This window comes from Triticum aestivum, chromosome 6D (genome assembly GCF_018294505.1).
Source record: "Triticum aestivum cultivar Chinese Spring chromosome 6D, IWGSC CS RefSeq v2.1, whole genome shotgun sequence".
NCBI classification, from domain to species: Eukaryota; Viridiplantae; Streptophyta; class Magnoliopsida; order Poales; family Poaceae; genus Triticum; species Triticum aestivum.
Window position 1 is genome coordinate 122022782 of NC_057811.1, and position 72089 is coordinate 122094870.

General features: G+C 49.6%; 2 protein-coding genes across 2 annotated transcripts; both read right to left on the reverse strand.

The window, feature by feature from the left end:
• Positions 1-1067: 1067 nt before the first annotated feature.
• LOC123141319 (desmethyl-deoxy-podophyllotoxin synthase) lies at positions 1068-2981 on the reverse strand. Its single transcript, XM_044560496.1, has 2 exons — positions 2097-2981; positions 1068-1809 (listed from the first exon to the last, which is right to left on the reverse strand). The coding sequence occupies exons 1-2, from the start codon at positions 2976-2978 to the stop codon at positions 1192-1194; spliced, it is 1500 nt and encodes a 499-aa protein (XP_044416431.1). The 5' UTR covers positions 2979-2981; the 3' UTR covers positions 1068-1191.
• A 790-nt stretch (positions 2982-3771) lies between these two features.
• Positions 3772-54404, reverse strand: LOC123142520 (inactive LRR receptor-like serine/threonine-protein kinase BIR2). The gene is made up of 2 exons (XM_044561401.1): positions 54296-54404; positions 3772-4667 (listed from the first exon to the last, which is right to left on the reverse strand). The coding sequence occupies exons 1-2, from the start codon at positions 54402-54404 to the stop codon at positions 3772-3774; spliced, it is 1005 nt and encodes a 334-aa protein (XP_044417336.1).
• Positions 54405-72089: the final 17685 nt, after the last annotated feature.

Consider the following 72089-nt stretch of genomic DNA (forward strand, 5'->3'; position numbering starts at 1 on the left):
GTGAGATTGCAGCGCAACACTGCATGCGAGATTGCACCGAGACGTGGAATCGAGCAAAGAAGTATACACGCGATCGTCCGAATCTGTCGCTAACGACCAGTCAACTGGTCGTTAGCACAGTCCAATATAAAATATTCTGACATTTTTGTCAGATATATATAGACACGCTTTAGTGTGTTAATTCTTTCTCGTTTTGGGGGGAGTTAATTCTTTCATTCATTCCGTATGTAGTTCATCATAAAATATTTAAAAAAATGTTATATTTGTGAATGGAGGGAGTATACAACTGCATCGGTCCAACGCAGACCCTTCAAACGGACACCATATCTGTCTGTAGACCGGTCCAGGCCGGTGTTCGGACACTGATACCAGAGTCGCTTATTCAAAGCTAGCTGCATTTCAAACGGAATTTAACTAAAACAAACAAATTTGTTGCAAGTTTAAACAAACGGGACGACTTTCATTCAAACTTAAATGATTTTCATCTAAACCATAGCAAAGACATTACATTTTTTTACATATATCCGCGGAGACGGTCTAAGTTATTCTAACCTAGTCTAAATGATTGTTGACTGCAGCGACAACTGTTTCCCACGACATGGTCCGGCAGCAAGCTCGTCAGCCGTCCATGAGCCCCGGGATGTGAAACTTCAGGAGGAAGGAAAGAATAGCATCCGCCTCTGCGAAGCGGGCAAGCTCACCGGCTGTGAGGGCCGGCAAGACGGTGGTGGTGGCCTTCTTGGGACCCAAGCGGCGGTGGCCTTCCATGTTTTACTCTTCCTTGCTATCGGTGACGGTCTCGTCATTTATGTCACATTTAATATGGATCATAGGTTGCATAATTTATAACCGTGTTTTTGTGTGTGAAGTGCGACATTTATGCCAATTGAAATACAATGGATCAAATGAAAGCTTTCAAGGTGGCTGCAATTTTGATAGAAGTTTCTTTGCAAATAAAGAGTATGATTCGACATAATTAACACTTTGTTCGGCGCCATGGTACCGGGGTTTGTGATTCAAATGCAATTGCTCATATATATATATAATTTGACAGTAAACTTGCAATGGTCAACCGCAAAAAAAATTGTTGTGGTATTTCTGATGATGTAATTAACATTACATCATAAGTCTCGACATTCGACAAAGGATTGGTATATGAGAATTTATGACCACAAACTATTGAAGTGCAAATCAAACAGGCGACACACGGACGATGGCGTGCAGGTACAAGTCGTTCTTCCTCCGGACGGTGATGCCCATGTCCTCCACCATGTCGACCTCACCTGGCTTCAGCCCCGACGGGAGCTCCCAGTCGAAGTGGTAGAGAAGTGCGGCGAGAACAATCTCCATGCTGGCCTGTGCAAATGTCATACCAGGACACATCCTTCTCCCCGCCCCAAACGGTATGTACTCGAAGTCCGTGCCTTTGAAGTCGATGATGCCAGACTCGAACCTCTGTGGCTTAAATTCCTCGGGGTTGTCCCAGTGCTTAGGGTCCCTACCGATCGCCCACGCATTCACAAGCACGGTCGTGCCCTTTGGCACGTCGTACCCTAGGATTTTGCAGGACTCCATAGCCTCCCGTGGAATAAGCAGCGGGGCTGGTGGATGCAGCCTCAATGTCTCCTTGATGACGAGTCTGAGGTATTTTAGGTCAGCCAAGTCATCCTCAGTCACCATGTGCTTTTCTCCGAGGCAATCGCGTACTTCGGCCTGTGCTTTCTGCATGACGTTTGGGTATCTCATGAGCTCCGACATGGCCCATTGGAGTGTCGTTGCGGACGTCTCACTCCCGGCACTAAAGAGGTCCTACAAAGATAATACCAATGTGTGCAATTTAGGATAAGTATAGGAATTACGAATTGAAAACTCGATGATTTTCACCCGTTGTCTTAGTGACATGTGGTCCCTAGAACTAAAACCACATGCCAGCAAGTCATCGAATCGCCATCCTAAGTTTTCAACGAAGGGAATCGCGGAATAGTAAATCTTGAGTTCGAAGTCACGTGGAAACTAAAAGATATGATCTTGTTGCTTCTCGCAGGTTAAACCTAAAGTATAGGAACTGAAGCTAGCTGGGGAGCTGTTACACTCACCAGGATACTTGCTTTGATGATTCCCATGGTGAGAGGCACCTCGAGGCCGCCTTCTTTCTGTATCCTCAAGAGCACGTCCACCAGGTCCTCTCCATCCCCCACGGCCCTCTTGTCCTCGTGTTGCTTGATGGCATACTCCATGAGCTCGAAGCTCTTCCGGTGAACCTCCTCGGCCATCCGCGCCGTGCCGCTTATGAAGTTGGCGAGCCACGACGACGGGAACAGGTCGCCGAGGCTGAACCCGGTGACGAGCTTGACCCCCTCCTCGAGGACCTGCAAGAACTCCTCCCTCCTCTGAAACCTGTCCCCGATCATGGTGCGCACGGCGGAGTCGGTGATGAGCACGGCGATCCGCTCGCTGACGTTCACGAGCTGGCCGGGCGGCGCGGCCGCGATGGCGGCCACGAGGCGGCCGACCTCGTCCTCCCGGATCTGGCGGAACGACTGCACGCGGCGCGCGCTGAGCAGCTCCAGGATGCATATCTTCCGGAGCTGCCGCCAGAGGGCGCCGTAGCGGCCGAAGACGAGCCCTTGCCCGTCGGACATCATGATCTTGATGGTCGGGTTCCACGGCCGGCTCGCCAGGGCGACGTCGTACGTCTTCATGACCTCGCGCGCGGCCTCCGGGGACGAGGCGACGACGACGGAGACCTCCCCGAGCTTGAGGTACATGAGCGGCGCGTCCAGCCGGCGCGCGAGGTCGGCCATGACGCGGTGCGCGAGCGGGCTGCTGGCGAGGTGGTGCAGGCTGCCGATGACCGGCAGCCGCCACGGGCCGGGCGGCAGGCGCACGGCGCCGCCACGCTTCCTGCTCAGCTTGAGGAGCAGGAGCGGGAGGAGTAGAGCCAGGAGGAGGCACAGGTAGTAAGTAGCTTGCTCCATGACCGGCAGTGTGAGTTTGTGTGATCACGGCGCGTCAGGCAGGTCTTATATTGACAGAGGCGGGTTACTATCTTGAGCGGTGAGCACGCTACGACGCGCGTGAACAAACAAATTTGCGTAGCTTTCGGTGTGCGTCGCACACGCAGCTTGTCCAAGCGTTTCCCGATGCGAACATGGTGGGCATCGGCGTGGCCGATACGAGATGCCACTTTGGCGTTGCACGCCGGCATGTTATTTTGTATGCAGTGACACAGCTTGTCATAAGTAGTAGTATGGTCTGTAAGTATTCGTGACTGACAGTCAGTAACACGTTAGAACGATTCTCCAGCTTGATCAGCCTGCCGATTCAGAGCCCACACATGAAATTTTGAGAAGCTGCCACGTCACACACACCATCGACTGGTGACAGCTGATTGCATGCATCCTGTAATTCTTAGACAGTCCCGTTTGCGATTGACACCTCAACAATGGTCAGGGGATTTGGGTGAAGGGCGCAATCTTTCTGGAATGCGCGATAGGATAGGAATGCTGAGGCGCTCGTCCGTCTTCCTTCGCGTCTAGACTCCAGATCGAGTAAATTGCACACAAGTATCATAATTGTGGCATTGGAAACAGATTGGTATCAAGTTTGGTAATTTTTACACGTCAGTACCAAGTCTGGGGCTAGACGTTACAAAAAGGTCTAAATCGCGTATAAACGCGTATTGACAGTGTATCTGACCGGCAGGGCCCGCCTGTCAGCTGCTGACGTGGCATTTTTTTTTTGCAGAAACCCCCCGCACCTCCTTCGTCCTCACGCGCGGCGGCGCCCGATCTGGATAAGTCGCAGTGACCTCCGACTCGCTTCCTCCGCGGCCCTGGCGGCGGCGGCCAGCCTTGCCCTTCCCGGTGCATCGCCAGAAGAAGAAGGCGAGGAGCAGCGAAGCGGCGGCGCCGAAGACCCCGGCAGCATAACGATGCCGAGGCCGGTGCCCCCAAGGCCGCTGCCGTAGCGCGAGGACACGGGGTGGCCGCAGAGGCCCGAGTTCCCGGAGAAGGAGTCCTTGGAGAAGGCAGAGCCGAGCTGGGACGGGATCTGGCCCTCGAGGCGGTTCCCGGAGAGGTCGAGCGCCTTGAGGCGGTCGAGGCGCGCGAGGGAGGCGGGGATCTGGCCGGAGAAGGCGTTGTCGCTGAGCTTGAGCGAGTTGAGGAAGCGGCAGTTGGCGAGCTCGGAGGGGAGCGGGCCGGTGAGGCGGTTGCCGGAGAGGTCGAGGTTGACGACGAAGGGGATCCAGTCGCAGAGCGCGGGGGGTATCTGGCCCTCGAGCGCGTTGGAGGAGAGGTCGAGCATGTTGGCGGAGCGGCAGTACTGGAGCGCGGGGGGGATTTTGCCCTGGAGGCCGAAGCCGGAGAGGGAGACGGCGAGGATGCGCGACTCCTGCGGGTTCCAGCAGGAGATGCCGGAGAAGTCGCAGACGGCGCCCGCCGAGGTGTTGCTGGTCCAGGAGGTGAGGCGGCCCTCGGGGTCCCTGAGGTCGGCCTTGACGCCCTTGAGGCACCGCGCGTCGTCCTCCTGCGGCTCCGCCGCCGACCCCGGCGCCGGCTGCGGCGCGGCGGGCGGGAGGGTGAAGGCTAGGGCCAGGGCTAGCAGAAGGAGGTGCGGGGGGTTTCTGTAAAAAAAATGCCACGTCAGCAGCTGACAGGCGGGCCCTGCCGGTCAGATACACTGTCAATACGCGTTTATACGCGATTTAGACCTTTTTGTAACGTCTAGCCCCAGACTTGGTACTAACATGTAAAAATTACCAAATTTGATATCAATCTACTTCCAATGCCTCAATTGTGGTACTTCTGTGCAATTTACTCCTCCAGATCAGATCAGGCGACGCACCGAGTGCACAACCGGAGGCCGACTTTCCCTACAAGGGAAGGGGTGGTCCGTTTTGGCTTCGGTCCCGTTTGCATCCACACACATGTAATTTGCGCGGGAAGCTCAATTGGCCGGATGCATGCATGCAGCCAACCGAATGGATCGCGCGACGTCGACCGGTGCCGGCCAGGCCGCCGCTTTCGGAAGGCCGGCCGGCCGGCCGGCGCGGTGACCCGATCCTCTAGCTAGCCAAAACTCCCGATCGAGCTTGACAACTACGAAGTGATCGATGCCCAAAGAAAAGAAAAGGACAAGTAGGTACTCCCTCTGTTTCAAAATAGATGACCCGACTTTGTACTAGTTTTGTATTAAAGTTAGTACAAAGTTGAGTCATTTATTTTGGAACGGAGGGAGTAGCAGCGACTCGGTCGGGCAGCAGCGACTGATGAGTTCTCTAATCTGTACAGCCACACTCATCGATGGATGGATCTTGCTAGCGGCTTAGCACTGCACAACAACGTTACGATGGGATCGTGTGAATCTTTTGGTGCTCGATCGACTCGGTTTGATCCGTCCTGAGGCTACCGTTTCCTGAGTGCTCTTTTTAGCTTCCTGAATCCTCATTTGTCTACATCGGTACTTGCTCCAAAACCAAATTCATTGCAACAATTTTTGATTCCGGCAATGTAGTCGATATTATGTACTCCCTCCGTTTCTAGATATAAGTCATTTTAGAGATTTCAATATGGACTATGTATGAAGCAAAATAAGTGAATCTACATTGTAGAATATGTCTATATATATCTGTATGTAGTCCACATTAAAATCTCTAAAAAAACTTATATTTAGAAACGGAGGATACTAATATAATGGCTATCACTTGGGCAGTACTTTGACCGAATCCCCTGCAATATAATAGCAACGGAAATTCTATATGGCTGACGGATGACATGGGAGGTGGTCCTAGCGAACGATATGTTCGCACCAGGAGGAGCTATCGAGCGAACTGAATCGTTCGTTGAGAGAAACCCTCCTAGCGACCCCCTCCCCTTCCATGATGAAAAGCAGTCGCTAAGGCGAACCAAAACCTGTGGTTGCATGGATGTAAATATAACAAACAGAGAACAGAAAATGCCACCACAAAGGCAAATTGTTGGAAAAATTCATAAATGATCACATGGCAACTTGTTGGAAAAAGTTTTACTTATCACAAGGATGAATTTTGCAATCATGGTGCTTGGAAAAAAAAATCTACAATTTGCCATGGGATATTTTCAAAACATTCCTAAAAATATCCATAGGGATAACTATTTACAACTTGTCATTGGAAACTATTTTCGGGAAAAAATGCCATGTGTACAAACACAAAAAATCTTTAAAAGTTGCCATGAACCATATGGAACATTTGCCATGGATATTTGTTCTTTATTTTTGCCGTGGACCAATACAAAAATGCCACGTGACAGTTCCAAAAAATGGTAAACTAAAACAATTCTAAAATCACCATACATCATAGAAATAAAAAAGTTATAAGACAAAGAAAAATTGGGCATTACTAATTAATAAAATGGCCATACTCTAAAGAACAAAAAATGTCATGCTACATAAAATAAAACTGCCACGTTCTACTTAATAAAAATGCCATTGTCTGTTTACTGAAAATGCCATGCTCTAAAGAAATAAAAATGGCATGCTATCTAAATTAAGTATGCATGGTCTACTTAAATAAAAATGTCATGGTCTAATTACTAAAATTTCCATGGTAGCTCAAAAAATTTACCATAGTCTAAATAATAAAATTGACATGCTCTAAAGAATATAAATGCCATGCCACACAAAATTGAAATCGCCATGGTCTAGTTAATAAAAATGCCATGGTGTAATTACTAAAAATGCCAAAGTACCTATAATAAAATTGCACATGTCAAGATAATAAAAATGAACATCATAAAATCCGATTACCGTTCTAGCAATCAATCACCACTATCTACCACTACGAGACATGGCAGATCGGCACTCTGCAATACTACCACTGCTCATAGATGAAGGAAATATGCCCTAGAGGAAATAATAAAGTTGTTATTTTATATTTCCTTATTCATGATAAAGGTTTATTATTCATGCTAGAATTGTATTGATCGGAAACTTAAATACATGTGTGAATACATAAACAAACACCGTGTCCCTAGTAAGCCTCTACTAGACTAGCTCGTTGATCAAAGATGGTTAAGGTTTCCTAACCATGGACATGTGTTGTCATTTGATAACGGGATCACATCATTAGGAGAATGATGTGATGGACAAGATCTGTTAGCTTAGCATAATGATCGTTCAGTTTTATTGCTATTGCTTTCTTCATGTCAAATATATATTCCTTCGACTATGAGATTATGCAACTCCCGGATACCAGAGGAATACCTTGTGTTCTATCAAACATCACAACATAACTGGGTGATCATAAATATGCTCTACAGGTATCTCTGAAGATGTTTGTTGAGTTGACATAGATCGAGATTAGGATTTGTCACTCCGAGTGTCGGAGAGGTATCTCTGGGCCCTCTTGGTAATACACATCATAAGCTTGCAAGCAAATGACTAAGGAGTTAGTCACGATGTGATGTATTACGGAACGAGTAAAGTGACTTGCCGGTAACGAGATTGAACTAGGTATGAAGATACTGACGATCGAATCTCGGGCAAGTAACATACCGATGGACAAAGGGAATTACGTATGTTGTCATAACCGTTCGACCGATAAAGATCTTCGTAGAATATGTAGGAGCAAATATGGGCATCCAGGTTCCGCTATTGGTTATTGACCGAAGAGGTGTCTCGTTCATGTCTACATAGTTCTCAAACCCGTAGGATCCGCATTCTTAACGTTCGTTGACGATATAGTGTTATATTAGTTATATGATTTGGTGACCGAATGTTGTTCGGAGTCCCGGATGAGATCACGGACATGACGAGGAGTCTCGAAATGGTAGAGAGGTCAAGATTGATATATAGGACGATGGTATTCAGACACCAGAAGGGTTTTGGGATGCACCGGGTAGCCATCGGGTCACCGGAAGGGGTTCCGGACACCCCCGGTAGGTGATATGGGCTTAACGGGCCAAGTGAAAGTACATGTAGTCCCCATGTGTTGTTTTGGTAATTAAATGACAATCCTAATGGACTAATGTTTGCATTGAGATATACATCTGAAGGAAACTTCCATTTGCAATGCATGAAGAATATTGGATGAATTGGTGGATGAAATCCATCAACATAAATATATGCACCGAGACTTGATAATGAATGACAATTCCTATGAAGAAACAATGACATCAAGTTATATAGGAAGGTTTGTTCCATGGGTGATGCAAGAAGTATATTGAATGGATTCGGAATGAATGCCATATACATATAGTTGTGCATCAAGATTAATCATGGAGCAAAGATAAATGTTGACCAAGATGAAGATCGAAGATTGAACTCAAAGATGGTCAACACACAAGCACAAATCATGTTCCACATGAGATCTTGTGATATGGTAAGAATTTGTCAAATTGCGCTTTGTGTACTAACCCATACTATGTGTTGTCTATGTTTTGAGGGTTAGGTGATTCTCATGGGCTCGCATCGAGAGAGAGATTTCAAGTGTCTATGAGAGGATGACATCAAGTGTTGATGATCATGGTTAACAAGGGAAAGTTCAAGATAACTATCCTGAAGGATTACATGCTTGAAGCTTGTGGATGATCACATGATGGAAGAGTGAAGATAAATACAAAGCAAAGCTTCCCACATTGTGTATGGGGAGCTACTTGAAGACTTCACCAATATCTTGCCATTCAACTTGAGCCAAGAAGAAACATCAACTCAAGCTCAAGTGAAAGTCTCGAGTCAAAGGTATTAGTTCCTTCAACGTTAGTGTTGTGGAGTGATGACCACCGAAGGAACACATACACTGAAGAATGGTTTCTCGATAGCTATGTAGTGTAGCTATTTTATGATTCTTGAGTTATAGGGATCCCGCACTATTAAGAGGGGATCAAAGGGGTTCGTGATAGATTTGCTCAAGTCAACATCTTCTCTACACAATTCCACTCCTATCCTATATACCAAAGAAAATCCAAAGCCAAATAGGTTACCCAAATATATGATAAAACCTTTGCATATTTTGCATCCTCCATTTTGTTTATTCTTGGGTGGTTCTCTATGTGTGGAGCTGGGTTTTTTCCATAGCTTCAAAACAAGCTCAAGATCATCAAAATCGGAGTCCGGATGTAAAAGTTGTGCATGTTTCAGTTTCAGCGCTGCAGCAGTTTGGTTTGGCCGGATCATCCGGGTCCTCTCCCATGTCATCCGGGCTTTGCCTGGATCATCCGGGTTATTCGTAAAATTCACCACACTAACTTATTCCGCTAGCCGGATCATCCGGCTACCCACCCGGATCATCCGGGAATTGCCCGGATCATCCGGCTATGTCCCCGGACATCCGGGTATCCACTTCAGCACATTGTATGTTGACCTTCCCGGACATCTGGGCATTGCCCGGATCATCCGGGTATGCGTCCAGATCATCCGGGCAGGTCAACAACTGCGGGAAATGGCTCTATTTTCTTGGGGGTATAAATATCCCTCTCCCACTCCAGGAGAGGGTTGACCACTCCATCCAAAATCGCCCCAAGAACACAAGTGGCTCCCTCTCACTTCTCCTACACCAAATCTTAGATCTCGGAGAGATTAGTGAGTGTTCTTGAGAGTTGTTCCAATCAAAAGATAGATTCTCTCCCTCTCCCTCTTGTGACCAAAGCAATTCGTGATTTGAGCAAGTCTTCAGCATTCCCCACTTGATCTTGTTACTCTTGGAGGTTGGAGACTCCTAGGCGGTAGGAGTGCTCCGGTGAGGAATCAACTTGTGATTTGTCCCTCGGAAAGTTTGTGAAGGTTTGGAGGCCGCCTCAAGGTCTACCACTAGTGGTTGGGAATCGCCTTCGTGGTGATATCTCAAGGAGAATAGGGTGAGCCTTCGTGGTGTTGGTGTGCCTTCGTGCTAACACCCATCCCTCCAGCGGTGACTAGCTTCCCTCCAAGGAAGTGAACATCGGGATACGTCCTCGTCTCCGTGACTTTGGTTATCCCTAACCCTAACTCCTTACTTGTGGTTTAATTTAGTCTCTTCACCTTGCATTCACTATATCTTGTTGTTCTGATTGTATTGTGTTGGCTATTCCCTTGAAGAGATTATTTAGGCCTACACTTTATATTCACAATTCATACTTGCTACCATTGATATATCTTGTGATTAGTGTGAATTGCTAACTTGTGTCATTCACTCTCATATTTTGTGATATTGCTCAAGTAAGTTTGTGTAACTTACTTGTGCTTGGTAGTATCCTCGTCATCCTCGTTATATTGTGTTGGTTACCATATCGTAGAGATTATTTGGGCCAACACTTTATAGTCCACAATTCATACTTCCTACTATTGTTCTATATTGTGCTCAGTGTGAATTGCTAGCTTGTAACATCCATTTCCATATCTTGTGACATAACTTGTGTAAGCTTGTAGTGCTTACTTGAGTTTGGTTGTATCATTCAATTCCATATATTGTGATACAGTTTGTGTAAGCTTGTATTGCTTACTTGTGGTTGTGTGTATTATTCATTTCCATATCTCGTGATATACATTGAGTAAGTTTGTGTAACTTACTTGTGCTTACTCATATCCTCGCTGTTCTCATCTTGTTTATCCTAAGTTGTAGTGCACTTAGTGAGCCTAATATATTTCTGATTTGTGCTTGAAAAGTATCCGCTTAGTTTATTTCCGCATTAGGATATAGCCAAATCCGTAAAAGTTTTTAAAACGCCTATTCACCCCCTCTAGGCGACATCATGGTCCTTTCAATTGGTATCAGAGCAAGGTCTCTCCTTATTAGGCTTCACCGCCTGGAGAGTATCGATGTCGACTAATGATTTAGTGCACAACAACACTTTTTATTTGGATGGCACAAATTATCACCTATGGAGAATTCACATGCTTTGTCACTTTCAGTCCATGGGTCCAAATGCTTTGCGAATTGTTCTTGTAGGAATTTCTATTGCAAAGGATGGACTTTCTCCATCTATTGAGGATATGTATCTTGATTGTGATACTTCTCTTATCATTCATCGAACTTTAACCTTTGAAGTGTTTAAGGCAGTCACGACTTGCAAGTCGGCTCATGAGACTTGGACCAAACTTGAAGATATATATGGTGGGTCCAAACTTGATGAAGATAATATTCTGTTTGGGGAGTTGATGGAGGAGTTCTCCACATTTTCAAATCAAGAAGAGCTCTCTATTGCTTCCACCTCCGATTACTTGCACACTTCAATATCTTCCACTTCACCAACATGTGGCATGCCACAAGGTAATGACTTGGTGAGTGAAGAAATATCTTTTGATGATGGTGTTAAGCTCATTAGTGATGATCTTCCTTGTGTAGATGCTAGTGATGTATATTATCTGGACTTGAGCATATCTAGCACCACAAATAGTACAAATTATTGTGTTGATAGTCCATGCATATGCGATAAGAATTCCTCAACAAATATCTGTGATGATATGCTTGATCTCCCGTGTTGCCATGATAGAAATGTTTTGGTTTCCTCTAGTTGTTCTATGACTAACAGTGTAGAGGAAATCAAGAAATATGAGGCACGCTTAATTGAAGAAGAACCCTCTTCTCCAAAAGAATCATCATCAACCTCCTTTGTTCACTTGTGCCTCATGGCAAAAGGTAATCATGAGGTATCATCTTCTCTTAGCGATAGCGATGATAGTTGTAATGAGGATGATGATGACTTGACTCAAAATCTCTATGAGATTGGGAAAACGCTTCATAGAGCTAAAAATAACACTTATAAAAAGTTCCAAGATGTTCTTGCTTGCTTTGAAAAACGTAATGATTTATTTCTTAACGAGCAAGCTAAAAGTGAACAACTTGAACATGAACTTGCTAAGGCTCATGAAATGCTTAGTGACTTGAGGTCTTCAAAAGAAGAGATTAAAGTTACTCATTGTAAGCTTAAAGAGGATTTTGAGCTCCTTCTCCTTGAACGCAATAGTGTCAAGGGAGAGCTCATAAAACTCTCTAAGTCGCATCAGGAGCTTCAATCAACTCATGAGAAGTCACTAAGTGCTACTTGCTCCTCTCATATTGACAATGATGTTTGTGCTACTAACTCGATTTCATGTGAAGCATCAATTTTGAAGGAGAATGCTGAGCTATGTGCTCAACTTGCTTTGGTAACAAGCAATTATGGGAAATTGAAAGAAAGTCATGAAAAGCTCTCGGACACTCATGAGGATCTTTTAATCTCTCATAGTAAGCTAAAGTTAGCTCACGAGACTATGGTCACCGAGGTAAAATCTTGTGAGTCTCATGTGAACATTAGCACATCTACTCTAAATGCTTTATTGCCATGTACTAATCCTTGCAATTCATCCACCTCTCATATTATATCCACTCATGATGAATTGCTCACCTTGTCTTGTTGCTCTAACCATGAAGTTTCTACTTCCACTAGTCCTCTTGTTCTAGTGTTGAGACTAACCATGTAGAGGAAATTGATGAGCTCAAGGCCCAAGTCACTAGTTTGAAGAAAGACATGGAAAAGTATGATATTGGACATAATTTTCACTCCAACAAGACGAAGTACAAGAACAAGAAGAAGGGACAAGGGTAATACAAGAATTTGACCAACATTACTTGCTTCCAGTGCAAAAAGATTGGACATCATATGAGATCTTGTCCATTGAAGAAAAGGGCTTATAATGAAAAGTTACATGGGAAGCAGCCTCAAGCTCAATCTCAAGTTGAAGAACGACCACTATCCATGATGAAACATGTTATTGCTCCCCAAGTTGAGAAAATGAAGAAGAGAAAGGGGAGTAAATGTTGCTATGTTTGTCGTCAAAAGGGACACATAGCTTCATCATGCCCCAATGGTAACATATTTAAGCCTCCTATAGTCAATAATCATTATTCGCTAAGGAAGGATATTGTTGGCAATGTGTCTGCCAAGTTTGTGGGTGCCCAAAGTAGTTTGGAAGTGGATAAGACCATTTGGGTTGCCAAACCTATTGTTACTAACTTCTTAGGACCCAACTTGGTTGGGGACCATCAAACTCAAACTTGATCAATAGGTGTGTGGAGGGCATTGGAGACTTGGCTAGTTCATGAAGAAAAATGATTCTCACCATTCATTATGGTTCAAACAAAGTCAAGTGAATTATCATCATATTTGTCATTCCAATGCTTCTCGTGGCGGTAACTTGTATTTATATTGTCTACATTGAAAGTTACTAACCCCATGCATGTTTAGGTTTTGTTCCTAGCATGTGTTTGTATATGTTGTGCCTCCTAATATGCTTGATTCGTGTTATCTAGCATGTGTAGGTTGCTATGCACAACATATAGTTGTGTGTGTGGTTTCGAGTCTTTATTGCTTCATTAGTTGAATCTTCCTTGGCTCTTTTGAGATATTAATGGATCATCACATTATGGGGGAGTGCTATGTTTTACGCATATCACAAACCTTAAATGTGTATATATTTAGGATACCACCTAGTATTGTTAGTGCAATATTATCTAGTTATTATGTGGTATGTAAAGTTCATTTGAAACTCAAATCCTCATCCATTAATTATCCTTAGTTGGGTTTCATTTGCCTCTTGTGGATAATACATGGATTATCACATTATGGGGCAGTGATATACTTTGTGCATATCACTTCTCGTGTGAACATTAACAATAGAGGTTTGCCAGTTTGCCACTTAGAATTTATATTTGAGATTATCTTATATCTCTGTGGCATGCAATGCTTTGTTTGAGTATGGTATTCTTGTACGGTTTTGCCCATGGTTATCTTAAAAATCGTATTTGGAAAATCATTTGAATAAAGCCATTCCAATTGTTGCTTTGCATGATGATATATCTAATTAGAATGTTAATAATATGCTATCCAAGCATTCTGTTTATTTCTAAACTCTCATGTTATGCTTGTGTTAGTATAGATGATCATGTACTTATTTGGTTTCTACACCGAATGACAACTCGAAACACCATTGTGTTCGAGTTCATCTTATTGGTTTGTATGGAGTTATGGTAGTTTGTTATCTCATTGTTTATAGTGTCCTATATCTACTTGAGTGAGATATTCCCATGAGTATGTGTGTAATGCATATCTTATATGCTCACATTGGTTTTACTTGGTTCATATGTTGAACTTTGTGTGCTATCATATGTTGATTTGTCACTTTGAGTCATTTTGGACAACATGAATGACTAGTGATGTTATTGGAAGTATTAACGGTTATGTGTTCATTTGTCCAATTTGTATCTCCCTGGATTTTGGTAGGCTTGTGCATGTGTATTTACTATGTGTAAATTCGCATGCCTTGTTTGCTTTATTTGATCCAATATATATATGGTAAATCCATCAAATTCTTAATAGCTAAGATGTGCATGAAATTCAAATTCATATCGATATGCACATATTTAAGTGATTTTACCCTATGTTTTGTAGTTATGCTAACTACTTCAGACCCAATAAGTTTGGGGACCATATTGTACTTAAATTGTTTTAGGTACATTTGAGAAGCATTGGGTGCTTGGCTTATTCATGAAGGTGGTGGCACTATGAGGAAATTAGAGCCAAGCTTGAACCATTACCTACTACATCATTCCAATGCTATCTCGGTAACAAGTATCTACTTCATGCATACATTTCTTGCATTCAACCTTGTGTAGGTTGCACCATGGCATGAATTTCTTGACTCGTTCTTGACATATTTATTTCCTTTCTCAAAGCATCCCAACAATGATATCTTGTTGCTAGTTGTTATGTCTTTGATGGTTGTGTGTTTGGAGTTCATTAATATATGATAAGATTATATTAAGCCATGTGCTATACTTTCAAGCAAAGATCTCATTGGTATATTTTATGTCTCCCGTTTGGATATCTTATTCTTTCCTTTTGTAGCTATATATCATCATGATATATATCATCATGATTGTCATCTACCTAGAATCTTATACGCGTGAGAGAAGTTACATCTCTAGTTGATATCCCTATTCTTTCATGTCCACCGTTTCATTCTCTTTTTATATCTTTGGTGGCTCTGTGGAAGCATATGTTGTATGAGTGTGTGTCTTACCTCTTTGCATCTTAGTGCACTCATGTCTAGGGAAGATTGTTATCATCGTGCTTGTCTTGACAAGCCTATTATTTCCTATCTTCATCATGGGTTGTCACAACCTTTGATTTTTAATTTGCTATTAGTGAGCTTGTGAACCCATTTGCTTGATGTGTGTGTGACCTTCTTAACTTCGTATGTGCGGGAAGGACATGTCTTGCCCCTTATATCTCATTTACTCAAGACTATGTTGATGCTTAATTCTCATCCTTATACTAGTCTTCTCAAGTGCTTTGACATGACTCACACACATCATTTTGGTTGTGCCTATTCTTAGGTTTCCTCATTTACATGTTGCTCAACCATATGTTTGTTGCAAATGCTAGGCTTCTTTTCTTATCTATGCTTGCTTGCAAGTGTTTTGTGTTCCTATTAATTTTGGGGGAGTGATGATCCTATTTTGTGCACTTGTATCCAAATACAAAAATTCTAAATAGTGCACAAATCATGGGGAGCTTCTCTATTTTCCTTAGAACACTCCTTTACCCAAATCGTAATATTCTTTTATCCTTTTGGCTCGTCGGATCTTTCGATTGCTTGCTTCACTTTGTGTTATGCAAATGAGATCAATTTGTGCCATGTGCTTTGTGCCATGTGCCTTGCTATTATGACTAGGCTCAAGTTGTATAATAGTGGATTCACTTGTGGATATCATGTTGTTATCAATTGCAACCTTTCTTTTGTGTATACGAGTTTCTTTGTGGATACATATCATGATTATTATTGGCCACTTAGAAAATTTTTATAAATGAAAAAATTCATATCTTCGTATCTGATTGCATTCTATAGATTCTGAGCTCCTTTAATTGTTCATCATTTTGGCATTTGTTGCCAATGGGGGAGAAGTTTAAAGGGTTTAAGATAAATATCTTTGGTAGTTCTTGTTGTCACTCATGCATATCTACCCTTGTTATATATTGTTATTGCATGGATGAGTATTGTATATAGAGAAATCTTGTCCTAGTTTATGCCAACCAATATATGCAATGACATTCAAAGTTCATCCACACATGCATATATTGTGGGGGAGTTTGCTCTATATACTATGGGTGTACTATCATCAAATGCTTGTGTAGTGTCTTGATGATAGTAGAACCATCCCAAGTATACAATTTATCCTCGGATAAATTGCATGCTTGTTTAAAAACTCATTATATAAACCCTCTTGTTGAGATTGTCATCAATTACCAAAATGGGGGAGATTGAAAGTACATGTAGTCCCCATGTGTGGTTTTGGTAATTAAATGACAATCCTAATGGACTAATGTTTGCATTGAGATATACATTTGAAGGAAAGTTCCATTTGCAATGCATGAAGAATATTGGATGAATTGGTGGATGAAATCCATCAACATAAATATATGCATTGAGACCTGATAATGAATGACAATTCCTATGAAGAAACAATGACATCAAGTTATATAGGAAGGTTTGTTCCATGGGTGATGCAAGAAGGATATTGAATGGATTTAGAATGAATGCCATATACATATAGTTGTGCATCAAGATTAATCATGGAGCAAAGATAAATGTTGATCAAGATGAAGATCGAAGATTGAACTCAAAGATGGTCAACACACAAGCACAAATCATGTGCCACATGAGATCTTGTGATATGGTAAGAATTTGTCAAATTGCGCTTTGTGTACTAACCTATACTATCTGTTGTCTATGTTTTTGAGGGTTAGGTGATTCTCATGGGCTCGCATCGAGAGAGAGATTTCAAGTCTCAACGATAGGATGACATCAAGTGTTGATGATCATGGTTAACAAGGGCAAGTTCAAGATAACTATCCTGAAGGATTACATGCTTGAAGCTTGTGGATGATCACATGATGGAAGAGTGAAGATAAATACAAAGCAAAGCTTCCCACATTGTGTATGGGGGAGCTACTTGAAGACTTCACCAATGTCTTGCCATTCAACTTGAGCCAAGAAGAAACATCAACTCAAGCTCAAGTGAAAGGCTCGAGTCAAAGGTATTAGTTCCTTCGACGTTAGTGTTGTGGAGTGATGACCACCAAAGGAACATACACTAAAGTATGGCTTCTCTATAGCTATGTAGTGTAGCTCCTTTATGATTCTTGAGTTATAGGGATCCCACACTATTAAGAGGGGAACAAAGGGGTTCATGATATATTTGCTCAAAACGAGCCCAAGATCAAAGAAAATCCAAAGCCAAATAGGTTACCCAAATATATGATAAAACCTTTGCATATTTTACATCCTCCATTTTGGTTATTCTTGGGTGGTTCTCTATGTGAGGAGATGGGGTTTTTCCATAGCTTCAAAACGAGGCCAAGATCATCAAAATCGGAGTCCGGATGTAAAAGTTGTGCCTGTTTCAGTTTCAGGGCTGCAGCAGTTTGGTTTGGCCGGATCATCCGGGTCCTCTCCCATATCATCCGGGCTTTGCCCGGATCATCTGGGTTCCAGCCCAGATCATCCGGGTTATTCGTAAAATTCATCACAGTAACTTATTCCACTGGCCGGATCATCCGGCTACCCAACCGGATCATCCTGGAATTGCCCGGATCATCCAGCTATGTCCCCAGACATCCGGGTATCTACTTCACCACATTGTATATTGACCTTCCCGGACATCGGGAATTGCCCGGATCATCCAGGTATGCGTCCAGATCATCCGGGCAGGTCAACAACTGCGGGAAATGGCTCCATTTTCTTGGGGGTATAAATATGTTGGGGAACGTAGTAATTTCAAAAAAATTCCTACGCACACGCAAGATCATGGTGATGCATAACAACGAGAGGGGAGAGTGTTCTCCACGTACCCTCGTAGACCAAAAGCGGAAGCGTTAGCACAACGCGGTTTATGTAGTCGTACGTCTTCACGATTCGACCGATCCGAGTACCGAACGTACGACACCTCCGAGTTCAGCACACGTTCAACTTGATGACGTCCCGCGAACTCCGATCCAGTAGAGCTTCACGGGAGAGTTCCGTCAGCACGACGGCGTGATGACGGTGATGATGTTGCTACCGACGCAGGGCTTCGCCTAAGCACCGCTACGATATGACCGAGGTGGAATATGGTGGAGGGGGGCACCGCACACGGCTGGGAAAGATCAACAGATCAACTTGTGTGTCTAGAGGTGCCCCCTGCCCCCGTATATAAAGGAGCAAGGGGGGAGAGGCGGCCGGCCAAGGAGGGCGTGCCAAGGGGGGAGTCCTACTCCCACCGGGAGTAGGACTCCTCCTTTCCTTGTTGGAGTAGGAGAAGGGAAGGAAGGGAGAGAGGAGGAGAAGGAAAAAGGGGGGCGCCGCCCCCCTCCTTGTCCAATTCGGACTAGAGGGGGAGGGGGCGCGCGGCTGCCCTGGCCGCCCTTCCTCTTCTCCCACTAAGGCCCAATATACTCCCTGGGGGGTTCCGGTAACCCCCCGGTACTCCGGTAAATGTCTGAAACCTCCCGAAACTCTTCCGGTGTCCGAACATAGTCATCCAATATATCGATCTTTACGTCTCAACCATTTCGAGACTCCTCGTCATGTTCGTGATCATATCCGGGACTCCGAACTACCTTCAGTACATCAAAACACAAAAGCTCATAATACCGATCGTCACCAAACTTTAAGCGTGCGGACCCTACGGGTTCGAGAACTATGTAGACATGACCGAGACACATCTCCGGTCGATAACCAATAGCGGAACCTGGATGCTCATATTGGCTCCCACATATTCTACGAAGATCTTTATCGGTCAAACTGCATAACAACATACGTTGTTCCCTTTGTCATCGGTATGTTACTTGCCCGAGATTCGATCGTCAGTATCTCAATACCTAGTTCAATCTCATTACCGGCAAGTCTCTTTACTCGTTATGTAATGCATCATCCCGTAACTAACTCATTAGTCACATTGCTTGCAAGGCTTATAGTGATGTGCATTACCGAGAGGGCCCAGAGATACCTCTCCGACAATCGGAGTGACAAATCCTAATCTCGAAATACGCCAACTCAACAAGTACCTTCGGAGACACCTGTAGAGCACCTTTATAGTCACCCAGTTACGTTGTGACGTTTGGTAGCACACAAAGTGTTCCTCTGGTAAACGGGAGTTGCATAATCTCATAGTCATATGAACATGTATAAGTCATGAAGAAAGCAATAGCAACATACTAAACAATCAAGTGCTAAGCTAACGGAATGGGTCAAGTCAATCACATCATTCTCCTAATGATGTGATCCCGTTAATCAAATGACAACTCATGTCCATGGCTAGGAAACTCAACCATCTTCGATTATCGAGCTAGTCAAGTAGAGGCATACTAGTGACACTATGTTTGTCTATGTATTCACACATGTATTATGTTTCCGGTTAATACAATTCTAGCATGAATAATAAACATTTATCATGATACGAGGAAATAAATAATAACTTTATCATTGCCTCTAGGGCATATTTCCTTCAGTCTCCCACTTGCGCTAGAGTCAATAATCTAGATTACACAGTAATGATTCTAACACCCATGGAGTTTTGGTGTTGATCATGTTTTGCTCGTGGAAGAGGCTTAGTCAACGGGTCTGCAACATTCAGATCCATATGTATCTTGCAAATCTCTATGTCTCCCACCTGGACTTGGTCCCGGATGGAATTGAAGCGTCTCTTGATGTGCTTGGTTCTCTTGTGAAATCTGGATTCATTTGCCAAGGCAATTGCACCAGTATTGTCACAAAAGATTTTCATTGGACCCGATGCACTAGGTATGACACCTAGATCGGTTATGAACTCCTTCATCCAGACTCCTTCATTTGCTGCTTCCGAAGCAGCTATGTACTCCGCTTCACACGTAGATCCCGCCACAACGCTTTGTTTAGAACTGCACCAACTGACAGCTCCACCGTTCAATGTAAACACGTATCCGGTTTGCGATTTAGAATCGTCCGGATCAGTGTCAAAGCTTGCATCGACCTAACCATTTACGACTAGCTTTTTGTCACCTCCATAAATGAGAAACATATCCTTAGTCCTTTTCAGGTATTTCAGGATGTTCTTGACCGCTGTCCAGTGATCCACTCCTGAATTACTTTGGTACCTCCCTGCTAAGCTACTAGCAAGGCACACATCAGGTCTGGTACACAGCATTGCATACATGATAGAGCCTATGGCTGAAGCATAGGGAACATCTTTCATTTTCTCTCTATCTTCTGCAGTGGTCGGGCATTGAGTCTGACTCAACTTCATACCTTGTAACACAGGCAAGAACCCTTTCTTTGCTTGATCCATTTTGAACTTTTTCAATACTTTGTTAAGGTATGTGCTTTGTGAAAGTCCTATCAAGCGTCTTGATCTATCCCTATAGATCTTGATGCCCAATATGTAAGCAGCTTCACCGAGGTCTTTCATTGAAAAACTCTTATTCAAGTATCCTTTTATGCTATCCAGAAATTCTATATCATTTCCAATCAATAATATGTCATCCACATATAATATTAGAAATGCTACAGAGCTCCCACTCACTTTCTTGTAAATACAGGCTTCTCCAAAAGTTTGTATAAAACCATATGCTTTGATCACACTATCGAAACGTTTATTCCAACTCCAAGAGGCTTGCACCAATCCATAAATGGATCGCTGGAGCTTGCACACTTCGTTAGCTCCCTTTGGATCAACAAAACCTACCGGTTGCATCATAAACAACTCCTCTTCTAGAAATCCATTCAGGAATGCAGTTTTGACATCCATTTGCCAAATTTCATAATCATAAAATGCGGCAATTGCTAACATGATTCGGACAGACTTAAGCATCGCTACGAGTGAGAAAGTCTCATCGTAGTCAACTCCTTGAACTTGTCAAAAACCTTTTGCAACAAGTCGAGCTTTGTAGACAGTAACATTACCGTCAGCGTCAGTCTTCTTCTTAAAGATCCATTTATTCTCTATGGCTTGCCGATCATTGGGCAAGTCAACCAAAGTCCAAACTTTGTTCTCATACATGGATCCCATCTCAGATTTCATGGCCTCAAGCCATTTTGCGGAATCTGGGCTCACCATCGCTTCTTCATAGTTCGTAGGTTCACCTTGGTCAAGTAACATGACCTCCAAAATAGGATTAGCATACCACTCTGGTGCGGATCTTACTCTGGTTGACCTATGAGGTTCGGTAGTAACTTGATCTGAAGTTATATGATCATCATCATTAGCTTGCTCACTAATTGGTGTAGGAGTCACAGAAACAGATTTCTGTGATGAACTACTTTCCAATAAGGGAGCAGGTATAGTTACCTCATCAAGTTCTACTTTCCTCCCACTCACTTCTTTCGAGAGAAACTCCTTCTCTAGAAAGGATCCATTCTTAGCAACGAATGTCTTGCCTTGGGATCTGTGATAGAAGGTGTACCCAACAGTTTCCTTTGGGTATCCTATGAAGACACATTTCTCCGATTTGGGTTCGAGCTTATCAGGTTGAAGCTTTTTCACATAAGCATCGCAGCCCCAAACTTTAAGAAACGACAACTTTGGTTTCTTGCCAAACCACAGTTCATAAGGCGTCGTCTCAACAGATTTCGATGGTGCCCTATTTAACGTGAATGCAGCCGTCTCTAAAGCATAACCCCAAAACGATAACGGTAAATTAGTAAGAGACATCATAGATCGCACCATATCTAGTAAAGTACGATTACGATGTTCGGACACAACATTACACTGTGGTGTTCCGGGTGGCGTGAGTTACGAAACTATTCCGCATTGTTTCAAATGTAGACCAAACTCGTAACTCAAATATTCTCCTCCACGATCAGATCGTAGAAACTTTATTTTCTTGTTACGATGATTTTCCACTTCACTCTAAAATTCTTTGAACTTTTCAAATGTTTCAGACTTATGTTTCATTAAGTAGATATACCCATATCTGCTCAAATCATCTGTGAAGGTGAGAAAATAACGATACCCGCCGCGAGCCTCAATATTCATCGGACCACATACATCAGTATGTATGATCTTTAACAAATCTGTTGCTCGCTCCATTGTTTCGGAGAATGGCGTTTTAGTCATCTTGCCCATAAGGCATGGTTCGCAAGTACCAAGTGATTCATAATCAAGTGATTCCAAAAGTCCATCAGTATGGAGTTTCTTCATGCGCTTTACACCAATATGACCCAAACGGCAGTGCCACAAATAAGTTGCACTATCATTATCAACTCTGCATCTTTTGGCTTCAACATTATGAATATGTGTATCACCACTATCGAGATTCAACAAAAATAGACCACTCTTCAAGGGTGCATGACCATAAAAGATATTACTCATATAAATAGAACAACCATTATTCTCATATTTAAATGAATAACCGTCTCGCATCAAACAAGATCCAGATATAATGTTCATGCTCCACGCTGGCACCAAATAACAATTATTTAGGTCTAAAACTAATCCCGAAGGTAGATGTAGAGGTAGCGTGCCGATGGCGATCACATCGACTTTGGAACCATTTCCCACGCACATCGTCACCTCGTCCTTAGCCAGTCTTCGCTTAATCCGTAGTCCCTATTTCGAGTTGCAAATATTAGCAACAGAACCAGTATCAAATACCCAGGTGCTACTGCGAGCTCTAGTAAGGTACACATCAATAAAATGTATATCACATATACCTTTGTTCACCTTGCCATCCTTCTTATCCGCCAAATACTTGGGGCAGTTCCGCTTCCAGTGACCAGTCTGCTTGCAGTAGAAGCACTCAGTCTCAGGCTTAGGTCCAGACTTGGGTTTCTTCTCTTGAGCAGCAACTTGTTTGCCGTTCTTCTTGAAGTTCCCCTTCTTCTTCCCTTTACCCTTTTTCTTGAAACTGGTGGTCTTGTTGACCATCAGCACTGGATGCTCCTTCTTGATTTCTACCTCCGCAGCCTTTAGCATTGTGAAGAGCTCGGGAATTGTCTTATCCATCCCTTGCATATTATAGTTCATCACGAAGCTCTTGTAGCTTGGTGGCAGTGATTGAAGAATTCTGTCAATGACACTATCATCCGGAAGATTAACTCCCAATTGAATCAAGTGATTGTTATACCCGGACATTTTGAGTATATGTTCACTGACAGAACTATTCTCCTCCATCTTGCAGCTATAGAACTTATTGGAGACTTCATATCTCTCAATCCGGGCATTTGCTTGAAATATTAACTTCAACTCCTGGAACATCTCATATGCTCCATGACGTTCGAAACGTCGTTGAAGTCCCGGTTCTAAGCCGTAAAGCATGGCACACTGAACTATCGAGTAGTCATCAGCTTTGCTCTGCCAGACGTTCTTAACGTCGTCAGTTGCATCTGCAGCAGGCCTGGCACCCAGCGGTGCTTCCAGGACGTAATTCTTCTGTGCAGCAATGAGGATAATCCTCAAGTTACAGACCCAGTCCGTGTAATTGCTACCATCATCTTTCAACTTTGCTTTCTCAAGGAACGCATTAAAATTCAACGGAACAACAACATGGGCCATCTATCTACAACAACATAGACAAGCAAAATACTATCAGGTACTAAGTTCATGATAAATTGAAGTTCAATTAATCATATTACTTAAGAACTCCCACTTAGATAGACATCCTCTAATCATCTAAGTGATCACGTGATCCAAATCAACTAAACCATGTCCGATCATCACGTGAGATGGAGTAGTTTTCAATGGTGAACATCACTATGTTGATCATATCTACTATATGATTCACGCTCGGCCTTTCGATCTCAGTGTTTCGAGGCCATATCTGCATATGCTAGGCTCGTCAAGTTTAACCCGAGTATTCCGTGTGTGCAAAACTAGCTTGCACCCGTTGTAGATGAACGTAGAGCTTATCACACCCGATCATCACGTGGTGTCTCGGCACGCCGAACTTTGGCAACGGTGCATACTCAGGGAGAACACTTTTATCTTGAAATTTAGTGAGAGATTATCTTATAATGCTACCGTCAATCAAAGCAAAATAAGATGCATAAAGGATAAACATCACATGCAATCAATATAAGTGATATGATATGGCCATCATCATCTTGTGCTTGTGATCTCCATCTCCGAAGCACCGTCATGATCACCATCGTCACCGGCGCGACACCTTGATCTCCATCGTAGCATCGTTGTCGTCTCGCCAACTATTGCTTCTACGTCTATCTCTACCGCTTAGTGATAAAGTAAAGCAATTACAGGGCGATTGCATTGCATACAATAAAGCGACAACCATATGGCTCCTGCGAGTTGCCGATAACTCGGTTACAAAACATGATCATCTCATCCAATGAAATATAGCACGACGTTCATGGCCCTAAGGCCACAGAGGACGAGCCAGATCGGCGGTGGCACCGGAGGGAGGCGGGGAAACCCTAAATGCATGGGCCTTTCTTTCTTTCTCGGGAAGAGAGAAAAGGAGCATGGTTCTAGTTGTTGGGGAACGTAGTAATTTTAAAAAATTCCTACGCACACGCAAGATCATGGTGATGCATAGCAACGAGAGGGGAGAGTGTTGTCCACGTACCCTCGTAGACCGAAACCGGAAGCGTTAGCATAACGCGGTTGATGTAGTCGTACGTCTTCACGATTCGACAGATCCGAGTACCGAACGTACGGCACTTCCGAGTTCAGCACACGTTCAGCTTGATGACGTCCCGCGAACTTCGATCCAGCAGAGCTTCACGAGAGAGTTCCGTCAGCACGACGGCGTGATGATGGTAATGATGTTGCTACCGACGCAGGGCTTCGCCTAAGCACCGCTACGATATGGCCGAGGTGGAATATGGTGGAGGGGGGCACCGCACACGGCTGGGAAAGATAAAAAGATCAACTTGTGTGTCTAGAGGTGCCCACTGGCCCCGTATATAAAGGAGCAAGGGGGGAGAGGCGGCCATCCAAGGAGGGCGCGCCAAGGGGGGAGTCCTACTCCCACCGGGAGTAGGACTCCTCCTTTCCTTGTTGGAGTAGGAGAAGGGAAGGAAGGGAGAGAGGAGGAGAAGGGAAAAGGGGGGCGCCGCTCCCCTCCTTGTCTAATTCGGACTAGAGGGGGAGGGGGCGCGGCTGCCCTGGCCGCCCTTCCTCTTCTCCCACTAAGTCCCATAAGGCCCAATATACTCCCCGGGGGTTCCGGTAACCCCACGGTACTCCGGTAAATGTCTGAAACCTCCCGAAACTCTTCCGGTGTCCGAACATAGTCATCCAATATATCGATCTTTACGTCTCAACCATTTCGAGACTCCTCGTCATGTCCGTGATCATATCCGGGACTCCGAACTACCTTCGGTACATCAAAACACAAAAACTCATAATACCGATCGTCACCAAACTTTAAGCGTGAGGACCCTACGGGTTCGAGAACTATGTAGACATGACCGAGACATGTCTCCGGTCAATAACCAATAGCGGAACCTGGATGCTCATATTGGCTCCCTCATATTCTACGAAGATCTTTATCGGGAAACCGCATAACAACATACGTTGTTCCCTTTGTCATCGGTATGTTACTTGCCCGAGGTTCGATTGTCGGTATCTCAATACCTAGTTCAATGTCGTTACCGGCAAGTCTCTTTACTCGTTATGTAATGCATCATCCCGCAACTAACTCATTAGTCACATTGCTTGCAAGGCTTATAGTGATGTGCATTACCGAGAGGGCCCAGAGATACCTCTCTGACAATCGGAGTGACAAATCCTAATCTCGAAATACGCCAACTCAACAAGTACCTTCGGAGACACCTGTAGAGCACCTTTATAATCACCCAGTTACATTGTGATGTTTGGTAGCACACAAAGTGTTCCTCTGGTAAACGGGAGTTGCATAATCTCATAGTCATAGGAACATGTATAAGTCATGAAGAAAGAAATATCAACATACTAAACGATCAAGTGCTAAGCTAACGGAATGGGTCAAGTCAATCACATCATTCTCCTAATGATGTGATCCCGTTAATTAAATGACAACTCATGTCCATGGCTAGGAAACTCAACCATCTTCGATTAACGAGCTAGTCAAGTAGAGGCATACTAGTGACACTATGTTTGTCTATGTATTCACACATGTATTTTGTTTCCGGTTAATACAATTCTAGCATGAATAATAAACATTTATCATGATATGAGGAAATAAATAATAGCTTTATTATTGCCTCTAGGGCATATTTCCTTCAAAATATCCTTCTCCCACTCCGGGAGAGGGTTGACCACTCCATCCAAAACCGCCCAAAGAACACAAGTGACTCTCTCTCACTTCTCCTACACCAAATCTTAGATCCCGGAGAGATTAGTGTGTGTTATTGAGAGTTGTTCCAATCAAAATATAGATTCTCTCCCTCTCCCTCTTGTGACCAAAGCAATTCGTGATTTGAGCAAGTCTTGAGCATTTCCCCCTTGATCTTGTTACTCTTGGAGGTTGGAGACTCCTAGGCGGTAGGAGTGCTCCGGTGAGGAATCAACTTGTGATTTGTCCCCCGGAAATTTTGTGAAGGTTTGGAGGCCGCCTCAAGGTCTACCACTAGTGGTTGGGAATCGCCTTCGTGGTGATATCTCAAGGAGAATAGGGTGAGCCTTCGTGGTGTTGGCGTGCCTTCGTGGTAACACCCATCCCTCCAACGGTGACTAGCTTCCCTCCAAGGAAGTGAACATCGGGATATATCCTCGTCTCCGTGACTTTGGTTATCCCTAACCCTAACTCCTTACTTGTGGTTTAATTTAGTCTCTTCACCTTGCATTCACTATATCTTGTTGTTCTCATTGTATTGTGTTGGCTATTCCCTTGAAGAGATTATTTAGGCCTACACTTTATATTCGCAATTCATACTTGCTACCATTGATATATCTTGTGATTAGTGTGAATTGCTAACTTGTGTCATTCACTCTCATATATTGTGATATTGCTCAAGTAAGTTTATGTAACTTACTTGTGCTTGGTAGTATCCTTGTTGTCCTCATTAAATTGTGTTGGTTACCATATCGTAGAGATTATTTGGGCCAACACTTTATAGTCCGCAATTCATACTTCCTACTATTGTTCTATCTTGTGCTCAGTGTGAATTGCTAGCTTGTGACATTCATGTCCTTATCTTGTGACATAACTTATGTAAGCTTGTAGTGCTTACTTGGGTTTGGTTGTATCATTCAATTGCATATATAGTGATACAATTTGTGTAAGCTTGTATTGCTTACTTGTGGTTGTGTGTATTATTCATTTCCATATCACGTGATATACATTGAGTAAGTTTGTGTAACTTACTTGTGCTTACTCATATCCTCGTTGTTCTCATCTTGTTTATCCTAAGTTGTTGGTGCACTTAGTGAGCCTAGTATATTTTTGATTAGTTTATTTCCGCATTAGGATATAGCCAAATCCGTAAAAGTTTTTAAAACGCCTATTCACCCCCCTCTAGGCGACATCGTGGTCCTTTCACCAAGGGAGGGACAGACCAGCCCACAGGGGGCTGTTGCGCCCCTCTCCCTGGCCGGCCAGCACTAGGGAAGGAAAGGAGGGAGGGCTAGCCCCTCCTGCCTTTCCCTCTCAAGGGAGAAAGGAAAGGGGGCCGGGGGGTACCCTCCCTGCCTTTCCCCCGCACCTATATAAGGCAGGGGCGCGGCTTGGGAGGGACTCCAAGTAGGATTCCTCCTACTTGGGCGCCTCCTTTGGCTGCTCCTCCCTCCCTCCCACCTGTATATATATGTGGGAGTTGGGCGCCTAGCACACAACAGACAATTGCCGAGCCGTGTGCGGCGCCCCCCTCCACGGTTTACACCCTAGGTCATATTTTCGTAGTGCTTAGGCGAAGCCCTGCGAAGATCACTTCCCCATCACCGTCACCACGCCGCCGTGCTGCCGGAACTCATCTACTACCTCGCCTTGCTGGATCAAGAAGGCGGAGGACGTCGCGGAGCTGAACGTGTGCTGAACGTGGAGGTGTCGTACGTTCGGTACTCGATCAGTTGGATCGCGAAGAAAGTTCGACTACATCAACCGCGTTGTGAAGCGCTCCCGCTTACGGTCTATGAGGGTACGTAGACACGCTCTCCCCCTCGTTGCTATGCATCTCCATGGATAGATCATTGCGTGTGCGTAGAATTTTTTTGTTTTCCGTGCAATGTTGCCCAACAATGGCATCATGAGCCAGGTCTATGCGTAGATGATATGCACGAGTAGAACACAAATAGTTGTGGGCGGTGATAGTCATACTGCTTACCACCAACGCCTTATTTTGATTCGGCAGTATTGTGGGATGAAGAGGCCCGGACCAACCTTACATGTTCACGCACATGAGACCGGTTCCACCGACTGACTTGCAACTAGTTTTGCATAAAGGTGGCTTGCGGGTGCTTGTTTCTCCTACTTTAGTTGAATCGAATTTGACTACGGCCGGTCCTTGAAGAAGGTTAAAACAAAAAACTTGATGAATCACCATTGTGGTTTTTGCATAGGGTAAGAACGGTTCTTGTTAGAAACCCGCAGCAGCCACGTAAAACTTGCAACAACAACAAAGTAGAGGGCGTCTAACTTGTTTTTGCAGGGTATGTTGTGATGTGATATGGTCAAGACATTGATGTGATATATGTTATTGTATGAGATGATCATGTTTTGTAAGTTATCGACAACGGGCAGGAGCCTTATGGTTGTCCCTTTATTGTACGAAATGCAAACGCCATGTAATTGCTTTACTTTATCGCTATGCATTAGCAATAATTGGCGAGATGACCATGACGCAACGATGCAAATCAAGGTGTCGAGCCAGTGATGATGGAGATCATGACGATGCTTTGGAGATGAAGATCAAAAGCACGAGATGATGATGGCCAAATCATGTCACATATTTTGATTGCATGTGATGTTTATCTTTTATGCATCTTATTTTGCTTAGTACGGCGGTAGAATTATAAGATGATACCTTCACTAAATTTCAAGGTAAAAGTGTTCTCCCTAAGTATGCACCATTGCTACAGTTCTTCGTTTCGAGACACCACGTAATGATTGGGTGTGCTAGACTCTACGTTCACATACAACGGGTGTAAGATAGTTTTGCACATGCAAAATACTTGGATTAAACTTGACGAGCCTAGCATGTACAGACATGGTCTCGGAACACTGGAAACCGAAAGCTCGAACATGAGTCATATAGTAGATATGATCAACATAGAGATGTTCACCATTGATGACTACCCCATCTCACGTGATGATCGGACATGGGTTAGTTGATTTGGATCATGTATCACTTAGATAACTTGACGGATGTTTATTTAAGTGGGAGTTCTTAAGTAATTTGATTAATTGAACTTAATTTATCATGACTTAGTCTTATAGTTTTGCATATCTGTGTTGTAGATCAATGGCCCGAGCTACCGTTCCCCTGAATTTTAATGCGTTCCTAGAGAAAGCTAAGTTGAAAGATGATGATAGCAACTACACGGACTGGGTCCGTAACTTGAGGATTATCCTCATTGCTGCACAGAAGAATTATGTCCTTGATGCACCGCTAGGTGAAAGGCCTGCTGCAGGAGCAGAAGCTAATGTTTTGAACGTCTGGCAAGCTCGATCTGATGACTACTCGATAGTTTAGTGTGCCATGCTTTACGGCTTAGAACCGGGGCTTCAAAGACATTTGGAACGTCATGGAGCATATGAGATGTTCCAAGAGTTGAAGTTAATATTTCAAGCAAATGCCCGGTTTGAGAGATATGAAGTCTCCAACAAGTTCTATAGCTACAAGATGGAGGAGAACAGTTCTGTCAGTGAACACATACTCAAAATTTCAGGCTATTATAATCACTTGACTCAGCTGGGAGTTGATATTCCAGTTGATTGTGTTATTGACAGAGTTCTTCAATCACTGCCACCAAGCTACAAAGTCTTCGTGATGAACTATAATATGCAAGGAATGAAAAAAATAATTCTCGAGCTCTTCACAATGCTTAAGGCCACGGAGGTAGAAATCAAGAAGGAGCATCAAGTGTTAATGGTTAACAAGACCACTAGTTTCAAGAAAATGGGCAAGGGAAAGAAAGGGAACTTCAAGAAGAATGGCAATCAAGTTGCCACTCCCGGGAAGAGCCCAAAGCTGGGCCCAAACCTGAAACTAGGTGCTTCTACTACAAAGGGACTGGTCACTAGAAGCGGAACTGCCCAAATACTTGGAGGATAAGAAGGATGGCAAAGTGAACAAAGGTATATTTGATATACATGTTATTGATGTGTACCTTACTAATGCTCGTAGTAGCGCCTGGGTATTTAATACTGGTTCAGGTGCTCATATTTGTAATTCAAAATAGGAGCTACAGATTAAATGAAGATTGGCTAAGGACAAGGTGATGATGCGCGTCGGGAATGGTTCCAAGGTCGATGTGATCGCCATCGGCACGCTACCTCTACATCTACCTTCGTGTTGGGAATCGTTGCATGGAAAACAAAAAAAATTCTACGCACACGCAATGATCTATCCATGGAGATGCATAGCAACGAGGGGTAGAGTGTGTCTACGTACCCTAGTAGACCGTAAGCGGAAGCGTTTCACAACGCGGTTGATGTAGTCGACTTTCTTCGCGCTCCAACTGATCTAGTACCGAACGCACGACACCTCCATGTTCTGCACACGTTCGGCTCGGGGACATCCTACGCCTTCTTGATCTAGCAAGATGACGAGGTAGTAGATGAGTTCCGACAGCACGAGGTGTGGTGACGGTGATGGTGATGTGAGCTCCGTAGGGCTTCGCCTAAGCACTACGAAGATATGACCGGGGGAGTAAACGGTGGACGGGGGCGCCGCACACAGCTGAGACAATGTTGTGTCCTTGTGTGGCGCCCCCTCCCCACATATATATAGGTGGGAGGGGAGGGGAGGCAGCAAAGTGCGCCCTAGGGCTGGTCGCCGGCCCGCTACGGGCCCTGCCTTGCCCTGCGCCCCCTGCCATGTTTTCCCAGGGGGAAGGAAAGAGAGGGGAGAGGGAAGGAAGGGGGAGTCCTACTCCACACTTTCCTTTCCCTCCCCTCTTTCCTTCTCCTCCTAGGCCGGCCTGCTATGGGGGCGCACTAGCCCCTTGTGGCTGGTGTGTTCCGTCTCTTGGCCCATAAGGCCCATATCTTTGCCGGGGGTGCCCGAAACTCCTTTCCGGTGACCCGATAAGTACCCTCCGAAACACTTCTGGTGTCCGAATACCATCGTCCTATATATCAATCTTTACCTCTCGACCATTTCGAGACTCCTCATCATATTCGTGATCTCATCCGAGACTCCGAACAACATTCGGTCACCAAATCACATAACTCATATAATACTATATTGTCAACGAACGTTAAGCGTGCGGACCCTACGGGTTCGAGAACTATGTAGACATGACCGAGACACCTCTCTGGTGAATAACCAATAGCGGAACCTGGATGCCAATATTGGCTCCTACATATTCTACGAAGATCTTTATTGGTCGAACCGTTATGACAACATACGTAATTCCCTTTGTCATCGGTATGTTACTTGCCCGAGATTCAATCGCCGGTATCTCTATACCTAGTTCAATCCCGTTACCGGCAAGTCTCTTTACTCGTTCCGTAATACATCACCTCGTGACCAACTCCTTAGTCATTTGCTTGTAAGCTTATGATGTGTATTACCGAGAGGGCCCAGAGATACCACTCCGATACTCGGAGTGACAAATCGTAATGTCGATCTATGCCAACTCAACAAAAACCTTCGGAGATACCTGTAGAGCATCTTTCTGATCACCCGGTTACGTTGTGACATTTGATAGCACACAAGGTATGCCTCCAGTATCCAGGAGTTGCACAATCTCATAGTCGAAGGAATATGTATTTGACATGAAGAAAGCAATAGAAATAAAACTGAAAGATCATTATGCTAAGCTAACGGATGGGTCTTGTCCATCACATCATTCTCCTAATGATGTGATCCCATTATCAAATGACAACACATGTCTATGGTTAGGAAACCTTAACCATCTTTGATCAACGAGCTAGTTTAGTAGAGGCTTACTAGGGACACGGTATTTGTTTATGTATTCACACATGTATTTAGGTTTCCGATCAATACAATTGTAGCATGAATAATAAACTTTTATCATGAATAAGGAAATATAAAATAACAACTTTATTACTGCCTCTAGGGCATATTTCTTCAGTCTCCCACTTGCACTAGAGTAAATAAACTAGTTCACATCGTTATGTGATTAACACCTATAGTTCACATCGCCATGTGACTAACATCCGAAGATTTTACTAGAGTCAATAATCTAGTTCACATCGCCATGTGATTAACACTCAAATGAGCACTAAGGCGTGATCATGTTTTGCTTGTGAGAGAGGTTTAGTCAACGGGTCTGCCATATTCAGATTCGTATGTATTTTGCAAATTTCTATGTCTACAATGCTCTGCATGGAGCTACTCTAGCTAATTGCTCCCACGTTCAACATGTATCCAGATTGAGACTTAGAATCATCTAGATCAGTGTCAAAGCTTGCATCGACGTAACTCTTTACGATGAACTCTTTATCACCTCCATAACTGAGGAACATTTCCTTAGTCCTCTTCAAGGCACCTAAGGATAATTTTGACTGATGTCCAGTGGTCCACTCCTGGATCACTCTTGTACCCTCTTTGCTAGATAAGTGGCAAGACACACATCAGGTGTGGTACACAGCATGGCATATCATATAGAACCTATGGCTGAGGCATAGGGAATGACTTTCATTCTCTCTCTATCTACTGCCGTGGTCGGGCTTTGAGTCTTACTCAACTTCACACCCTGTAATACAGGCAAGAACCCCTTCTTGGACCGAACCATTTTGAACTTCTTCAAATCCTATCAAGGTATGTGTTTTGTGAAAGTTCTATTCAGTGTCTTGACCTATCCCTATAGATCTTGATGCTCAACAGGCAAGTAGCTTCACCGAGCTATTACATCAAAAAAATCTTATTCAATTATCCTTTTATGCTATCCAGAAATTATATATCATTTCCAATCAATAATATGTCATCCACATATAATATCAGAAATGCTACAGAGCTCCCACTCACTTCCTTGTAAATACAGGTTTCACCGTAAGTTTGTATAAAACCATATGCTTTGATCACCTCATCAAAGTGTATATTCCAACTCCGAGATGCTTGCACCAATCCATAGATGGGTCGCTGGAGCTTCCACACTTTGTCACCACCTTTAGGATCGAAAAAACCTTCTGGTTGCATCATGTACAACTCTTCTTTAAGATATCCATTAAGGAATGCAGTTTGACATCCATTTGCCAGATTTCATAATCATAAAATGTGGCAATTGCTAACATGATTCGGACAGACTTAAGCATCGCTACGGGTGAGAAAGTCTCATCGTAGTCAACTCCTTGAACTTGTCGAAAACCTTTTGCGACAAGTCGAGCTTTGTATATAGTGATATTACTATCAGCGTGAGTCTTCTTATTGAAGATCCATTTATTCTCAATGGCTTGCCGATCATCGGGCAAGTCCACCAAAGTCCACACTTTGTTATCATACATGGATCCTATCTCAGATTTCATGGCCTCAAGCCATCTGTCGGAATCTGGGCTCATCATAGCTTCTTCATAGTTCATAGGTTCATCGTGGTCTAATAACATGATTTCCAGGACAAGATTACAGTACCACTCTGGTGCGGAACGTGTTCTGGTCGCCCTAAAGTTCTGTAGTAACTTGATCTGAAGTTTCATGATCATCATCATTAGCTTCCTCTCTAGTTGGTGTAGGCATCACGGGAACGGTTTTCTATGATGTGCTACTCTCCAATTCGAGAGAAGGTACAATTATCTCATCAAGTTCTACTTTCCTCCCACTCACTTCTTCCGAGAGAAACTCCTTCTCTAGAAAGGACCCATTTTAGCAACAAAGGTCTTGCCTTCAGATCTGTTGTAGAAGGTGTACCCAATTGTTTCCTTAGGTTATCCTATGAAGACGCACTTCTCCTATTTAGGTTTGAGCTTATTAGGCTGAAGTCTTTTGACATAAGCGTCGCATCCCCAAACTTTAAGAAATGACAGCTTAGGTTTCTTGCCAAACCACAGTTCATATGGTGTCATCTCAACGGATTTAGATGGTGCCCTATTTAACGTGAATGCGGCTGTCTCTAATGCATAACCCCAAAATGATAGTGGCAAATCGGTAAGAGACATCATAGAACATACCATATCTAATAAAGTATGGTTAAGACGTTCGGACACACCATTACGCTGTGGTGTTCCAGGTGGCGTGAGTTGTGAAACTATTTCACATTATTTTATATGAAGGCCAAACTCGTAACTCAAATATTAGCCTCCGCGATCAGATCGTAGAAACTTTATTTTCTTGTTACACTACAAGCAATCTGCTAATCCATGATGGACATGAACCGTCATAGGTGGGTGCAAAACTGTCAAGGATGGACGTCCATGACGGATTTGAAATCCGCCATGAATATCGCGTCATAATTTTAGCACGGAGCACTCCATGACTAGTCCTGGCCATGGGCAGCCCGGCCCGAACAGCCCAGCCCGACCCGACCCGAAAAAGCCCGACCCGGCCCGGCCCGATGCCACTCCCGGGCCAGGCTCGGGCCTAGATTTTGAGCCCGAAGGCCGGGCCGGGCCCGGGCCCATCGTTTTCACGTTTTCCTGAAGGACGGGCCGGGCCGGCCTGAAGCCCGACGGGCTTTTACGTGTTCGGGCCAGGCTCGGGCCCAGAAAACAGGCCCGACGGCCCGGCCGGGCCGGGCTTGGGCCTGGGTTTTTTGCGTCGGGCTTGGCTAGGCCCGGCTCGGCCCGAGGTATGGCCAGGTATATCCATGACAGAATACCAAGACTGTCATCGATGTAGTCTCCATCCATGACGGTCATGCACCGTCACATATGGCATACTGTTAACGGCGTTAACGTGCATGCCAGGTCATCATCTAACATGGGAGCCAACGTGGATCTGACATGGCAGTCTATAAGGTTGTCGGCCCAATTAGGATTTTGGCCCAGTATTTTGGTTTTGGTCTATGTGAAGATTGGCCCATTTAGGGTTATAGGCCACTTATTGCCTGTATTGTAATTGGCCCAATAATCTCAGCTCATACTGATACGTCTTCAGCCCACTAATTCTATAAATTTTCATCACATTAATTATTTTATTAATATCTCTGGTAATACCATTCAAAAAAATACAAATGGCCTTAAAACAAAAAAATATAAATGACAGAGACAAATGACAGCAAAAGCAAAATGCGCACCACGAAAAATAAAACTACAAATTACAGTACTCCCAAAAGCACTATGCATGCATTGCCACCCCTTGGGGTCGCCCAGCGCTCGCCGGAGATCGTGCGCAATAATCCCTCCATGATGGATGGTACCCTCAATGGCTGCGCTTCTTTCCATCTTAGCGCACGTCCACGCCATCCGTTTACACTAGATAAGCAGCGGTGGATGGGGATGGCGAGCATGTCACTGCCCGTATGCCATCGAACTCCAGCACGCACGGTGGATGGGGAAAACAATCACCGGCACGACATCCTCCCCCATAGTGGATAACGCTGACGATCGCCAGTCAGGAATAGGAGGCCGTCGTAGCGATTGGCACTCAATAGCAAGGGACACCACCAGACAAATCTCCGCGATGGGTCGACACATCTCCTCGGTGTCAGGTCAACGCAGCCCCACGGCTCCTGGTGGCCCAGAGCGGCACCGCTGGTTGATGGGGACGATATGCACTTCATGGTGGTGGTCCTTGCCTACTGCGGCATCTGAGCTCCTAGACCTGCAAGGCAAGAGGAATTAATTGGAGAATGGGCGGCAGAGATGAAGAGGAGCAGGGGCTGGATAATAATTGTCGGGTGGTAGGTGCGACATATGCCAACGGATGGCTTATCATTGTGGGAGCCAGTAAAACATCGCCGGTGCCTGGAAACGGGATGAGGCGAAGACATGCACGCCGGCGAATCTTACCCAGGTTCGGGGCTCTCCGTGGAGATAACACCCCTAGTCCTGCTCTGCGGGGTCTCCGCATGATCACTAGATCAATACAAGTAGCTACAAGCGCTCCTTGAGCTGTTTGTCTAGAGGAGGAAGAAGGGCAAGGCTAGCTCTCCTTTTCTCTCTATGTGGTGTGTGGGATTCTCTGAGATCAACCCTTTGCATGGGTGTCCCGGGGGGTTTATATAGGCCTACCCCCCAGGGGTACAATGGTAATCCGGCTGGGCGCGGGTCCCAGCCGTCAGCGTCTATGCACGCCGGCTTCTCCGCCGGTCATTGGGGTCCGCCGACTGGTGGGTCCCGCCGGCTGCCGGCCTCTTGGCCGACAGGCCGGCCCCACCGCTTGGGGGCTTTGTCGGCGGCTGGTTACTGTTGCCTCGCCTCTGATGACGAGAGCTTTGTTGAGGTAAGTGTGGCTACAGTGTTGCCGCCTTGCGGACTCTCACTGTAGCCTTACCCCGTCTTGTCTCCTTAATGAGGCACATGTTTCGAGGGAGGGAGGTAGCCGGCTATTGGAAGCCGGCCACACCCCTGGCCGACTAGAGGAGGCCAGGCTGCCTTCGGGCGTCTCTCTGGCAGAAGGGGCCCGCCGTCTACGGGCCGTACTGGCGCCTGTCGTGGGTGATATCGAGGCCAACACGGCTAAAGTGCCGCGCCGGACGGGGGATGGCTTGCCCGTACGGCGCCCTGTGGCCATGCCTGTTCCGGGATTCGGGAGTAGTGGGCTGTACTGCGGCCATGCCCCATCCTATCACCGTTATGTGGGTACAGTCTTAGTGGGTGCAGCCTTGGCCGGCTTCTGGGAGCCGGCTTTCTTCATGGCCGACTTCTGGGAGTCGGCTTTCTTCATGGCCGGCTTCTGGGAGTCGGCTTTCTTCATGGCCGGCTTCTGGGAGTCGGCCCTGGGGATAGCCGACCGGGGGAAGGCGGCCCTATGCTTTGTATGCTTGAAGGGTTTGAATGGCCTGATAATTCTTCGAAGATCCAGGGGGAGTCGATTAGGCTACCCGTGGCCATTTACTCCGACAGTAGTCCCCGAAGCTGGTTGGGCTTCGAGGCTGAGAGGGGGTCGAGAAGCTCGGTCAGCTTCTTATCTTGATGAGCCAGCAGCTGGGAGCCGGCTTCGGTTGGGCGCGCCGTTTTGGCGAAAATTTTAAAGTCGGAAGGCGGGAGTCTGTTGGCGCGTGCACCGGGCCGCGGGCCGGTCGCTCACCGCCTGGGAACCACATGGCGTCCCTTGGCTGAAAAGAGCCTGCCAACCCACGCGCACGACATGACGTCGCCGCAGGCCAAGGGCCCACCACTCCAACGCCTGGGCCCAGGCACGGATTCTTTGTGACCCAAAGCTGTCCGCACGTCTTCCGGTGGCGGTTTCCGCACGCCGTTAGGGCGCAGTAATCGCGGGGCGTGGGGGAGTGGGCGCAGTTAATCCCACGTTCCTCCCCACGCCTCGCCTCCTCGGCTTCGCCGCACGAGGCTATAAGTAGGGGGAGGAGGGGAAGCGGCAGACGCTCGCACGCTCCTCTCCTCGCCGCCATCTTCTTCCTCCTGCTTTCTCTCGCAGCAGCGCCTCGCCGCCGCGCCGTCCCATCAATCTTCCTCCGCCCTGCAGCTTTGCCGCTGCAGGGCCGTGCTTTCTCTGCCGCCGCACTCTTCTTTGTTAGCTTCTCGCCACCATGCAGTACGGCGAGGACTGGGACGGCTCCAACGTCCATATGGACCACATCCAGTTCCTTCGCAAGACGCGGCGGTTGCCTGACGTAGACCAGGTGCGGGTCCGTCTCGCACCTGCGAAGGAGATCACGCCGGCGCCGGAGGAAGCCGAGCGGGTAGTCTTCTGCTCGCACTTCCTGCGCGGCATCGGCTTGCCAGCGAGCGCTTTCTTCCGCTCCTTCCTTGAATTCTATCAACTCCAACCGCACCACCTCACTCCAAACACGGTGGTGCTGATGTCCGCCTTCGTCACCTTGTGCGAAGGCTTTCTTGGCGTTCTCCCCACCCTCGAGCTCTGGGGGGAGTTCTTCCAATCGAAGCTGGGCACCCGCATGCAGGGCGTGCCGGCCCAGAGCGGCGCCTTCATCGCGATGCGTAGGCTGGCGGCCGACAACCCCTTCCCCGTCATCACGTTAATGCAGTCAGTGAAGCTCTGGCAGAAGTCATATTTCTACGTGAAGAACGTCGCCCCACAAGGCGACTACGTCAACTTGCCGACTTACGTAGCCAGCCCGCCGGCTGGGAGGCGGCCCCAGTGGTCCTATCGGGCCGTGACGCTGTCGCAGGCTGGAGCCGCGGCCGTTGCCCGACTGCAGGTGATGATCCAGTCGGAGGGCCTGGCTGGGTCCGACTTGCTGGCCGCCTTCGTCGCGCGCCGGGTGCTTCCGCTTCAGAGCCGCCCTCACCTGATCTGTCAGATGAGCGGCCAACTTGATCCGAGTCGGATGTGCACCAAGGACATGCCTCACGACGAGGTGGCCCATATGGTGAATTATCTCGCGAACTGCAAGCTCTCCGCAGAGTCGCGGTTTGGCAAGGAGCCATATTCCCGTGCACATCCTCCGCCCACGGTATGTTTTCTTTTTCCCTTTCTTCTCTTAGTTTTGTCACCGAGTTCCTCTTCGCCGATTCTGACCAGTCGGCACGTCTTGGCAGAGCCCTCTCCTTCGACCGGCAGCCGGGTCGGAGGCGGAGCGCTGATTCCTCCCCGACCGGGCAGAGCATTACCTGGAGGACCACGACTTGGGGGCGGCCGCCATGGATGAAAACACCGAGGCGGGTGGCGGCGAAGCCGGCGGCAAAGCAGGCGGCTCCGGGCTCGGAGCCAGCTTCGACGACTGGCCGGATGACGACGAGGCGGAAATCGTCCCACGCCGCCAGTCGGCGCCCGGCCACGGCGCGGGTTCCTCCGCCGCGCCGCCTGCTCGGGGCGGCGGGCAAAAGCGCCGGGCCGCGTCGGGCTTGTTCGGCAGTCGGCCGAAGAAGCCCAAGGGCGGGGCAGCGGCGACCAGGCGGGATGAGGCGGCCGCGAAGGCGGCCCGCTTTCGCAAGGTGGTGAAGCAGCCGCAGACGGTGTTGGCGTAAGTGTATATTCCTTTGTACATTCTTTCTTCTTTTCTTGGTGATTTCTGAATCCTTGTCCTTTCTCAAAAATCAGGGCCCCGCTTTCGCTCGAGCGGGTTGCTGCCACCTCCGTCGTTTGATCGCCGGGAGGATCCGGGAGCACCCGCCGCGTGGACCCCCGCGCTGAGCTTCAGGCGGCGACGGAGCGAAACGCGCGGGAGGCGCGGGAGGAGCGGGAGGCGGAGGAGTTGAGGACGGCTGCCGCTAAGGCGGCACAGGAGGAGGAGGAGGAGGCGAAGGCGCGCGCCGACGCAGCGGCCAAGGCCCAAGCAGAGGCTGTGGCCGCGACAACAGTGGAGGGGGCCTTGCTCGTCACTCCTCTGCGTGTTGCGGCGCCAGAGGCCCCGGAGCCCCCGCCGGAGGAAGCCGGCCGCGACCAGCCGGGGTTGGAGAGGGAGGACGACGTCGTCGTCCCGGAGAGGGAGGCGGCACCTGCCCCGCCGACTGGGGCGGCTCGAGGCAGCCGGCCTAACGTGCCGCCTGCGCAATCGGTCGGGAGCGAGCCGGCCGCGAGGATGGACCTGGTGGTCCAGTCGCCATCGCGCCAGCGCGCGGGGAAGGCCGCATAGGACCCGCAGAAAGCCGCGGGCTCCATCTCATCGGCCCGGGACGTGGAGGCGGCCAGCGCCAGCTCGGGGTGGACACTGGGTGGAGGGACGGCCATGGTGAACGTGGCAGCGCAGGACGTCCGAAACCGGCTTCAGTCCCAGGCTGCGGCGCTGAGGAAATACAACGACGAGTTCCTTGCGACGCGAGCGGCCATTCGGGTTAGTCTTCCTATTTTTGCTTTTTCGATCTTGGTTTCTTCCGTGGGGGCGCGTCAGCGCACCCACTGGGTTTAGTCCCCGAGTTCCGAGTCGGCTGCTGAGCAGGCGGCTTGGAACTTCTTAGCGGGCTTTGTTTTGCTATCTTGTTCTCATTCGCTCCTCCGCCTAACTTGCAGGACTACCACAACCTCCGCGCGGCTGCCTTCAACTCCCAGGCTCGGGAGCTGACCCAGAAGAATGCTGACCTATCTGAGAGCCGGGGTGAGTGCTTCGTCCTTTATCTCACGTGGGGGCGCGTCAGCGCACCCACTGGGTGTAGTCCCCGAGATTCGGGCCGACTGCGGAGCAGTTGGCTCGGATCTTCCTTGATGACTTTTTCCTCATTGCTTCTTTCTTTTCTACCCTGCCTGCAGCGGCCAACGCCAAACTGAGGGAGCAGCTGGGTGGGACTCAGGCCACCCTCCGCGCTAAGGAGGCCGAATTTGACGCCTTGGCCCAGGAGCGTGACCGCCTGGCTAAGAGGTTGGCCGACTAGGAGAAGAGCCATAAGGCGGCCCTGAATGCGGTGCAGGACAGCGAGGCCGCCCTCCCAGCCGAATATGAGACAGAGGCGGCAAGCTGGGCTGAAGCGAGGCAGTCGCTGATCAACGGCTACGGCCAGATCGAAGACTTGGTTGACGTTAGGCCGCCCTCTTCTTCGTCCTTGCTTGCCGCTTGCCGTTTGGCTAATTTTCTGACTTGGTGCTTTTATTTTCTTTCTCTTTCTTTCTTGCGTAGAGTACTTCCCTGGCTACTCTACTGCCGCCAACCAGGTCGTCGAGGCCCACCGCGAGTCAGAAAGGTAGGCTGGCGCCGAGATCGCGCCGGATGCTCGTCGGTCACTGGAAGAGCAGCTCTTGGCGATTCAAGCCCGCCTTCAGCCGGCTCCGCATGCTCCGCCGGCTTCAGCGCGTTGGGGCGCAGGTGTTGACCGCTCTCTGGCCTGGGGAGGTGATTCCCCGCACCTCCAGTCGGACTGCCGACTGGCTGGAGGTGGCGGTCGGCCGCTTCGAGGCCTGGAAGGCTTCTGCGGCTCGGTCCGGCGCCAGGCGGGCGCTGGAGTTCGTCAAGGCCTGGTATCCCGAGCTGAGTCTGGACCAGCTGGCCACCTGGCGGCAGGAGGCCGACACGGAGCTGGAGCCGGCGCGGCCGGCTATCATCCAGCGGGCTTCGGCGATTGCCGACTACACCGACACCAACGCCTTCGCCCCTGAGGTGGACGGCAACGGCGTTGCTCAGCCGGAAGAGTGGTTCGGGCTGAACCCAGCAGACGGCGAGGACTCGGCGGAGGAGATCAACTCCAGCGACGAGGGCGAGGAGGAGGGGGAGGGTGAAGACGCCGCGCCAGATGGTGGAGCGGCCGGTCAGCCTCAGCTTGACCGTGCCTCCAGCAACAAGGCACGCGCGGGTGCACCGCCTGCAGCTGGCGATGATCAAGCCGAGACCCGCCAGTCGGCCACTCCTCCAGCCAGCGGCGCCGTCTCCACCGACCAGCCTAGCTCTCCTGCTGCGCCCTTAGTCTAGTCTGTTGCCTCTACTTTCCTGTTTTACCACTCTTGGAACAGTATTTTGTTAAGTTTGCACAATTCCACCCACTGGGGGTGTATTCGAATTATATTGACTGCCGGCCTGTTGGGGGCCTTATGTGTAAATATAATTATGCATGCGTTTGGCTTTCCCTTGTTCTTTGATTTTCATCCTTCGGCTGTTTCCTTTGCCGCCCTCCCTTGGTTGCCGCCTTCCCAGCCGGACAGCTGCTCTACAATCTGTGGCTGGAGAAGTGCTTGGCCGGTCGAGAGGGCAAGTACTCTAGCTTTGTTGGATTATAGCGAAGTGACTGGGAGGCCGGCGAGCCGGCTGTTTTGACAGCCGGTAGGCGTGGTTGGAGGCCGTCTTTTCCGTTATATAAGTTCGTTAGTCCTTAGCCGTTTTTCGTGTGGGCATCCTTTCTGCTTTTGGCTCTTGTTAGTCGGACAGTCGGTTCTTCGAGCTGCGACTTTCAATAAGAGAGGGCTCGGGTGCCGGCACACTACTTGTCTGACTTCAGGTAGAACTTCTAATATAACTTAAGGCGGCCAGTCCCCGGGCCGACTAGTCGAACCCGGTGCCAGATAGAAAATCAAATGTAATAATACATTCATGAGTATGACACTCGTCATTCATAGATAAAGGAGGGCAGTCCCCGAGTGCGCCTCGGGGTGCCCGTTTGTCTCATATTTAATAAAAAAGGTAGCACGATACATACTGCTTTCAACTATAAAATCTTCTCAGGAGGTTTCTGTTCCATGGTCGTTCCGACTCCTTGCCGAAATCATCCCTCTTGCGTGCTCTTGGCTTCTGTGCGTCGATCAGGTAGTAGGAGTCGTTGCCTAGTGCTTTGCTGACGACGAAGGGGCCTTCCTAAGGGGCCGAGAGCTTGTGCTGGCCGGCTGTTCGCTGGATCAGCCGGACCACAAGGTCGCCCTCTTGGAAGGATCTTGGCTTGACCTTTCGGTTATGGTAACGGCGCAAACCCTGCTGATAGATGGCGGACCGGCTGAGTGCTAACAGCCGGCCTTCTTCCAGCAGGTCGACGCCGTCTTCTCGTGCTTCTTTGGCCTCCGCCTCCGTGTACATGGTGACCGGAGGCGAGTCGAACTCGATGTCAGTTGGGATGACAGCCTCGGCACCATACACAAGGAAGAACGGAGTGAAGCCGGTTGACTTGTTTGGGGTAGTACGCAGACTCCAGAGGACAGCCGGCAGCTCGTCGAGCCAGCAGCCGGCCGAGCGCTCCAGTGGTACGACCAGTCGGGGCTTGATGCCGGAGAGGATGAGGCCGTTTGCTCGCTTGACCTGGTCGTTTGACTGCGGGTGGGCAACGGACGCTAAGTCCAGTCGGATGCCCTGTGTCGCGCAGAAACGTGCCAGTGCTCCCTTGGCAAAATTTGTGCCATTGTCGGTGATGATGCTGTGCGGCACGCCATACCGACTAGTGATGTCGGCAATGAATGTCACGGCAGTTGGCTCGTTCAGCTTCTTGATCGGCTTCGCTTCGATCCATTTGGTAAATTTGTCCATGGCGACAAGCTGATGTGTCAAGCCGCCGTGGGCTGTCTTGAATGGGCCCACCATGTCCAGCCCCCAGACAGCAAAGGGCCAGGTGAGGGGGATGGTCTTGAGTGCAGAAGCCGACAGGTGTTGCTTGGAACTGAAGACTTGGCATCCTTTGCAGCATTTGACTATCTCTTTGGCATCTTCCAAAGCAGTCGGCCAGAAGAAACCATGGCGGAAAGCTTTGGCCACAAGTGATCTTGAGGCTGCGTGGTGGCCGCATTCACCTTGGTGGATATCCTTGAGGATTGCTACACCCTTCTCTGGCTCGACGCAGCGCTGGAAGACTCCAGTGACGTTGCGCTTGACAAGTTCTCTGTTTATTATTGCATATGCTCCGGCTTGGCGTGGCACTAGTCTTGCCGAGATCTCATCAGTCGGCAGCTCTCTGTTGACTAGGAAGTTGAGGATGGGCTAGGCCCATGATGGAGCTGTGACTTCTCTACTGTCAGTACGGCCACTGCGACCCGGGTGGGCGGGTTGGGTTGTGGAGAGTTGGAGTCGGCCACCGCTTCTTGTGTCGCTGCGGCCCCCGGGCCGACTGCTGCAGTCCCCGGGCCGGGTTCTGAAGTCCCCAAGCCAGGTGTGACTACGGCAGCCCCCGGGCCGCTTGTTGATGTCCCCGAGCCGCCTGCTGGGTTCCTCCAGTCGGGTCCGGCTGCATCGGGGGCAGGCGGTACGAAGATAGAGTCCGACTCTGGAGACGGCTTGATAGACGGTTTGAGGAGGCGCTGGAGAGAGACACCGGTTGGTATAGCCTGTCAGGTGGAGCCGATTCGTGCCAGGGCATCTGCTTGGTCGTTGTCGGCCCGTGGTACATGAAGGAACTCGCACCCTTCGAAGTACCCACTGATCTGCTGGACGAGGAATCGATAGCTCGCCATGTTTGCATCTTTGGCGTCCCAGTCGCCAGATGACTGCTGGACCACCAAGTCGGAGTCGCCATAACACAGGATCTGGCGTATGCCGAGCTCTTTGGCTAGCTGGAGCCCGTGTATGAGCGCCTCGTATTCAGCCACGTTGTCGGAGGCGGCAAAGTGGATATGCGGCGTGTATCTGAGCTTGTCGCCTTTGGGAGAGGTGAGGACGATGCCGGCTCCCAGGCCGGTGCGCATCTTGGACCCGTCGAAGTGCATCCGCCAATGAGTAGAGTCGGGAGCCGGCGGTAGGTACTGGGTCTCGGCCCAGTCGACGAGGAAGTCGGCCAATGCTTGGGACTTAATGGCGGTGCGGGGCTGGTAGAAGATTGTGTAAGGCGCCAGCGCAATGGCCCATTTAGCCACCCGGCCGGATGCATCTCGGCTGCCTATGGTCTCGGCAAGCGGGGCGGTGCATACGACCGTGATGGGATGCTCTTGAAAGTAGGGCTTCAGCTTCTTGGCGGCGAAGTACACTCCATAGCACATCTTCTGGTAGTGTGGGTAGTTTTGCTTTGAGCTGGATAGTACTTCGCTTAGATAATACACCGGCCTCTGGACTAGCTGGGCTCGGCCTTCTTCTGGGCGCTGAACCACGATAACTGTACTGACCACTCGGCTAGTTGCGGCAATGTAGAGGAGCATGGGCTCCTTCTCAGTCGGCGCCGCCAGGACAGATGGGGTGGTCAGCATCTTCTTCAACTCATGGAAGGCTTGGTCTGCTTGGTCATTCCACTCGAAATTAGTGGATTTCTTCATGAGTCGGTACAGGGGGAGAGCCTTCTCTCCTAGCCGGCTGATAAAGCGGTTTAGGGAGGCCAGACACCCAGTGAACTTCTGCACGTCTCGCAACTTGGTGGGAATCTCCATTCTTTCAATGGCTTTGATCTTCACAGGGTTGTACTCAATGCCGCGTTCGGAAACCAAAAAGCCTAGAAGCTGGCCGACTGGTACTCCGAACACGCATTTCTCGGGGTTGAGCTTGATCTGGAATTGGTGCAAGTTGGCAAATGTTTCCTTGAGGTCTTCCAGCAGGGTGCCGCGCTTCTCTGTCTTCACCACAATATCGTCTACGTAGACGTGGGAATTTCTGTCGAGTTGCTTGAGGAGGCATTTCCGCATGCAACGCTGAAAAGTGGCACCGGCATTCCTCAAGCCGAATGTCATAGTCAGGTAACAGAAAGCTCCGAAGGGTGTGATGAAGGCGGTCTTCAGGCGGTCTGCTAGGTCTAACTTAATCTGGTGGTATCCTGAGTAGGCATCCAAGAAACTCAACAGCTCGCATCCGGCTGTGGAGTCTATCACTTGATCAATCCGTGGCAGAGCAAACGGATCTTTGGGGCAGGCCTTGTTGAGGCTAGTGTAGTCTATACACATACGCCATTTGTTGTTCTTCTTCAACACCAAGACTGGGTTGGCAAGCCACTCTGGGAAAAACACTTCCATAATAAAGCCGGCGGCAAGGAGCCGGGCTATCTCTTCTCCTATGATCCTTCTTTTCTCTTCTGACAGTCGGCGGAGAGGCTGCTTGACCGGCTTCGTGTCCGCTCGGACGTGCAACTTGTGCTCGGCGAAATCCTTCGGAACACCCGGCATGTCCTTAGGGGACCATGCAAAGATGTCTCGATTCTCATGGAGGAAGTCGACGAGCTCGCCTTCCTATTTATTGTCCATGTTTGCACCGATGACTGCAAACCTCTCCGGGTTCTCCAGGTCCAGAGGTATCTTCTTTGTCTCCTTGGCCGGCTGGAAGGAGCCCTGCGCATCATATTCCTTGGGGTTGGGGGACAAGGCCGGCTGTTTGCCGGCCATGGCCACAACTCGCTCCAGCATCTTCTTCTCTTCTGCCACTACGAGGGACTCGGCCAGCCGGCTGCTGGCTGCAGCACACTCGATGGACTTCTTGTAGTCGCCGGCTACAGTGATGATCCCCTTCGAGCTTGGCATCTTCATCTTCAGGTAGGCGTAGTGGGGCACAACCATGAACTTGGCCAGAGCAGGTCGGCCAAGCAAGGCGTGGTAAGGGCTTTACAGATCCACTACCTCGAACCAGATTGCTTCTCGGCGAAAGTGATCCTTGTCTCCGAAGAGAACATCCATCCTGATCTTGCCGATAGGGGAACAGGACAGGCCGGGTACGATGCCATGGAACACGGTCCGGCTTGGCATGAGCTGCTTCGCCTTGAGGTTCAACTTCTCCATGGTACCGCGGTACAGTATGTTGATACCGCTTCCGCCATCAATCAGAACGCGGTAGAATCGGGCAGCCCGCCTCTCTGTTGCGAGGGTGACATCCAATACCAATGCGTAGGAGCCAGGGGACGGCATCACCTCTGGGTGATCGGCCCGGCTCCAGTTGATAGGCCTTTCGGACCAATGCATGAACTCGGGGTTGCTGGGGGCGACTGCGTTGACCTCTTGATGCTGTCGGCGCCGGTTGCGCTTGTCTTCAACCTGGCTTGTGAAGACGACGTAGGCGGCGTGTTCATCAGGGAACTCATCTTGAATGGCTCCGACTGCTGGTCGAGCAGCCGGCTGCTGGGGGGCTGGAGGCGGCGGGCCTGGAGGCGGAGGTGGCACCAGCCCCTCGCCATTGGAGATCCGGGTGAGCGAGTGGCACTTTCGGGTCGTGTGGTTGGACGGCTTCGCGCCGCTGTGGAACTTGCAGGGGGCATCGAGAGTCTGCTCGTAGGAGAAGGCCGGCTGCCAAGCCGGCCTGCCGCCCTTCTTCTTGGGAGCGGGCCGCTCTTCGGGCTGCTCATCTTCGACCGTGGCCACCTGCCGGCTAGTGGAAGGCGGCATAGGGGCCTTGCGCTTGTGGTCGTTCTGGTTGGGGCGCCGATTGGGGTCGCCAGTCGGCGTCTTAGGAGCCGGAGTGAGCACCTTTCCAGAGGCGTCGACCCGGAGCTCGGTCTTCATCGAGGAGTCGGCCGTGGCGTTGTCTGCAATGACCAGCAGCTCGTCGAGGGTAGCCGGCTCGTCGCAGAGGAGTCGGTGCTTGAGGAGGGTGCCCTCTCAGCACCCGGCGGTGAAGTATTCGATGGCTTGAACCTCGTGCACCCCCTCGCAGGAGTTGCGGAGCTCGGCCCACCGCGTGAGGTAGTTGCGGGTCGACTCGCTGGGCCCTTGGACGCATAAGGAGAGCTGGCGGGGCTTGGGAGGCCGCTTGTACGTGCTGGTGAAGTTGCGGACGAAGACTTCCGTGAAGTCCAGCCAGCTGTTGACGCTGAAGGGCTTGAGGCTGTTGAGCCAGGTGCGTGTCGTGCCTTGCAGCATGAGAGGGACGTACTTCATGGCTACGCGCCTATTGCCGTTCGCTATGCTGACAGCGGTAGAGTAGTCGATGAGCCAATCTTCTGACTTCACAGAGCCGTTGTACTTGGGCGTGTCTCTGGGGAGCGAGAACCCTTTGGGGAAGGGCTCGTCGCGGATGCGGGGGCCAAAGCATGGCGGGCCGACATCGTCTTCTTCTTCTAGCGCCAGGGATCGAGCTAGGCGGTCGATCCGGTGGCGGGCGTCATTCTCGCCGACTCCTTCGCGGTGGCCCAGTCGGCCACCGAGAGTCGGATGTGTGACAGGCGGCGGGGTGGGATGTCTCTCCCCACGAGGCGGGGGAGGTGGCGGATTGCCTTGGCGCTCCATTGCCCGAGGGCGGCATTCTGCGTTGCACTCGATGGTGATTCGAGTCCGGCTGCGGCTAGCAGCCGGCTCCTTGTCTTTCCTTGCGTGGGCGCCGCTCGCAGTCGGCGACCGGGATGTCGCGGCGTGCTCTCGGTGTGGGGGAGGACTCTCAGCGTGGGCGCCGGCTTCATGCCGTTCTGCGGCCGCGTCGATCAGCTGCTGGATGCGCCTTGTCATGTAGGAGAGCTCATCAGCCCCCAGCCCATTCAGCTCTTCTGCGGCCTCCTGAGCGGCTCGCAGATTCTCAAGCGGTGTGGCGTAGACGGGGCGGTCTGCCCCCTGCATGCTGGCGATGGCCGCGCCGCGCTTCCTGACGAGACCGGCCCGGCTCGGCCCGCCATGTGGCGGCGTACCAAAGGCGGCGCGGTCGACTTAGCGCTGGTGAGCCTCAGTGAGGCGTCTCATGGAGGCTATCTTCTGGCCCTCCGTGATGAGGGCGAGGCGGCGTGCCTCCAGGGTCTCGGCGTCGGCGTCAGCCGGGATGGGGATGGATAAGTCGTGCATCGCCGCTTGTAGGGCGTCGCGGGCGTTCTCGCCCGAGTCGGCGACATGGCTGATGACCAGCACCTCAGTGACAGCGCTGCAGCCGCTGTCAGCTCGAGGGAGAGGGTCGTCGAAGACTACCACATCGGAGGGGTAGGCATCGAGCGATGCCGTGTCGGAGTCGACAAGCATCGGGTCGGTGGAGCCGACCGACTCCAAGTCCACAGCAAGCTCGCTGGAGACGTGAAGCTGGTCGAGGAGGCTGACGAGGCGGCTCTCGGGGCAGTCCGTGCTAGCGTCGGACGCGGGCTCGTCGGAGATGCGAGTCTCGCCAAGAAGATCGGCGAGGCAGCTCGCTGCGTAGGCGCCGTCGAAGCCTAGCAGCGCGTCGGGGCAAGCGCCATCGGGCGCAGTAGGCTGGCTGCGCTCGCGGGGGAGGAAAAGGGTTCCCGTCCAGAACAGGTCTCCGGACGACGATGCACCTGGCCCCATGGTGGGCGCCAAATGTCGGGTGGTAGGTGCGACATATGCCAACGGATGGCTTATCATTGTGGGAGCCAGTAAAACATCGCCGGTGCCTGGAAACGGGATGAGGCGAAGACATGCACGCCGGCGAATCTTACCCAGGTTCGGGGCTCTCCGTGGAGATAACACCCCTAGTCCTACTCTGCGGGGTCTCCGCATGATCACTAGATCAATACAAGTAGCTACAAGCGCTCCTTGAGCTGTTTGTCTAGAGTAGGAAGAAGGGCAAGGCTAGCTCTCCTTTTCTCTCTATGTGGTGTGTGGGATTCTCTGAGATCAACCCTTTGCATGGGTGTCCCGGGGGGTTTATATAGGCCTACCCCCCAGGGGTACAATGGTAATCCGGCTGGGCACGGGTCCCAGCCGTCAGCGTCTATGCACGCCGGCTTCTCCGCCGGTCATTGGGGCCCGCCGACTGGTGGGTCCCGCCGGCTGCCAGCCTCTTGGCCGACAGGCCGGCCCCACCGCTTGGGGGCTTTATCGGCGGCTGGTTACTATTGCCTCGCCTCTGATGACAAGAGCTTTGTTGAGGTAAGCGTGGCTACAGTGTTGCCGCCTTGCGGACTCTCACTGTAGCCTTACCCCGTCTTGTCTCCTTAATGAGGCACATGTTTCGAGGGAGGGAGGTAGCCGGCTATTGGAAGCCGGCCACACCCCTGGCCGACTAGAGGAGGCCAGGCCGCCTTCGGGCGTCACTCTGGCAGAAGGGGCCCGCCGTCTACGGGCCGTACTGGCGCCTGTCGTGGGTGACATCGAGGCCAACACGGCTACAGTGCCGCGCCGGACGGGGGATGGCTGGCCCGTACGGCGCCCTGTGGCCATGCCTGTTCCGGGATTCGGGGGTAGTGGGCTGTACTGCGGCCACGCCCCATCGTATCGCCGTTATGTGGGTACAGTCTTAGTGGGTGCAGTCTTGGCCGGCTTCTGGGAGCCGGCTTTCTTCATGGCCGGCTTCTGGGAGTCGGCTTTCTTCATGGCCGGCTTCTGGGAGTCGGCCCTGGGGATAGCCGGCCGGGGGAAGGCGGCCCTATGCTTTGTATGCTTGAAGGCTTGATGGCCTGATAATTCCTCGAAGATCCAGGGGGAGTCGGTTAGGCTACCTGTGGCCATTTACTCCGACAATAATGAATCGATATTGACTCACAAGAGGGTGAAGGCGGCCTCGGCGAAGATGGCCTTGGGCTCGCCGGAGATGTATTCCTCCTGAGGCCGGCGCATTGGACGGAGAAGTAGGACTGCCCGACAGGTGGAGGAGCCATAAGGATGCCTCGACGGCTCGCCCCTCATTTGTGTGGCGCATGGTGGTGGTCGCGTTCCGGAACACCGAGATGGGGCCATCGAGATGGGAGGAAGGAAGGCACTGGGGGAAGAAGTTGGGAGGAATGGCGGCTGGCTTCTCGGCGGAAGAGGAGCCGGTGGCTGCGGGGTAGGGAATAAACAAGATAGGATAGGGGTTGTATGCCATCCGTCGGATCTTGGGAAATCGAACGGTTGCAATTGTGGTCCGTGGGCATGATGGTTCGACCAATCAGAGGCCACGATTTCACTCACGTTGGATCGACCCTCGGCTGAGATATAATGGGCCTTTTCTGCTTTCACCCCAATAACGACTAACTTTTACATTTATGTTTCATATTTTCCCAATAACTAAAAAGCCATCTGTGTGAAGTAACTTGCAAAACAATATCTTATGTACCCCGATTCATTTTAGATGAGATATATACTAAATATATGTTTTTTGGAGTTTCAAAAAAATCTAGATGGTATAATTTTTTCTATGGTTCAAATGAATTTTCGCATGTGTATTGAATATCCTTCCACTTTGAACTACATGAATTTCAAAAAAGTTATATACATTTAAAAAAATAGATATTTAAGTGTATATGTTTAATTTTAGGTCATATCCCAAAATGGAGGAAGTTTTGAAAAGTGTTTATGAACAATTCAAACTTCTATTTGCAACCTATAGGGGAAAGGATAATATATCTTAAAGTGGTAAAAAATCAAGTAATTTATAATTAAATAATATAATGGGTGCATATGCTTGGCAAAAAATTGGAAGAGTGTTTTCTTTTGTGTGGCACTACTTAGATATTTATTTGTATTTCCTCCTCTTTACTTGGACAAGGCATAAACATAGACATATTAACGGAAATACACAAAAAATGTCAAATTTGGACATGGAACACGTGATGGTGTACGTTGAGCATGGGGAAATTTTCAAGGTCAAACACTGAAGTAATCAACAACTCCCCTTCAAACCCGACTCGTCCCCTCTTGAAACCATGATTCTTCCTCGAAGATGTTCCACTTTCCAAGAAGTGTACATCATAACTTTTGGGAAACCTTCTAAAAAATTTACCATGCTCTCTAAGGATCATATGATAACACCATGCCAGGTTTCATGTGTTTTCAGACATTGATTAAATTTATAGACTAAAAAACGACGATAAGCTACACGTCCGGTGCGGAGTCTTGGCACCCCAATGTTTGAAATTCCTCCTCTTTTCTTGGATAAGGCCTGAACATAGACTTATTAACAAAAATGATAAATTTCAACCCATTTTGCCAACGTTTCATGCACTCGAAATTCAAAATTGAATTATATTTGTTAAATGCCTAGAAATACACTTAATGTCTTAAATATTGCAAACGAACTCTGAAAAGGGCAAAATGTTGACATGAAACATGTGACGGTGTATGTTGAGAATAGAAAAAGAATTAAATGTCAAACATTGAAGTAACCAACACTTCGGCTTCAAACCAGACACGTTCCCTCTCGTAACCACGATTCTTCCTCAAAGATGTTCAGGTTCCAAGTAGTGTACGTCACAACTTCTGTGAAACCTTCTCGAATTTTCATCACACTCTCTAGGGATCGTATGATAGCACCATGGCAGGTTTTGTGTTTTTAAACTTGGTTTGAATTTTCTAAAATATAAAAAACCTGATAAGGTACATGTTCATGTTTTCAAATTGTTAACACGGTCTCTAGGTATCATATAATGACACCATGCGAGGTTTCATTTTTCCAAACATTGTTTGCATTATCTAGAATTAAAAGAAATGCAAGAAAAAATACATTTGAAAAAATGTTTGGAATGTTTTTGGAAAATGTATCACGTATATTTAAGAATTGTTAATATATCTTGGAATATGTAAGTCATGCATTCAAAAAAATTGAACATGTACTTCCAAAACAAATGTTCAACGTGTATTAAAAAATGTTCAAAATGTATAAAAAACTTGTAGTGTAAAATCACTCCGGCATTTTAAGAAACACGTTTATTTTTTAATAGAAGTTGAGCTATTTTTAATACATATCTAGAATTTATATTAATATCACATAATAATTTTTAATATACATTTTTAGTATTTTAATAATTGTTCTTAAAAAACCAGTGCATATACTCAATAATTATGTGTGCTTGTGGCCATGAATGAAAGTACATGATTTACTTATTTAAACGACATGAATTTAGGAAAATGTTCATACTTACCTCTTCAAGAAAAAGAAAACCAGTAGAATATACATCAGGAAATAGCTTGACTTTTTCTTTTATATTTTATGGGTTCAAGCGATTTTTACGACGTTGGTTTTCTTTTTATTTTCCCAAGTTCATATTAATATCTGTTGTTTATTTTACTTTTTCCCATTCAAAAAAATAAATATAATAGAAACTGACCATTGTCATAATAATACTTAAAGAAAGTGTTATTGCATTTGAATTTTTTTAAACATATTTTCGGAAAATGTCTCATATGTATTAACAAATTGTCTTTGTATTTTTCAGAAATGTTCACCATGCATTATTAAAAATGACAACGTGGATCCAATAGACATGCACATTTTTTATTCATTTTAGAAAAATACATTTTAACTTTATTCATTTTTGTATGGACAAATAACATTTTTTGATAAACGTTGACATTTTTTAAATACATGATGATTGTTTTTTTCAAAATACATGTTTGAACATTTAAAAAATACAAGTAGGACGTTTTTGTTAAGTGTACAAAACATTCTTTCGCACAAATATGATTGTTAGAAGCTACAGGTACCTCGTTCGACCCGCAGCCTTAGAAGTGTGGCTGTATATACTTTACTAATGAAAAAAGTCGCATTCATATCACAACAATATAGTTGCCAAGTGGGAAGGTGCTAACCGCTTAAAATTCATGTCTAGGGTTTGAGTTCCATTTATGTGTTGTTCTTCTTTTAATTAAAACATGCAGCGTACCCCCATTTCACATGTACTATAATACATATATTTTATTTTCTCGCAAAAAACAAATATTTTGTTTTGTAGGATTTTCAATGATTTTAGACATGATTTAATATTTTTTATAGTTTAAATAAATTTATGTGTTCCTACTGGAGGTAATGCCATTTTGATGTATATGCAAGTCAAATAAGGTTTAAACATTTCATTTTTTTAAGGAATTATGTTTTGTTTTAGCTCATATCCTAGAAATTGATGAAAATGTTGAAAGATACTTAGGGATAACTCAAACTTCTCTTTGCAACCTATTAGATAAAACGATAATAATATCCAAATATGGTAGACAATTCTTATAATTGGCATGGAACAATGTTATTAATTCTTAAGATGTCGGATTTAGGGTTCCGGCAAACCCTTGAGGTTCGAACACAGGGGTGCGCATGAAGAACTCTCTCTCTCTCTCTAGCTCGCACGCACAACGATCCCAAGGCCTAGCTCGACGAACCCAAAGAACAAAAGACACGAGGGTTTATACTGGTTCGGGCCACCGTTGTGGTGTAATACCCTACTCCAGTGTGGTGTGGTGGATTGCCTTGGAGGCTGAGGATGAACAGTATAAGGTAATAACAGCCTCCTGAGGAGAGGTGTTCTTGAGCCCGACGAACTGGTGCGTAGGAGGGTGGTCTCAATGATCCGTCCACCCTCCGTTGGTGGTGGCTAGTCCTATTTATAGAGGCCTTGGTCCTCTTCCCAAATGTTTAGGCGGGAAGGGATCCCACAACGGCCGATTTCGAAAGGAGACAACTAGTACAAGCTATCCTGACAAAATGTGGTCTTCGCCTGCCAAATGCTCTGGTGGTGATGTTGCTGTGGGCTCCATGGTGACCTTCGTCCTGCCGTCCTGCTGGTCTTGATCTCGTCGCATCGATATGGAAACCTTTGCCTGACGCCTCGGGACTCCTCGCATATGCCTGCCTCTTTAGCACCAAAGAGGAAACTGGTACACTGCGCCCGCTGGCGCCCGCCTGGCCTTGGTCGTCATGGCTCACGTCACGTGAACCTCGCGAGGTGCCCCTTGCATAGATATCTCCGCTCCTCGGGAGCCAGCCTAGTGAGGTTGCCCCTGAGGAGTTGGTGTCGTCCGCCTCGCGAGGCTTGGCCCCTCGCGAGGGTCTTGAGTGGTTGTTGCCAAAGATGGGCCGCACCAGGCCGTTGTGGAGCCACGCCATGGGCCGCAGGCAGGCAGGTCTGGGTAACCCCGTTCCCAGGACGCCGACAGTAGCCCCCGGGCCCAAGGCGCGCTCGGACTTGGCTTTGAGGCAAAGCCAAGGGGAAAGTGCGGAGCGCGCGGGCCCCAACCGCCTGCGGCCTTGGCTGACGCGTGGCGACGGATGGTACGTGGGTGCCTCCACTTCTCCACGCAGCCTCGACTTCCGCCTGGCTAGGCAGCCGCCGTTGTCTACATAGCTCCACCTCCATTACTGGCAGCGTGCTTCGCAGTTCCCCCGTCTTCTGGAAAACAGCGGATCCTTCCCCCTGGTCTGACCCGACACCAAATCTCCTCGCCGCCATGGCGCCCAGCCGAAAGAAGAAAGGGAAGAAGAAGTCCCATACCTCGGCCCCTACGCCACCGGTCTTGGAGCCCGCCATCAAGCGGTCGGTGGTGCTTAACCAGGAAGCGATGGACAAGGTTTGCCCAGCGCTTGCCTCCGATTTCAATGTGGGGGGCGACGGTGGCTTGGCCTGCTTCCCGTGCCTCGATTGACAGGACGGCCACCGAGATCCCCATCCATCTTCACGCCCTCTGGGCTGGCTTGGTTCCTCCTTTCTCCAATTTCTTCAACGCTGTGCTTTCGCATTATCAGATCAATTAGCTGCACCTTGACCCCCAATCCATCATTCTCCTTGCCTTCTTCGCCTTTGTCTGCGAGGCTATGGTGGGCATTGCCCCTTCCGTGGCCTTGCTTCACCACTTCTTCTCTCTGCATCTGACAGGCGCTCTCCAGCGCTCGGGGTGCGTATCCCTTCAGGCTGTTGCGGCGACGGTCGGCTCGGGGATCGACTTCGAGCTCTCGCCGGTCGTGGAGGGTTTTCGGAAGCGGTGGGTGTTTGTGGATGCTAGCGTGCTTAGCCCCCTACTATTGCTCCCGCGGATTCCGGCCGCCCCAAGCTCCAACTGGGGGCACGCGAAGCTTGCCGACCGACGGCTCGCCCATGTCTGGCGTCGGCTGGCCAAGCTGAAGGACCTTGGGGTGACGGAGCCGATGGTGGTGAAGGAGTTCATCCGGTGTCGCATCGCTACACTTTAGCACCACTCCCGACCGATGTGGGCCTTCTCCGGTAACGGGGATCCCATGAGGCTTCATGCACCTGCTCTTCCTCCCGAGGCGCGGTGCATAGCGCTTAAGCTCGTGACGGGCGACCCAGCGCCAGCTAATCTGCCAGAGTAGGGCTGCCTTCTGTACTGCTGCTCGAACAAGGTGGAGTTCGTGAAGCAGATGCCCCCTTCGATGAATGGGGACTGCGCCCAGTCAGCCTTGAGGGGCCGCGTGAAAGCCCCGTCTTTGTGTCCCCCTGCCTGCCGTCACCTCAACGCTCTCCCTACAAGCTGGTGTAGGGGGGCCAGCACCGTCGAGCGCCAGCGAAGTGGCCGCCGAGGACGTGACACCAGTCGAGGCCCTTGAGGCTGCGGCTCCTGAGGCAGGTCGTCCTGTGGTGGAGGTCGCGGGGCCGACGTAGGCGGGCGCTCCCGAGGCCGCCCCCTCAGGAACCACGCCAACTGCCCAAGGCGGCGGTGGCCGCGCCCAGGGCTTTGGGCAACTCCGCCTGAATTTTGAGGCACTCGCAAGAGGAAGGTGTCCCCAAGCTGCAATGGAGGCGCATAACGGCCGCTGAAGCAGAGGAAATACATTGCCAAAGACGAGTAAGTACCTCAGATGCGCGATTTCTTGAGTGCTGCATCATTTCCTGACCAACGATCTTCAGGTTTCCCTCGGCTGAGTCGGCAAAATATCTTGAGGTGCAGCCCTCACCGGCCACCGGCTCGCCATTGACCATGAGCTCTACCGGCCAGAACACCGCGCGGGGCCCGGGGCCCGCTTCGGTGGTGGACGCGTCTACCTGGAGCCTTTACTCGTCCTTCTTGGCGTCACTTCTTCGCGCTCCAGCCTGGGGCGGAGCCGGCGTGCCAAGGACTCCTTCGTTGATCATCGCTGGCAGCTGGGCGTCCCCAGCACCGGCCTCGTCTTCAGGTGGTGGGGCTGCGTCATCTAGCACCTTTGCCGGGGCCCGCGAGGCGGCGGGGAAGGCGCCGGCCTCGTGCCCCTTGCCGAGGACAAGCAGGACAGCTCAAACTTCCCCAGTGATCTCAGGCGCGGAGGACAGACTTGGCCGCGGAATGGAGCTTGCGCGTGGTCGTGGTGTCGTGCGCCACAAGCTCTTGCAGGAGGCGATGAGCGCGCTGAGCCGCCTTGGGGGAGAGCTCGCGGCAGTTGACGCTCGACTCGAGACAGAGGACTTCCGCCTGGCTCATGAGTGGCACCAATTGAAGGTCGCCATCAACCTTGGGCAGCTTCAGCTCGGGCATGACAAGGCAAAGGCCGCAGCAGAACTCGCAGGCTCCCGCGAGGCCAGCGCTCGGTCCCAGGAGGAAGCGAAGGAGGCCGACCACCGTCGAGAGAACGCCGAGAAGCGGGAGCGCGAGCTCCAGGCCTTGAGCGCCGCTCTGGAGGAGTAAATCGAGGCGCGCCAGATCGTCTTGGCATTGATGAGGGGAGCGCCCCTCGAAGAGAAGGAGATCCTGAAGCGTGAGGAAGCGCTGGCGCTGGAAGCCTCGGAGCGCAGCCTCGAGCTCGAGCGGCTGGAAACAAGGGAGCGCCAAGTGGCCATGGCCGAAGATGCCGCCACCACGCGCGAAGCCAAGATCTAGGAGGAGGTTGATCGGAGAGTAGCGGAAGCTCACGCAGACCTTGCTAACAAGTATGATCTGAAGTCGAAGCTCACCGAGGCCGAAGCTGATGGTAGGACCGCCGCCCTCAGGGCGAGGTTGGACGAGGCAAAACAGCGCGAGAAGGCCGCTTCGGAGGCCCTGACCTCTGCCCAGGCTGACCTGGCCGAGGCTCGTGCGGATCTGCTCTCGCTCCAGCAGCAGATCGATGGCGCCGCGTCCCTCGCTCAGCAGAACAGGGAGGAGGCATGCGGCCGACAGACGCTGCACCGCGAGCACGCCCCCATGCTCCAGGATCTCAGAGTGAGGGCCAACGGAGCATTGGGCTCTATCTGCGAGGATAACGTCCCTCATCCCTGTGTGGAGGACTACGCCAGCCATCTCCGCTTCTTCACCGAGATCATGACACGCCTGGAGGACCAGGCCGTGAGGGCTCACGAGCTTGTTGAAGAGAGGGGCCGGAGCCTCCTTGGGCACGCGTTCTCCCGTGTCTTCAGCCACCTCCAGGACCGCGACCCCCATTTTGACATCGACGCCGCCATTGCCCCAGTGCCTGGAGTTATTCGTGACAACCTGGCGCACTGGGTGGATGATCACGTGGACGCCCTAGTCAGGGCGTTCACCACCGAAGACGACGCAGTGGTGGTCGCGGCGGATGAAGACAGTGAAGTCGACGACGGCGAAGACGACTCCAGCAACGGCGCCAGCAGCACGCACGAGGGCGACCAAGACGACGTTGCGAGCGAGATGTCCGACTGAGCCCGCGTCCCTTCGCTTGAACCTGCACGCAGAGACTTGAACACGACCCCGCATGGCGTGAGAGCATTTTGGAGGGGGAGCTCTCGTGCATGTAAATTGATATTTTCATTTTCCTTTAGGCCGGGCTTGAAACGTGTTTGTGTGAACTTGCGAACCCCTCAACTGGGTTGTTGTTGTGATTTACCTTGGTCCTGGTAGGCCTTGTGCGGTCCTTGAGGTTGCTGATGCGCCCTTCTCCCGAGAGGAGCTCCTTCTGGGCTCGCGAGGTTTTAATCTCCCGAGGGGCCTGCCGTCTCGCCCGTGAGGGCCTCGCGAGGAGCGGATCCTAGGCTATGTCAGGGTGTGCGCGCGGCGGTGGCTTGCGACCACCCGGGTTTGTCCGAGCGCGACTGTTGTGTGCACACCACGCCCAGCCCCGATCGCGAGGCGCCCGCAAGGGGGAGGATTGGCAGGCGTGAGCCTCGGTATAAAGCACGCAACCAAAATGCAAGAAATCGACACAATAAGAGAAGAACCCCCCACGCTTGACGGCAGAAAAGACTCTGCGTTCAATCCAAAAAGGGCAGCGGCGAATCGAGCTACAGAAAATAGGGGGAATAAAAGCAAATGGCTACGTCCGGCACCTAGCTAGTCTTCTTGTCTTCTCACCAGCGTGGAGCTAAGTGCTTTCACTGGCTGTGAGCATAGTCATTGGGGGACAGTGTCGACGGCCAGCACGGAGCATGGTGCTTCCACTAGGACGTGGGCGGGAGCCCCCGAGGCCCAAGGGCGGCTCTCCGGAGACTCTGGGGCGTGTACAGCCCCACTCATTATTACGTGAGAGTATCACGGGCGGAGACCTTCACAGGTGTGAGCCTTGCTTCATATCGTCAGACGAGGACCCCGCCCTGCGCCACCCCCGACCACCGTTGGGGCGTCCGGAAACCAGGACGGTGCCAAGGGGCAAGGGGGACGCTAGCGGCGCTCTCGGCGACCACGGGCCCTCTGCCGGGGGGAAGGGCTCGCCGGTGCCTCCCCGGCAGAGGACCTACCTCCGGGCAGCGCCTTGCTCCGCGCAGCATGGCGGAGGGCCTCGCCCAAGTCCCCTCCCGCGCTGCCCCCAATGCGCTACCCCCGGTTGAAGCGGGGTTGCCGCCCTGGGGCCCCCGTCCGCCGCCGTGGCCTGGTCCACCTACGACCCATGGTTAGTGTAAGCCTGCTCCTGAGATATCAGTGGTACCCTGCGATTGCTGTCGTTGGCGGGGTCAGTGAGGCTCCTGGGCGGCTCGTGGAAGGCCTCAACTTCCAGCATCTCATCTTCCCAGCCCGGCTCGAGAAACGAGCAGGGGCCGTCCTCTGGTGTCTACTCTTGGTCCACCATGCGGGGCACATAGGCTTCCGAAGCCGCCGCTCCGGAACCCTCGCCTAGGTGCCCTGTGCCTTGTGTCGCCTGGCCCTGCGCGTCCCCCTGGTGGTCGTAGGGTGGCGCCTCAGTGTGGCCGCGCGGGGGGTTGCCCTGGCCCGCGCCGCCCGGGGGAAGCGCAGGCGCGGCCAGATGAACGGCGCCGTCGGCCGTGCTGACGTCGTTGAACCCTGCTGGTGCGCCGGGGAGCATGCGAGCGTGACAGGGCCCGCCATGCAATCTGGCCACAACTTGAGGTGTAGGCAGGGAGCAGAAAGGCGGCGTACCCCTGGATGCCGCGTCCAACAGCTCAGCGACGTGCTCCAGTAGCGCGTCGCGGCCGCTCTCCGCTAGCCGGCACCGCAGCAGCTCCCGCGCCACGATGAGCGCAGCTCGCATGTTTGCTTGTTCCCGTCGGGTGTGTGGTGTCGTTGCCGCGGCGTAGCCTGAGGATCTCGCGGTGGCTCGCATGCGCCGCGGTGCGAGGGTGGGAGGTGTCGGTCCACGCCGCCCTCGTCCGGCGGCGTTCGGCAGGGTGCGGGCCGCCTGGAGTGCGGAGTTGAGGTCTTCTTGGGCGGACGAAGCCGCCCAGATGGGCCAAGCTGTCCAATGGTTGGCGTGAGTCCTCGGGTCGTCAGACATCAGAACCGCGGGGTGTCAGCGAGTCGGTCGACGGAAGAGGGGCTTCAGCGCACCCCCTACCCGGCTCGCCAAATGTCAGACTCTAGGTTTCGGCAAACCCTTGAGATTCGAACACAGGGGTGCGCATGAAGGACTCTCTCTCTCTAGCTCGCTCGCACAACGATCCCAAGGCCTAGCTCGATGAACCCAAAGAACAAGAGACACGAGGGTTTATACTGGTTCGGGCCACCGTTTGTGGTGTAATACCCTACTCCAGTGTGGTGCGGTGGATTGCCTTGGAGGCTGAGGATGAACAATACAAGGTAAGAACAACCTCATGAGGAGAGGTGTCCTTGAGCCCGACGAACTAGTGCATAGGAGGGTGGTCTCAATGATCCGTCCCCCCTCCGTTGGTGGTGGCTAGTCCTATTTATAGAGGCCCTGGTCCTCTTCCCAAATGTTTAGGCCGGAAGGGATCCCACAACGGCCGATTTTGAAAGGAGACAACTAGTACAAGCTATCCTGACAAAAGGTGGTCTTCGCCTGCCAAAGGCTCTGGTGGTGATGTTGCTGTGGGCTCCGTGGTGACCTTCGTCCTGCCGTCCTGCTGGTCTTGGTCTCGTTGCACCGATATGGGAACCTTTGCCTAACGCCTCGGTACTCCTCGCATGTGCCTGCCTCTTTAGCACCAAAGAGGAAACTGGTACACTGCGCCCGCTGGCGCCCGCTTGGCCTTGATTGTCATGGCTCACGTCACGTGAACCTCGCGAGGTGCCCCTTGCATAGATATTTCCGCTCCTCGGGAGCCAGCCTAGTGAGGCTGCCCCTGAGGAGGTCTCAGTGTCATTTGTCTCACGAGGCATGGCCCCTCGCGAGGGTCTTGAGTGGTTGTTGCCGAAGATGGGCCGCACCAGGCCATTGGTGGGGCCACGCCATGGGCCGCAGGCAGGCAGGTCTAGGTACCCCCGTTCCCAGGACGCCGACATAAGATGGACACATTTTTTTGGAAAATTCATGAATGTTTATTATACAATGTCGTTAAGTAGTACAGTTCATAACCTATTGTTGTAGTTTTGCAAAAGAAAAAACATATTGTTGCCTACGCGTGAAAAGTACTACAAAAAGACAAGAAAAACATGGCTCGTTGGAACTTAGAGGTTAGTGCTACATGGTCCGAATCCCCGTTCAACCTCCTTTTTTTAACTAAAAACCTTGGCTCGTTTAGTCTAAGAACATAAAAAGAATTTTAACAAAAACGTAGATTTCCACGGCGGTAGCGACCTAGGTGTATAAGTGTGAGGTCCGTAGTTTGATCCCTCAAGAAGCTTCTCCTTTTTAGATTTACTAAAGAAACCTTACCGTTTTCTCTGTAAAAAAATTTACATAGCGCAGCCCAATGTCTGGACGTCACAGTAGCAGCATTCCGTTTTCCTACAAAAGAGCACCAGAAGGCCCATCATGTTTTTCTGTACAAAATAGACTTAGAGCAGCAGCAACGGTCTTTTTTTCCTAAATAAAAGCAACGCTGGGACACGCAGCACCAGCATTCCATTTTTCGTTAGAAAAAGCACGGCCGTCCATGACAGTTCGAACAACTTTAAGAAAAAACTAAACCTGACATATGTGGGTTGGACACACGTGGCACATTAGTATGAGCCATCCATGATGGTCTGTTTGGTCTACAACTATCTGATTCGTGACAGTACCCGTGACGGTCCATTGTAAGGGCGCCATTTTCGTACAGCTTGTTCTCATCTCATTAGTCCGTGACGGATTTCACGACGAGCCAGACAAATTCGTCATTGATCATGACGGTTTTTGAGATTGTCACCAGAAATCCGTCATGGATTAACACATTTCTTGTAGTGTTACGATGATTCTCTACTTCACTCTAAAATTCTTTGAACTTTTCAAACATTTCAGACTTTTTTTCATCAAGGAGATATACCCATACCTACTCAAATCATCTGTGAAAGTGAGAAAATAACGATACCTGCTGCGTGCTTCAACACTCATCGGATCGCATACATCGGTATATATTATTTCCAATAAGTCATTTTAGCTCGCTCCATTGTTCCGGAGAGCGGAGTTTTAGTCATCTTTCCCATGAGGCATAGTTCGCAAGTATCAAATGATTCATAATCAAGTGATTCCAAAAGTCCATCCTCGTGGAGTTTCTTCATGCGCTTTACACCAATATGACCTAAAGGGCAGTGCCACAAGTATGTTGCACTATCATTATCAACTTTGCATATTTTGGCATCAATCTTATGAATATGTGTATCACTATGATCGAGATTCAATAAACCATTTACATTGGGTGTATGACCATAAAAGGTTTTATTCATGTAAACAGAACAACAATCATTCTATGACTTAAATGAATAACCGTATTGCAATAAACACGATCTAAGCATGTTCATGCTCAACGCGCACACTAAATAACATTTGTTTAGGCTCAACACTAATCCCGAAGGTAGAGGGAGTGTGCGATGGTGATCGTATCAACCTTGGAATCACTTCCAACACACATTGTCACCTCGCCCTTAACTTGTCTCTGTTTATTCTGCAACTCCTAGTTCGAGTTACTAATCTTTGCAACTGAACCAGTATCAAATACCTAGGGGCTACTATGAATACTAGTAAGGTACACATCAATAACATGTATATCAAATATACCTTTGTTCACTTTGCCATCCTTCTTATCTGCCAAGTATTTGGAGCAGTTCCGCTTCCAGTGATCATTTCCTTTGCAGTAGAAGCACTCAGTTTCAGGCTTAGGTCCAGCTTTGGGTTTCTTCACGGGAGTGGCAACTTGCTTGCCATTCTTCTTGAAGTTCCCTTTCTTTCCTTTGCCCTTTTTCTTGAAACTAGTGGTCTTGTTAACCATCAACGCTTGATGGTCTTTCTTGATTTCTACCTTCGCCAATTTCAGCATCGCGAAGAGCTTAGGAATCGTTTTCATCATCCCTTGCATATTATAGTTCATCACGAAGTTCTAGTAGCTTGGTGATAGTGACTAGAGAACTATGGCAATCACTATCTTATCTAGAAGATTAACTCCCACTTGATTCAAGTGATTGTAGTACCCAGACATTCTGAGCACATGCTCACTGGCTGAGCTATTCTCCTCCATCTTGTAAGCAAAGTACTTGTCACAGGTCTCATACCTCTTAACATGGGCATAAGTCTGAAATACCAATTTCAGCTCTTGGAACATCTCATATGATCCATGGCGTTCAAAACGTTTTTGAAGTCCCGGTTCTAAGCCGTAAAGCATGGCGCACTAAACTATTAAGTAGTCATCATATCGAGATTGCCAAACGTTCATAATGTCTGCATCTGTTCCTGCAATAGGTCTATCACCTAGTGGTGCATCAAGGACATAATTTTTCCATGCATCAATGAGGATAATCCTCAGATGACGGACCCAGTCCGCATCATTGCTACTATCATCTTTCAACTTATTTTTCTCTAGGAAGATATCAAAAAAATAGTGGAGCTACATCGCGAGCTATTGATCTAGAACATAATTTGCAAATACTATGAGGACTAAGTTCATGATAAATTAAGTTTAATTAATCAAATTACTAATGAACTCCCACTTAAATAAACATCCCTCAAGTTATCTAAGTGATACATGATCCAAATCAACTATCCCATGTCCGATCATCACGTGAGATGGGGTAGTTACCAATGGTGAACATATCTATGTTGATCATATCTACTATATGACTCATGTTTGACCTTTCGGTCCCAGTGTTCCGAGGCCATGTCTGTACATGCTAGGCTCGTCAAGTTTAACCCAAGTATTCTGCATGTGCAAAACTGTCTTACACCCGTTGTATGTGAACATAGAGTCTATCACACCCGATCATCACCTGGTGTCTTGAAACGACGAACTGTAGCAATGGTGCATACTCAGGGAGAACACTTTTATCTTGAAATTAAGTGAAGGGATCATCTTATAATGCTACCACCGTTCTAAGAAAAATAAGATGCATAAAATATAAACATCACATGCAATCAATATATGTGACATGATATGGCCATCATCATCTCGTGCTTTTGGTCTCCATCTCCAAAGCATCGTCATGATCTCCATCGTCACCGGCTCGACACCTTGATCTCCAACGTTGCGTCGTGGTTGTCTCGCCAACTATTGCTTCTACAACTATCGCTAATGCATAGAGATAAAGTAAAGCAATTACATGACGTATGCACTTCATACAATAAAGAGACAACCATAAGGCTCCTGTCAGTTGCTGATAACTTACAAAACATGATCATCTCATACAATAATGTTTATCACATCATGTCTTGACCATATCACATCACAACATGCCCTGCAAAAACAAGTTAGACGTCCTCTACTTTGTTGTTGCAAGTTTTATGTGGCTGCTACGGGCTTCTAGCAAGAACCGTTCTTACCTACGCATATAACCACAATGGTGATTCATCAAGTTTGATGATTTAACCTTCTTCAAGGACCGGCCGTAGTCAAATTCAATTCAACTAAAGCAGGAGAAACAGACACCCGCTAGCCACCTTTATGCAAAACTAGTTGCATGTCAGTCGGCGGAACCGGTATCATGTGCGTGGACATGTAAGGTTCGTCCGGGCCGCTTTAACACACAATAGCATCGAATCAAAATAAAATGTTGGTGGTAAGCAGTATGACTATCACCGCCCACAACTCTTTGTGTTCTACTCGTGCATATCATATTTGCATAGACCTGACTCTGATGCCACTGTTGGGAATCGTTGCATGGAAAACAAAAAAAATTCTATGCACACACAATGATCTATCCATGGAGATGCATAGCAACGAGGGAGAGAGTGTGTCCACGTACCCTCATAGACCATAAGCGGAAGCGTTTCACAACGCGGTTGATGTAGTCGAACTTTCTTCGTGCTCCAACCGATCTAGTACCGAACGCACAGCACCTCCGCGTTCTGCACACGTTCAGCTCAGGTACATCCTACGCCTTCTTGATCCAGCAAGACGGAGAGGTAGTAGATGAGTTCCGACAGCACGACGGCGTGGTGATGGTGATGTGATCTCCGCAGGGCTTCGCCTAAGCACTACGAAGATATGACCGAGGGAGTAAACGGTGGATGGGGGCGCCGCACATGGCTGAGACAATGATGTGTCCTTGTGTGGCACCCCCTCCCCACATATATATAGGTGGGAGGGGAGGGGAGGCAGCCTGACGTGCCCTAGGGCTGGCCGCTTGTCCCATAGGGGCCCTGCCTTGCCATGCGCCCCATGCCATGTTTTCCCAAGGGGGAAGGAAAGAGGGGGGAGAGGGAAGGAAGGGGGAGTCCTACTCCACACTTTCCTTTCCCTCCCCTCTTTCCTTCTCCTCATAGGCCGGCCTGCTATGGGGGCGCACCAGCCCCTTGTGGCTGGTGCATTCCCTCTCTTGGCCCATGAGGCCCATATCTTTGCCGAGGGTGCCCGAAACTCCTTTCCGGTGACCCGATAAGTACCTGATACCCTCCGAAACTCTTCTAGTGTCCAAATACCATCGTCCTATATATCAATCTTTACCTCTCGACCATTTCGAGACTCATCGTCATATCCATGATCTCATCCGGGATTCCGAACAACACTCGGTCACCAAATCACATAACTCATATAATATTATATCGTCAACGAACGTTAAGCGTGCGGACCCTACGGGTTCGAGAAATATGTTGACATGACCGAGACACCTCTCCGGTCAATAACCAATAGCGGAACCTGTATGCCCATATTGGCTCCTACATATTCTACAAAGATCTTTATCGGTCGAACCGTTATGACAACATACATAATTCCCTTTGTCATCGGTATGTTACTTGCCCGAGATTCGATCATCGGTATCTCTATACCTAGTTCAATCTCGTTACCAGCAAGTCTCTTTACTCGTTCCATAATACATCACCTCGTGACCAACTCCTTAGTCACTTGCTTGCAAGCTTACGATGTGTATTACCGAGAGGGCCCAGAGATACCTCTCCATACTCGGAGTGACAAATCCTAATCTCGATCTATGCCAACTCAACAAACACCTTCGGAGATACCTGTAGAGCATCTTTATGATTACCAGTTACGTTGTGACGTTTGATAGCACACAAGGTATTCCTCCGATATCCGGGAGTTGCATAATCTCATAGTCGAAGGAATATGTATTTGACATGAAGAAAGCAATAGCAATAAAACTGAATGATCATTATGCTAAGCTAACGGATGGGTCTTGTCCATAAAATCATTCTCCTAATGATGTGATCCCTTTATCAAATGACAACACATGTCTATGGTTTGGAAACCTTAACCATCTTTGATCAATGAGCTAGTCTTGTAGAGGCTTACTAGGGACACAGTATTTGTTTATGTATTCACACATGTATTTAGGTTTCCTCAATACAATTCTAGCATGAATAAAAAACTTTTATCATGAATAAGGAAATATAAAATAACAACTTTATTATTGCCTCTAGGGCATATTTCCTTCACTTCGGGATTAGTTTTAGACCTGAATAATTGTTATTTGGTGCCAGCGTTGAGCATGTACATCATATCTGGATCTTGTTTAGTGCGAGACGGTTATTCATTTAAATCAGAGAATAATGGTTGTTCTATTTATATGAGTAAATTTTTTTATGGATATGCACCCTTGAAGAGTGGTCTATTCTTGTTGAATCTTGATTGTAGTGATACATATATTCATAATATTGATGCCAAAAGATGCAAAGTTGATAATGATAGTGCAACATATTTGTGGCATTGCCGTTTAGGTCATATTGATGTAAAGCGCATGAAGAAACTCCATGCAGATGGACTTTTAGAATCACTTGATTATGAATCATTTGATACTTGCGAACCATGCCTCATGGGCAAGATGACTAAAACCACTGGTGGAGCCAGGGTTATTCCTTGGTATTCCATGGAATACCAAAGATTTTGGAAAAGAAAAAATGGATATACATATATAGCCACAAGTTGAATTGAAGCCCACTGTCGGTGGAAACGATACCTATGGGACCACGAGGATCCCTTGTACGGTTAGCGGGCACGAGGTTGTGCAATGAGCGGGTCTAGCGATCAATACAAGGAGATTTTACACAGGGCCGGGCCGCGAGGATGCGTAATACCCTAGTCCTGCTTTGGTGTATATTTGAGTGTTCTTGAGTTCTTGAACTAGCTGCGGTGCATGCCTAGCCCAAAAAGTCTGAATCCTTCCTCAGTATGCCTTGGGCCTCCTTTTATAGGTCAAAGGGGTTGCCACAGTGGCACACAGGAGGTGGAAGGTATGTACAGTGTACAAGCTTATCGCCTGACATCACAGGACAAAACACATTTAGTGCGCTACTTAGGTGTCCTCTTGCTTTATCGGGGATGGTAATGAAGCCCGTCCTGTCCGTCGCTACCTTGCCTTGCTTCGACACGCGTCGAGGCCAACGAGGCATGCAGCGCCATGTAGGCTGGCAGGCTGCTGAGCTGGTGCGGTGGCAGGGTCTTCACGAGGATCTGTATGTCACCACGCAGGTGCTTGACTAGTTGGCTTAGGATCCACATGCTGCCACGTGGGTGCTTGACCATTCGGTGGGTCGGCCGCTGAGCTGGGTCGACGATGGGGTGGCAAGTCTTGCCATGATCTTGCCGATGTCCTCGGCAAGGGTCTTGCTGGGGCCTTGCGTGTGCCCTCGGCAAGGATCTTGCCGGGGCCTCGCGGATATCTTTAGCAAGATCCTTGCCGGGGCCTCGTGGGCGTCCTCGGCAAGGAGCCTCGCCGTGGTCTTGTCTTCTGGTTCTCATCTAGGCCTCGATGGCCTTTTGTCTTCCCAAAGATCTGCATGCCACCAAGCAGGCGCCTCCCGAGCCTTGGTCCCAACGTTGTCGATGATGTTTGGAACTCTCAGGCTCAAGGGTGGTGGCCTTGCTGGTGTTGGGTAGGCTGCCCCGGCAAGGCTCTTGCCGGGGCTATGCAGGCCGCCTGACAAGGTTCTTGCTGGGGGAAGCCCATCTCGTCGCTTTGTCCTCTGCACCCTTGGTTTGGGCGCTACTCTGGTAGTCTTTATATCTTTGCTTCCTTCCTCTGCCCCGCTAAGCGTGGCCACAGGTGCGGCTCTGACTGCCCATGCACAAGTAAAGGGGTACAAACAGGGCCCCCACTTTTGTACACCAACAGGAGGCCCCGGTCCTGGGCCACACATAAGCGCGACGCGTTGTTGGGCTAGGCCCAGAACGGTGCGCAGGAACGCGTGGTAGAGTTTTACCGCAGTAACTCCCTCGCCAGTTGCGCTTCCCCATGACCCGTGTTGAATGCGTGACGTGGGGGTCGTGCGTGGGGCGGTTGCTGCACGCCTGCGTCACATCATGGTAAATGGTAAAGAGGCGGCCCGTGCCTTCCCATAAAAATAGAGGAAGCCGCAGGGGCACGACCCTTTTACCCCCCGCGTCTTCTCCAATCTCGGAACCGCCGTTCCTCTCTTCTTCCTCAAGCAAAAAATCGAAGCTCTCGCCTCTGCTCGCTGCCGCCGCGCCCCCATTTCTCTCGATCCCTTATCTCTTTCCCGGCCGCCATGGCACCCAAAACCAGCAAGGGCAAGGGAGTGGCCAAGGACGCCGGGGAGAAGGAGGCACCGGAGAGCGAGTTGGCGGCTCTTCGGACACAGCACACCTACTTCCCCTCGATGGTCAATGTGGTCCACCTCAGGGACTACTTCAGGCCCCTGTGGGGGAGGGAGATGACGGGGCACCCTGCCACGCGCATCGTCCCTGCCGATTTCGCCAAGGCCGGCCCAAATCGGTACCCCTTCTTCGTCGACTACTTCTCTTGCGGGCTCTGTCTCCCTTTCTCTGATTTCTTCAATGATGTTATGCACACCTACGACTTCCATCTTCTGGACCTCACGCCAAATGTCGTGGTGTGCATGGCCTTCTTTGCCCATTTCTAAGGGCTTCGCCGGAGTGCTCCCCAGCACGACGCTCTTCCGCCACTACTTCTACCCTCGCATCCAGCCAAGGGGCGCCATCTCCGGATGCATCACCTGGATCCCGAGGTCTCAGGAGAAAGGCACGTACCCGTAGGGCGCCCAGAAGGAGAGGTGGGAGGAGTGGCGGAGCCGGTGGTGTTGGATCGAGGAGAAAGATCCACGGGAGTTCTGCCGGGTTCGCCGGTCCGCCACAAGGACACCACAAGGACTGGAGCGACCTCGACGCCAATGAAAAGAAGCTCTCGGTCGCCACCACCATGATCCATCGCCTCACCGTGGCCGGGCTCACTCTTGAATTGATTGGAGCCGATTTCATCCGCCGCCGAATTGCCCCACTACACAATAAGGGGAGGCTGGCCTAGGACTACAGGAATGCAGCCGACATCATGAGGCTCCGCCCTGGCTTGAAGCACAACTTCACGGTGATGGGGCATGCTCATTTTTGCCAGAGGCTCTTCCAGCTCAAGGTGGGTGACGACGGTAGGGCTGAGAGGACCGGTAGTGCCGAGAAGGCCGGCAAGGCGTCTCTAATTGGGTTGCCGGCGGTAGTGGTCCCGCTGAGCATTAATTCTCACCAGACCGACATTATCACCATGATGCTGGACTTTAATGCGCATGGCCTTGACCCAAGCTGGGCCGAGCCGGAAGCGGAGCGGGTGCAGGAGTTCTTCGACAATCTGTCGGAGAGGTACGTCCGCGACGAGCCACTGCTCATCAACGACACCACCAAGGAGGAGCTGGACTACATCGCCGCCAGGGCGGCGGAAGCGGCGCTCGCCAAGTAGGCCGGCAGCGCCGGCACCGTGGAGGACGAGGCCGACATGGCCGAGGAGGAGAGAGAGCTCGCCGGATGGGCGGAGTTTGCTGGGGAGGCCAGCAGCATCGGCGCCGGGGCCCCCCTCGCCGAAGACGTGGTCGAGGAGTCGGCCGAAGAGGAGGCCGAGACGGACGATCCCCCGGCCACGGGGAAGAAACGCGTCCTGCGACGGGCTAGCTCCGGCTCGGCAGGACCGCGCAGCGGCAATAGGCTCAGGAGCATCCCGTGCGCCAGACGAGGGCGATGAAGGCTGCGTCAGCGATGAAGACGGGGAAGGCCGTGACAGTGAAGAAGACGGCGGCTGCCTCTTCTTCGTCCAAGCGGCGCAGGACCCCATCCCCTTCCCCTCCTCCTTCGGATAGCACCCTGGAGGCCGATTTTGACCTCGGGTCCTTTAGCCCAAAGAGGAAGAGGAAGCCAGTGGAGGAGGAGGTGGAGGACGAGTAAGTACTTCGCCCCCTATCATCTCCCGACCCCACGCCTGTGTTATCCTCCTTTGACTTGATGTTATCTTCACAGGGACATGGAGACGCTGACCCAGAGGGTGGCGAAGAGGGCCAGGGCCTCGACGAGTGATAAGCCCCCACTGGCGCTCCGCACACGCCGGTGGTGGTGGAGATCAGCCCGGACGACAGCCCCCGACGCAGCCCCCGCTTCAGCCCCCAGCGTGAGTTCATCACTTGCTTTCCGTTGACAGGCATCGGGACACAAATCCTTGGTGCTAACTTTGCCGGGTTTGCAGGAGGAGAGCGGTGGCAGGAGGAGCCACTGACGGCCACCCCCAACACGCCGCCCCCATCGACCACGCTGCCCAGAGGGGCATCCCCGACAAGGGCACCAAGCACTGAGCCCATGCGCATGGAGGAGGAGGAGGCGAACTTCGGTGCCGGTGGCTCCGCCCTGGCGACGAACGTTGGCGGGGAGGGAAACCCTTCTTCTTAGCTCGGTACGGGTAAGTGGCCTGCCCCTTGTCCCTGATTCTTCTTCTTCTTCTTCTTTTTGAACATTGATTTTGGCCTCGTCTCATTCTCCTTCTTGGTATCCAGGCCCTCCCTAGGCGGACCAGGAGGATATTGATACTGTCATCGAGGAGGTCGCCAAGGACGCCGAGGCCGAGGCCGACAAGATTGCTGCTGAGGAGGCCGCCAACAAGACTGCCGCTGAGGAGGCCGCCAAGGGGCCTGCCGGGGAGGCCGGAAAGGCCGCTGCCAAAGGGGTTGGCAAGGTTGCTGCCGAGGAGGCCGGCAAGGGGCTTGTCGGGGAGGAGGTGGCTGACGACCAACCTTCCTCCCCTATAGCCCCTGTCCTGGGCAAGTCCTTGAAGGTGGGTGACGACCTGTTCGTCCACCTCTCAGGGACGGCGAGCACCAGGGCGCCAGCCGAGGGGGGGGGTGTTCGATGACGAGGCGCTCGCCACCGCCGGGCTCCAGGTTGTTGATGAACCGAGCACCGGCGGTGGCGGTTCCCAAGACGAACAGCTTCTCCGGGACATGAACGTCAACTTCCAGAAGCTCCAGGCGCTCCATCGTACCCGCCTAGACAGGGCGAAATCTAGGATGGCGGCAGCGGACAAGGCGGAGGCGGATCTTGAGGAGCGCGTCACTCAGATGCAGGCCTGGTTCCGCGAGGCTCGGGAAGAGCTGAAGGCTGCTTAGGGCGAGCTGGCCGAGCGCAAACAGGAGCTCATCCTGAAGCAGGCTGACGTCGTGAAGGCCCAGGAGGTGGCGAAGGAACATGCCGCCAAGGACGAGGCCGCTCGGCAACAATGATACGTCTCCAACGTATCTATAATTTTTGATTGCTCCATGCTATATTATCTTCTGTTTTGGACATTATTGGGCTTTATTATACACTTTTATATTATTTTTGGGACTAACCTATTAACCGGAGGCCCAGCCCAGAATTGCTGTTTTTTGCCTATTTCAGAGTTTCGCGGAAAAAGAATATCAAACGGCGTCCAAACGGAATGAAACCTTCGGGAACATGATTTTCGGAACGAACGTGATCCAGAGGACTTGGACCCTACGTCAAGGAAGCTACCAGGAAGCCACGAGGTAGGGGGCGCGCCTACCCCTCCTGGGCGCGCCCTCCACCCTCGTGGGCCCCACGTTGCTCCACCAACGTACTCCTTCCTCCTATATATACCTACGTACCCCCAAACTACCAGATACGGAGCCAAAAAGCTAATTCCACCGCCGCAAACTTCTGTACCCGTGAGATCCCATCTTGGGGCCTGTTCCGGAGCTCCGCCGGAGGGGGCATCAATCACGGAGGGCTTCTACATCAACACCATAGCCTCTCCGATGATGTGTGAGTAGTTTACCTCAGACCTTCGGGTCCATAGTTATTAGCTAGATGGCTTCCTCTCTCTTTTTGGATCTCAATACAATGTTCTCCCCCTCTCTTGTGGAGATCTATTCGATGTAATCTTCTTTTGCGGTGTGTTTGTTGAGACCGATGAATTGTGGGTTTATGATCAAGTTTATCTATGAACAATATTTGAATCTTCTGAATTCTTTTATGTATGATTGGTTATCTTTGCAAGTCTCTTCGAATTATCAGTTTGGTTTGGCCTACTAGATTGATCTTTCTTGCAATGGGAGAAGTGCTTAGCTTTGGGTTCAATCTTGCGGTGTCCTTTCCAAGTGACAGTAGGGGCAGCAAGGCACGTATAGTATTGTTGCCATCGAGGATAACAAGATGGGGTTTATATCATATTGCATGAGTTTATCCCTCTACATCATGTCA

Bases quoted from the DNA above. Each gene is read 5' to 3' on its own strand.
- LOC123141319 (XM_044560496.1), bottom strand. From the start codon at position 2,978: ATGGAGCAAGCTACTTACTACCTGTGCCTCCTCCTGGCTCTACTCCTC. The intron at 1,810-2,096 runs GTGAGTGTAACA...TTATCTTTGTAG, and splicing joins TCATCAAAGCAAGTATCCTG to GACCTCTTTAGTGCCGGGAG.
- LOC123142520 (XM_044561401.1), bottom strand. From the start codon at position 54,404: ATGGCGGCGAGGAGATTTGGTGTCGGGTCAGACCAGGGGGAAGGATCC. The intron at 4,668-54,295 runs GTAGACAACGGC...TCTGACCGGCAG, and splicing joins AGTAATGGAGGTGGAGCTAT to GGCCCGCCTGTCAGCTGCTG.